The following is a 72089-nucleotide window of genomic DNA, read 5'->3' on the forward strand; positions in this document are numbered from 1 at the left end:
GGTACTACACAAAAGAACAATACGTCTGGCTGAATGTTAAGAAACTTTAACCCATGAGAGGCATTGGGTGTCCATGTCGTCACACTATGTAGCGATCCGGATCCGGGATATAAAGGACGCTGTTATACTATGTAGCGATCCGGATCCGGGATATAAAGGACGCTGTTATACTATGTAGTGATCCAGATCCGGGATATAAAGGACGCTGTTATACTATGTAGTGATCCGGATCCGGGATATAAAGGATGCTGTTATACTATGTAGTGATCCGGATCCGGGATATAAAGGACGCTGTTATACTATGTAGTGATCCGGATCCAGGATATAAAGGACGCTGTTATACTATGTAGTGATCCGGGATATAAAGGACGCTGTTATACTATGTAGTGATCCGGATCCGGGATATAAAGGACGCTGTTATACTATGTAGTGATCCGGATCCGGGATATAAAGGACGCTGTTATACTATGTAGTGATCCGGATCCGGGATATAAAGGACGCTGTTATACTATGTAGTGATCCGGATCCGGGATATAAAGGACGCTGTTATACTATGTAGTGATCCGGATCCGGGATATAAAGGACGCTGTTATACTATGTAGTGATCCGGATCCGGGATATAAAGGACGCTGTTATACTATGTAGCGATCCGGATCTGGGATATAAAGGACGCTGTTATACTATGTAGTGATCCGGATCTGGGATATAAAGGACGCTGTTATACTATGTAGTGATCCGGATCCGGGATATAAAGGACGCTGTTATACTATGTAGTGATCCGGGATATAAAGGACGCTGTTATACTATGTAGTGATCCGGATCCGGGATATAAAGGATGCTGTTATACTATGTAGTGATCCGGATCCGGGATATAAAGGACGCTGTTATACTATGTAGTGATCCGGATCCGGGATATAAAGGACGCTGTTATACTATGTAGTGATCCGGATCCGGGATATAAAGGGCGCTGTTATACTATGTAGTGATCCGGGATATAAAGGACGCTGTTATACTATGTAGTGATCCGGATCTGGGATATAAAGGACGCTGTTATACTATGTAGTGATCCGGATCCGGGATATAAAGGACGCTGTTATACTATGTAGTGATCCGGATCCGGGATATAAAGGACGCTGTTATACTATGTAGTGATCCGGGATATAAAGGACGCTGTTATACTATGTAGTGATCCGGATCTGGGATATAAAGGACGCTGTTATACTATGTAGTGATCCGGGATATAAAGGACGCTGTTATACTATGTAGTGATCCGGATCTGGGATATAAAGGACGCTGTTATACTATGTAGTGATCCGGATCCAGGATATAAAGGACGCTGTTATACTATGTAGTGATCCGGATCTGGGATATAAAGGACGCTGTTATACTATGTAGTGATCCGGGATATAAAGGACGCTGTTATACTATGTAGTGATCCGGATCCGGGATATAAAGGACGCTGTTATACTATGTAGTGATCCGGATCCGGGATATAAAGGACGCTGTTATACTATGTAGTGATCCGGATCCGGGATATAAAGGACGCTGTTATACTATGTAGTGATCCGGATCCGGGATATAAAGGACGCTGTTATACTATGTAGAGATCCGGATCCGGGATATAAAGGACACTGTTATACTATGTAGTGATCCGGATCCGGGATATAAAGGACGCTGTTATACTATGTAGTGATCCGGGATATAAAGGACGCTGTTATACTATGTAGTGATCCGGATCCGGGATATAAAAGACGCTGTTATACTATGTAGTGATCTGGGATATAAAGGACGCTGTTATACTATGTAGTGATCGGATCCGGGATATAAAGGACGCTGTTATACTATGTAGTGATCCGGATCCGGGATATAAAGGACGCTGTTATACTATGTAGTGATCCGGATCCGGGATATAAAGGACGCTGTTATATTATGTAGTGATCTGGGATATAAAGGACGCTGTTATACTATGTAGTGATCCGGATCTGGGATATAAAGGACGCTGTTATACTATGTAGTGATCCGGATCTGGGATATAAAGGACGCTGTTATACTATGTAGTGATCCGGATCCGGGATATAAAGGGCGCTGTTATACTATGTAGTGATCTGGGATATAAAGGACGCTGTTATACTATGTAGTGATCCGGATCTGGGATATAAAGGACGCTGTTATACTATGTAGTGATCCGGATCTGGGATATAAAGGACGCTGTTATACTATGTAGTGATCCGGATCCGGGATATAAAGGACGCTGTTATACTATGTAGAGATCCGGGATATAAAGGAAGCTGTTATACTATGTAGTGATCCGGATCCGGGATATAAAGGACGCTGTTATACTATGTAGTGATCCGGATCCGGGATATAAAGGACGCTGTTATACTATGTAGAGATCCGGGATATAAAGGAAGCTGTTATACTATGTAGTGATCCGGATCCGGGATATAAAGGACGCTGTTATACTATGTAGTGATCCGGATCCGGGATATAAAGGACGCTGTTATACTATGTAGTGATCCGGATCCGGGATATAAAGGACGCTGTTATACTATGTAGTGATCCGGGATATAAAGGAAGCTGTTATACTATGTAGTGATCCGGATCCGGGATATAAAGGACTCTGTTATACTATGTAGTGATCCGGATCTGGGATATAAAGGACGCTGTTATACTATGTAGTGATCCGGATCCAGGATATAAAGGACGCTGTTATACTATGTAGTGATCCGGGATATAAAGGACGCTGTTATACTATGTAGAGATCCGGATCCGGGATATAAAGGACGCTGTTATACTATGTAGTGATCCGGATCCGGGATATAAAGGACGCTGTTATACTATGTAGTGATCCGGGATATAAAGGACGCTGTTATACTATGTAGTGATCCGGGATATAAAGGACGCTGTTATACTATGTAGTGATCCAGATCCGGGATATAAAGGACGCTGTTATACTATGTAGTGATCCGGATCCGGGATATAAAGGACGCTGTTATACTATGTAGTGATCCGGATCCGGGATATAAAGGACGCTGTTATACTATGTAGTGATCCGGGATATAAAGGACGCTGTTATACTATGTAGTGATCCGGGATATAAAGGACGCTGTTATACTATGTAGTGATCCGGATCCAGGATATAAAGGACGCTGTTATACTATGTAGTGATCCGGATCTGGGATATAAAGGACGCTGTTATACTATGTAGTGATCCGGATCCGGAATATAAAGGACGCTGTTATACTATGTAGTGATCCGGGATATAAAGGACGCTGTTATACTATGTAGTGATCCGGATCTGGGATATAAAGGACGCTGTTATACTATGTAGTGATCCGGATCCAGGATATAAAGGACGCTGTTATACTATGTAGTGATCCGGATCCGGGATATAAAGGACGCTGTTATACTATGTAGTGATCCGGATCCGGGATATAAAGGACGCTGTTATACTATGTAGTGATCCGGATCCGGGATATAAAGGACGCTGTTATACTATGTAGAGATCCGGATCCGGGATATAAAGGACGCTGTTATACTATGTAGTGATCCGGATCTGGGATATAAAGGACGCTGTTATACTATGTAGTGATCCGGGATATAAAGGACGCTGTTATACTATGTAGTGATCCGGGATATAAAGGACGCTGATATACTATGTAGTGATCCGGATCCGGGATATAAAGGACGCTGTTATACTATGTAGTGATCCGGATCCGGGATATAAAGGACGCTGTTATACTATGTAGTGATCCGGGATATAAAGGATGCTGTTATACTATGTAGTGATCCGGATCCGGGATATAAAGGACGCTGTTATACTATGTAGTGATCCGGGTCCGGGATATAAAGGATGCTGTTATACTATGTAGTGATCCGGATCCGGGATATAAAGGACGCTGTTATACTATGTAGTGATCCGGATCCGGGATATAAAGGATGCTGTTATACTATGTAGTGATCCGGATCCGGGATATAAAGGACGCTGTTATACTATGTAGTGATCCGGGTCCGGGATATAAAGGATGCTGTTATACTATGTAGTGATCCGGATCCGGGATATAAAGGATGCTGTTATACTATGTAGTGATCCGGATCCGGGATATAAAGGACGCTGTTATACTATGTAGTGATCCGGATCCGGGATATAAAGGACGCTGTTATACTATGTAGTGATCCGGATCCGGGATATAAAGGACGCTGTTATACTATGTAGAGATCCGGATCCGGGATATAAAGGACGCTGTTATACTATGTAGTGATCCGGATCTGGGATGTAAAGGACGCTGTTGTACTATGTAGTGATCCAGATCCGGGATATAAAGGACGCTGTTATACTATGTAGTGATCCGGATCCGGGATATAAAGGACGCTGTTATACTATGTAGTGATCCGGATCCGGGATATAAAGGACGCTGTTATACTATGTAGCGATCCGGATCCGGGATATAAAGGACGCTGTTATACTATGTAGTGATCCGGGATATAAAGGACGCTGTTATACTATGTAGTGATCCGGATCCGGGATATAAAGGACGCTGTTATACTATGTAGTGATCCAGATCCGGGATATAAAGGACGCTGTTATACTATGTAGTGATCCGGATCCGGGATATAAAGGACGCTGTTATACTATGTAGTGATCCGGGATATAAAGGACGCTGTTATACTATGTAATGATCCGGATCTGGGATATAAAGGACGCTGTTATACTATGTAGTGATCCGGATCCAGGATATAAAGGACGCTGTTATACTATGTAGTGATCCGGATCCAGGATATAAAGGACGCTGTTATACTATGTAGTGATCCGGATCTGGGATATAAAGGACGCTGTTATACTATGTAGTGATCCGGATCTGGGATATAAAGGACGCTGTTATACTATGTAGTGATCCGGATCTGGGATATAAAGGACGCTGTTATACTATGTAGTGATCCGGGATATAAAGGACGCTGTTATACTATGTAGTGATCCGGGATATAAAGGACGCTGTTATACTATGTAGTGATCCGGATCCGGGATATAAAGGACACTGTTATACTATGTAGTGATCCGGATCCGGGATATAAAGGACGCTGTTATACTATGTAGTGATCCGGATCCGGGATATAAAGGACGCTGTTATACTATGTAGTGATCCGGATCCGGGATATAAAGGACGCTGTTATACTATGTAGTGATCCGGATCCGGGATATAAAGGACGCTGTTATACTATGTAGTGATCCGGATCCGGGATATAAAGGACGCTGTTATACTATGTAGTGATCCGGATCCGGGATATAAAGGACGCTGTTATACTATGTAGTGATCCGGATCTGGGATATAAAGGACACTGTTATACTATGTAGTGATCCGGATCCGGGATATAAAGGACGCTGTTATACTATGTAGTGATCCGGGATATAAAGGACGCTGTTATACTATGTAGTGATCCGGATCCAGGATATAAAGGACGCTGTTATACTATGTAGTGATCCGGATCCGGGATATAAAGGACTCTGTTATACTATGTAGTGATCCGGATCCGGGATATAAAGGACGCTGTTATACTATGTAGTGATCCGGGTCCGGGATATAAAGGATGCTGTTATACTATGTAGTGATCCGGGATATAAAGGACGCTGTTATACTATGTAGTGATCCGGATCCGGGATATAAAGGACGCTGTTATACTATGTAGTGATCCGGGATATAAAGGACGCTGTTATACTATGTAGTGATCCGGATCCGGGATATAAAGGACGCTCTTATACTATGTAGTGATCCGGATCCGGGATATAAAGGACGCTGTTATACTATGTAGTGATCCGGATCCGGGATATAAAGGACTCTGTTATACTATGTAGTGATCCGGATCCGGGATATAAAGGACGCTGTTATACTATGTAGTGATCCGGATCCGGGATATAAAGGACGCTGTTATACTATGTAGTGATCCGGGATATAAAGGACGCTGTTATACTATGTAGTGATCTGGATCCGGGATATAAAGGACGCTGTTATACTATGTAGTGATCCGGATCCGGGATATAAAGGACGCTGTTATACTATGTAGTGATCCGGGATATAAAGGACGCTGTTATACTATGTAGTGATCTGGATCCGGGATATAAAGGACGCTGTTATACTATGTAGTGATCCGGGATATAAAGGACGCTGTTATACTATGTAGTGATCCGGGATATAAAGGACGCTGTTATACTATGTAGTGATCCGGATCTGGGATATAAAGGACGCTGTTGTACTATGTAGTGATCCGGATCCGGGATATAAAGGACGCTGTTATACTATGTAGTGATCCGGATCCGGGATATAAAGGACGCTGTTATAATATGTAGTGATCCGGATCCGGGATATAAAGGACGCTGTTATACTATGTAGTGATCCGGATCCGGGATATAAAGGACGCTGTTATACTATGTAGTGATCTGGATCCGGGATATAAAGGACGCTGTTATACTATGTAGTGATCCGGATCCGGGATATAAAGGACGCTGTTATACTATGTAGTGATCCGGATCCGGGATATAAAAGGACGCTGTTATACTATGTAGTGATCCGGATCCGGGATATAAAGGACGCTGTTATATTATGTAGTGATCTGGGATATAAAGGACGCTGTTATACTATGTAGTGATCCGGGATATAAAGGACGCTGTTATACTATGTAGTGATCCGGGATATAAAGGACGCTGTTATACTATGTAGTGATCCGGATCCGGGATATAAAGGACGCTGTTATACTATGTAGTGATCTGGATCCGGGATATAAAGGATGCTGTTATACTATGTAGTGATCCGGATCCGGGATATAAAGGACGCTGTTATACTATGTAGTGATCCGGATCCGGGATATAAAGGACGCTGTTATACTATGTAGTGATCCGGATCCGGGATATAAAGGACGCTGTTATATTATGTAGTGATCCGGATCCGGGATATAAAGGACGCTGTTATACTATGTAGTGATCCGGATCCGGGATATAAAGGACGCTGTTATACTATGTAGTGATACGGATCCGGGATATAAAGGACGCTGTTATACTATGTAGTGATCCGGGATATAAAGGACACTGTTATACTATGTAGTGATCCGGATCCGGGATATAAAGGACGCTGTTATACTATGTAGTGATCCGGATCCGGGATATAAAGGACGCTGTTATACTATGTAGTGATCCGGATCCGGGATATAAAGGACGCTGTTATACTATGTAGTGATCCGGATCCGGGATATAAAGGACGCTGTTATACTATGTAGTGATCCGGATCTGGGATATAAAGGACGCTGTTATACTATGTAGTGATCTGGATCCGGGATATAAAGGACGCTGTTATACTATGTAGTGATCCGGGATATAAAGGACGCTGTTATACTATGTAGTGATCCGGATCTGGGATATAAAGGACGCTGTTATACTATGTAGTGATCCGGATCCGGGATATAAAGGACGCTGTTATACTATGTAGTGATCCGGATCCGGGATATAAAGGACGCTGTTATACTATGTAGTGATCCGGATCTGGGATATAAAGGACGCTGTTATACTATGTAGTGATCCGGATCCGGGATATAAAGGACGCTGTTATACTATGTAGTGATCCGGATCTGGGATATAAAGGACGCTGTTATACTATGTAGTGATCCGGATCCGGGATATAAAGGACGCTGTTATACTATGTAGTGATCCGGATCCGGGATATAAAGGACGCTGTTATACTATGTAGTGATCTGGATCCGGGATATAAAGGACGCTGTTATACTATGTAGTGATCCGGGTCCGGGATATAAAGGACGCTGTTATACTATGTAGTGATCGGATCCGGGATATAAAGGACGCTGTTATACTATGTAGTGATCCGGATCCGGGATATAAAGGACGCTGTTATACTATGTAGTGATCCGGATCCGGGATATAAAGGACGCTGTTATACTATGTAGTGATCTGGATCCGGGATATAAAGGACGCTGTTATACTATGTAGTGATCCGGGTCCGGGATATAAAGGACGCTGTTATACTATGTAGTGATCCGGGTCCGGGATATAAAGGACGCTGTTATACTATGTAGTGATCCGGATCCGGGATATAAAGGACGCTGTTATACTATGTAGTGATCTGGATCCGGGATATAAAGGACGCTGTTATACTATGTAGTGATCCGGGATATAAAGGACGCTGTTATACTATGTAGTGATCTGGATCTGGGATATAAAGGACGCTGTTATACTATGTAGTGATCTGGGATATAAAGGACGCTGTTATACTATGTAGTGATCCGGATCCGGGATATAAAGGACGCTGTTATACTATGTAGTGATCCGGATCCGGGATATAAAGGACGCTGTTATACTATGTAGTGATCCGGATCCGGGATATAAAGGACGCTGTTATACTATGTAGTGATCCGGATCCGGGATATAAAGGACGCTGTTATACTATGTAGTGATCCGGATCCGGGATATAAAGGACGCTGTTATACTATGTAGTGATACGGATCCGGGATATAAAGGACGCTGTTATACTATGTAGTGATCCGGATCCGGGATATAAAGGACGCTGTTATACTATGTAGTGATCCGGGATATAAAGGACGCTGTTATACTATGTAGTGATCCGGGATATAAAGGACGCTGTTATACTATGTAGTGATCCGGATCTGGGATATAAAGGACGCTGTTATACTATGTAGTGATCCGGATCCGGGATATAAAGGTCGCTGTTATACTATGTAGTGATCCGGATCCGGGATATAAAGGACGCTGTTATACTATGTAGTGATCCGGATCTGGGATATAAAGGACGCTGTTATACTATGTAGTGATCCGGATCCGGGATATAAAGGACGCTGTTATACTATGTAGTGATCCGGATCCGGGATATAAAGGACGCTGTTATACTATGTAGTGATCCGGATCCGGGATATAAAGGACGCTGTTATACTATGTAGTGATCCAGATCCGGGATATAAAGGACGCTGTTATACTATGTAGTGATCCGGATCCGGGATATAAAGGACGCTGTTATACTATGTAGTGATCCGGATCCGGGATATAAAGGACGCTGTTATACTATGTAGTGATCCGGATCCGGGATATAAAGGACGCTGTTATACTATGTAGTGATCCAGATCCGGGATATAAAGGACGCTGTTATACTATGTAGTGATCCGGATCCGGGATATAAAGGACGCTGTTATACTATGTAGTGATCCGGATCCGGGATATAAAGGACGCTGTTATACTATGTAGTGATCCGGATCCGGGATATAAAGGACGCTGTTATACTATGTAGTGATCCGGATCCGGGATATAAAGGACGCTGTTATACTATGTAGTGATCCGGATCCAGGATATAAAGGACGCTGTTATACTATGTAGTGATCCAGATCCGGGATATAAAGGACGCTGTTATACTATGTAGTGATCCGGATCCAGGATATAAAGGACGCTGTTATACTATGTAGTGATCCAGATCCGGGATATAAAGGACGCTGTTATACTATGTAGTGATCCGGGATATAAAGGACGCTGTTATACTATGTAGTGATCCGGGATATAAAGGACGCTGTTATACTATGTAGTGATCCGGATCCGGGATATAAAGGACGCTGTTATACTATGTAGTGATCCGGATCCGGGATATAAAGGACGCTGTTATACTATGTAGTGATCCGGGATATAAAGGACGCTGTTATACTATGTAGTGATCCGGATCCGGGATATAAAGGACGCTGTTATACTATGTAGTGATCCGGATCCCGGATATAAAGGACGCTGTTATACTATGTAGTGATCCGGATCCGGGATATAAAGGACGCTGTTATACTATGTAGTGATCCGGATCCGGGATATAAAGGACGCTGTTATACTATGTAGTGATCCGGGATATAAAGGACGCTGTTATACTATGTAGTGATCCGGGATATAAAGGACGCTGTTATACTATGTAGTGATCCGGGATATAAAGGACGCTGTTATACTATGTAGTGATCCAGATCCGGGATATAAAGGACGCTGTTATACTATGTAGTGATCTGGATCCGGGATATAAAGGACGCTGTTATACTATGTAGTGATCCGGATCCGGGATATAAAGGACGCTGTTATACTATGTAGTGATCCGGATCCGGGATATAAAGGACGCTGTTATACTATGTAGTGATCCGGATCCGGGATATAAAGGACGCTGTTATACTATGTAGTGATCCGGATCCGGGATATAAAGGACGCTGTGACACGAGCCCCGGAGTCTCATCATCTCCCGTCCTCTTCATTATTCGTGTTTTTGCATTTGCTCCGGATCCAGGTCTATTTCTATAAGGGATTGTCATTGTGCCGCCATGTATCTCCTGGGACGGTGAAGGACTCGGCTACAAATAGACGTGACGCTCTCCTCCCGTTATTCCAGGACCATTCATCAGCGCACTCCGGTGAGGCTGCGCCGCTCGCTCCGGCTGAAGCCATCATTTACAGCATGCGCCCCTGAATTATGGTTTATCAAGGCACTTGATGTCCTGTAAATGGGATAAGGGCCTTTTATGGAGCAGCAGACGGTGCTAAAGGAAGAGTTTAAGGGCAGAAATGCAGTAATTGAATGTGTCAGTGCTCTGTGGCGCTCGCTGGCTGCCATTCTCCGCTCTTATCACCGCTTTATTTCAGCGCTTCAGCCAGCATGGGTAATAACATCGCCGCTTCAAATACTTATAATTTTGCAGGGTTGCAAATATTATCGTCCTCCGAGGTTCGGAGAAATCGATGCGGGATGTCAGGATTGTGTATAAGCCATCAGATTTATGTGTCACACTTTATATATTTATTACAGCTGTTTGGGTTTTAACCATTTGTATCCGTCCTGACGAGAGTCGAGTCATTGATTCAATCAGTGTAAATCACAGGCGCTGTTACATATGTATATGTTATTACAGCGAAGGCTCAGCCGCCTGTGCAGGTAGCCAGAGAGCGAGGGGGTCTACAGACAGACCCCTCATCTAACGCTTTACATCACTTGGACCATGAGAGTCTCTTGTTGTTTTGCTTTAATTTATTCCCGTTTTTTAAAATATTCTGAAAAAGGTTTTGGGGAAAAAGTCACTGACCCAACACAGTTTAATCTGGCGTCCATACCAGTCTAATATGTTCTAGAACTGTCCCAATTCTCGTGCTCCGTTACTTGCCATTAATTGTTTATTAGTTGGTGATACTTCTTCATCCACCTTCTGTCAGTACTATAAGAGCCAGAATTTCCTGTCTGTTACTTTCCAGTATGTACAGAGACACACACCCACCACCACTCCCAGTACAGACATAGACCCGCCCCCACTCGCGGTGCAGAGACACAGACCCACCACCACTCCCAGTACAGACACAGACCCGCCCCCACTCGCGGTGCAGAGACACAGACCCACCACCACTCCCAGTACAGACACAGACCCGCCCCCACTCGCGGTGCATAGACACAGACCCACCACCACTCCCGGTACAGAGACACAGACCCGCCCCCACTCGTGGTGCATAGACACAGACCCACCACCACTCCTGGTACAGAGACACAGACCCACCCCCTCTTGTGGTGCAGAGACACAGACCCATTAAAATTCCCAGTACAGAGACATAGACCCGCCCCAACTCACAGTACAGAGACAGAGACTCACCCCCACTCGCAGTACAGAGACAGAGACCCGCCCTCACTCCCCGTACAAAGATACTGACCCAACCCCCTCCCAGAACAGAGACACAAACCCGCCACTACTTCTTATAGAGAGAAAAAGACCCACCACCATAACCCATACAGAGACACAGACCCTCCCCCACTCCCAGTACAGAGACACAGACCCACCCCCACTCCCTGTGCAAAGACACAGATCCGCCCCCACTCACGGTGCAGAAACACAGACCCGCCTCCACTCACGGTGCAGAGACACAGACCCGCCCCCACTTGCGGTACAGAGACACAGACCCGCCCCCACTCACAGTACAGAGACGCAGACTCTTCCCCACTCACAATACAGAGATACAGACCCACCCCCACTCCCCGTACAGAGACGCAGACCCGCCCCCACTCACAGTACAGAGACACAGACCCGCCCCCACTCCCCGTACAGAGATGCAGACCCGCCCCCACTCACAGTACACGGACACAGACGCGCCACCACTTTCTTTAGACAGTTACTTGTTGCTGTTCTTTTTCTCTGTATCGATCTTTTGACATCAGGGAGCCTTTACCTTTTCACCTTGATGATGAATAAAATACAGCAATAATGTAATAGCCATTGCTGCCGCCCTCGAGCTGCCGGTGTAGAAGTGTCGGCGTCCTCAGTGCAGTGAGCGCCGAGCGTGGACAAACATGTCGGCCCTCATTCATCTGTAGCTGGAGGTTCCAGGAAATGTTACATTTCTTTTACTGACTGTTACATTGTTTTACTTTCCAGGATGAAGTGCAGCAGCTCCTTGTAATAGCCGCACCCCTGGGGAGCTTCCTATACTGCACGTGTGACGGGAGAACATTAAGGGCCGGAGGTTTGGGCACCTAAATGCTGGAAACGACATGTGGCCACATGGAACATTACAGCTGCGGCGGGGAAAGGTGGCATTTGTGAGATGGAGTGATGGCGGCGACATTTCAGCGTGTCACTCACCGGCGGTTATTTCTGCTGTAGTAAATACCTCATACTGGGGATTTTCTCCATCACCGCTCCGAGGCTGGAACAATGAGGCTCCGGTATAAATCCCGGTGCTCGGTGACAGCGCGGAGGTGGCCTCTGCCGAACTCCCGGCTCCACACGTCTCTGACCTCCGAGCCGCAATCACCACATGAACTTGCAGCAGCTTTAAACACAATTTCCAGTGTATTGATTAATTCAAATATTTCCAGGTGTTAAAGTGAGCAATTTACATGCTAAAAAAAGAGAACGGGAGACGGAAACCCCACTAAAGAGGCAATAAAGAAGACGGATCCCCATAGATTCACATCTACATCTGAAATTACAGCGCCTAGTTGTGCAAGGCCAGCGATTCTACCAGCACTGGGAAGAGCGGCCGGAAAATACTGAAAGATGTGGGTCAGATCCCTGTGCAGAGCAGGTATTATACAGAGACATGGAGAGGGGGCGGCGCGGTGGAGAAAGAGGAAAGAGGAGCAACGGAGGAGAAAGACGGAGGGACGGACGGATGAGAGAGACGCAGACACTGACGGATGAGAGAAACAGAGAGCGAGACAGAGACTGAAAGATGTGGGTCAGATCCCTGTGCAGAGCAGGTATTATACAGAGACATGGAGAGGGGGTGGCGCGGTGGAGAAAGAGGAGCAACGGAGGAGAAAGATGGACGGATGAGAGAGACGGAGAGACTGACGGATGAGAGAGATGGAGAGCGAGACAGAGACTGACAGATGTGGGTCAGATCCCTGTGCAGAGCAGGTATTATACAGAGACATGGAGAGGGGGCGGCGCGGTGGAGAAAGAGGGAAGAGGAGCAACGGAGGAGAAAGACGGAGGGACGGACGGATGAGAGAGACGGAGCGCGAGACAGAGACTGAAAGATGATGGAAATAGAGATGGAGGGAGGAATGGAAAGAGATGGAGAGACGGACGGGTGGGAGAGATAACTGAGTGCATTAGTGGAGCGCTGCATGAGTAAATGCTGAATATTGGGGTCCAGTCATTACCCTCCTCTATATATTTCCACGTTTGATGTAATGGATTGTGTCTTTGGCGCGGCCGCATATTGTAAATGAAGAGAAAGATCTCATTCACTGATCGGAGCAGAGAGCTTAGAATCTGAGTGATTGATAGCAGCCACTGATTGACGTTTCCCCCATACGATGTCTTCTGTCATTATGGATGTTAATGTCACGTATGGACCCCTCTGGAAGAACGATGCAGGGGCTGGAGCGACCGAACATCCAGCAAGTTTTGGGAAATACGTGGCTGTAATATCCATGTGTAGATGAATTATATATGGGGGGTTTTGCTTTAAATTGCTATTTAATGTAATTCTCTTTTTCATATATGTCATGTTTACACTTTTCTATATGTACATATTTATGTGTGATGTGCCCTATGTATTGTGGTTATTTCCCTCTGCACTTTATATATGTCATGTTTACACTTCTCTGTATATATGCATTATATTTACATGTATATGATGATTGCATGTATTGTGTATATATATATATATATATATATTGTAAACGTTGCTTACCGCAACCTGGGGGTTTTACTCGCTTGCAGCGGTGCAGGGTAGCTTAGGCATACACAGGCAACACAGTCTCTCTCAAAAATGCAGCAGTTTATTAGTACAACATAAACTGCCCTTCCAAAACACAATGAAGCCTCTCCTGGCTTAAAGTAAAAGTTAAACTAAACACCTTCACATACCGCGGGCTTCAATTCCATTTAATGTCCATAGTGAAGGTATGGCTGTCTCCCCACGAGACACGGATTTCTGGTCAGTCTTTGTAGTGGACCGCCCGCTCAGGTTTGGACACAACGAGTGTCAGAGTGGAGCTCCCTCAGCCTCCACACACTCAGTTCCAGATGGTTGAAGGCAACCCACGCTTCCTTAGGCAGGTTCCTTCCAGAGGCTCCAACCTCTCTGAGAATAGCAGCCTCTTTACCTGCCGGAGGCTGCTCCTCGTGCAGGGCTGCTCCACACACCGCTCCACACACACTGACAGTCTCCTAAATCAGCCTGGACACACCCACAGGTGTTTCCAGACATGCACAGCATCCTCGCATTGTTAAAGGGAACCTGACCCTTATATGCAGAACCAAGCCTTTGTGGAACTACAAGTCCCATAGCAACTTCTTCACTTTAATATCGCAGGGACCTTCTCCATTGCGACACATAGCGACCATTTACCACATTGGTGGTCGCTACCTCACATATCCCCCCCCTCTGTTCAAACTCGTAGGGTTGAACACTTGACACCCAAAGGGGCCCCGAGACAGGGCATCAGTGTCACCTTGTCCTACCAGTTGAGAGGGCCCTCTTTGACAAACTTGAGCTTCAGCTCCTGACATAAAGTCGGTCATTGTCACCAGACTCGTCTCAGTCAACCCCCTTCTCAGATACGCCCCCCGGTCAGACCTCTCTCTCCATGACTGTCTCCAACGGCTAGTGTAGTAGCGAAACTCTCTTCCAGTCGAAACTACTGTCTGGTCCGACTCTGAGCTATCTAATCCACTAGAGAGGCTACTGTCTGGGCACCTCAGCACTGAGCTGATAGATGATCTGCTATACCTAGACCGTCTGCATTCTCTTTTTGCAGATTTACTATGGCTTGTTCTTCCATTGCGTCTTCAGTCGTCATCGCTCTGTTGGCGTGTTTTCTCAAGACCATCCTTCGCTGTAGATATATTACTCCCTTCATCCATTCCTTTGGAGTTTAGAGTAGAGGGTTTGGACCATTCAGAGTCTATGCTATAGCCCAAAGTGTAGTTAGGTCTTCCATGACCTTGGTTCCTTTCTTTATAGGACCTACTTTCTGTGCCAACTGAGGCAACACCTTTATCAGGTGGGCAACCCTTCTCCTGGCCCCAGCCTGAAAGCGGTCTCAACCTCATACCAACTTGATGGAGTTGTTCTGCAATATTCTGCCTTTTTAGGGTCAACTGCCTTAGTTCTTCCAGGTAACCCAGGCGGTACTCTAGGAGGACTCGTACATTTCCGACACACTCCTTTGTTCCCACAATGACACATGGAACCATACTGACTTCACAGAGTATCTTGGCTTCATTATGAATATTAATTCTTACTCTCGTCACACCGGACTTGTCAACCATCTCCTGCATGACTCTTCCATTTCTTCCAATCAGCTTCTTAACCAGTTCTCTGGGCACTTGTGTGACCTCCTCCACAAACTCCAACAACCTTCGAGCTGTCTTGACTGCTTCTGCAGTTTTCCCATAGATTCGGAATGTTCCACTGGTTTTTTCCACTTCAATAGCTGTAATACCTGGAACCTTCCTGGCTTGCTGAAGGTTACTTCTCAGCGCTCTTATTGCAAGCCCAATTAATGGTTTCTTCACAACCACCACTTCCTGAAAGGCTGCGGTGAGCCGCTTCATATGCTCCAATCGTCTGGTGTCTTCTTCCGTCTTTGTAGAGATGAGCCACTTCGTGCGAAGACACTGTAGGTGCATGCCACTCAGGATAGCCACCCGCTTCTTTGTGACATCACTTACAGAGCACACCACCAACCGACAAGACTCTGGGGCAAAGTACACTTTATAGCAGGGGTCTCAAACTCGGCTGGGTGTATGGGCCGCACACAGGAAAAAAATAATTTGAGGGGCCGCATTCCTTTCAGGACAAAGTGACATTGGTAGTGGTACCATTTTTTCTTTCTATACAACCTTGAATCACTGTTTTTGAACATTTTTCATTTGTCCATTATAACAAAGGTGTAGTGTGTGTATATGTATGTATATATATACATACATACATACATACACACACTTTTTTTTACATTTTTCCCCCTTTTTGTAAGTAATACAGTTTTACAATAACCACCGCATAGTAATTTTGGCCAACATCTTGTAGTAATGTGCCCCATCTTGTTTCCCATTCTGTAAAAATGTGTGCATCCTTGTCCCCTTGTAGCAATGTGCCTCAGCTAACACACACACACACACACACATCCCCCCCCCACCCTGTGCAGCCTCAGCCAATACACATCCCCCCCCCCCCACCCTGTGCAGCCTCAGCCAATACACATCCCCCCCCCCCACCCTGTGCAGCCTCAGCCAATACACATCCCCCCCCCACCCTGTGCAGCCTCAGCCAATACACATCCCCCCCCCCACCCTGTGCAGCCTCAGCCAATACACATCCCCCCCCCCCACCCTGTGCAGCCTCAGCCAATACACATCCCCCCCCCCACCCTGTGCAGCCTCAGCCAATACACATCCCCCCCCCCACCCTGTGCAGCCTCAGCCAATACACATCCCCCCCCCCCACCCTGTGCAGCCTCAGCCAATACACATCCCCCCCCCACCCTGTGCAGCCTCAGCCAATACACATCCCCCCCCCACCCTGTGCAGCCTCAGCCAATACACATCCCCCCCCCACCCTGTGCAGCCTCAGCCAATACACATCCCCCCCCCCACCCTGTGCAGCCTCAGCCAATACACATCCCCCCCCCACCCTGTGCAGCCTCAGCCAATACACATCCCCCCCACCCTGTGCAGCCTCAGCCAATACACATCCCCCCCCCCACCCTGTGCAGCCTCATACAATACACTCCCCCCCCACCCTGTGCAGCCTCAGCCAATACACATCCCCCCCCCACCCTGTGCAGCCTCAGCCAATACACATCCCCCCCCCCACCCTGTGCAGCCTCAGCCAATACACATCCCCCCCCCACCCTGTGCAGCCTCAGCCAATACACATCCCCCCCCACCCTGTGCAGCCTCAGCCAATACACATCCCCCCCCCACCCTGTGCAGCCTCAGCCAATACACATCCCCCCCCCCACCCTGTGCAGCCTCAGCCAATACACATCCCCCCCCCCACCCTGTGCAGCCTCAGCCAATACACATCCCCCCCCCACCCTGTGCAGCCTCAGCCAATACACATCCCCCCCCCCCACCCTGTGCAGCCTCAGCCAATACACATCCCCCCCCCACCCTGTGCAGCCTCAGCCAATACACATCCCCCCCCCACCCTGTGCAGCCTCAGCCAATACACATCCCCCCCCCACCCTGTGCAGCCTCAGCCAATACACATCCCCCCCCACCCTGTGCAGCCTCAGCCAATACACATCCCCCCCCACCCTGTGCAGCCTTAGCCAATACACATCCGCCCCACCCTGTGCAGCCTCAGCCAATACACATCCCCCCCCCACCCTGTGCAGCCTCAGCCAATACACATCCCCCCCCCACCCTGTGCAGCCTCAGCCAATACACATCCCCCCCACCCTGTGCAGCCTTAGCCAATACACATCCGCCCCACCCTGTGCAGCCTCAGCCAATACACATCCCCCCCACCCTGTGCAGCCTCAGCCAATACACATCCCCCCCCCACCCTGTGCAGCCTCAGCCAATACACATCCCCCCCACCCTGTGCAGCCTCAGCCAATACACATCCCCCCCACCCTGTGCAGCCTCAGCTAACACACACACACGAAAACATTCTTCTCACCTGCTGTCAGCGGCATGCAGGCACGTGGACTCGGTGAAGCCTCAGCTACCACACACACACACAGTGCAGCCTCAGCCAGCAACAGAACCACACACACGGCATGAGACACAGACAGACACACACACACAGAGACTGCAGCCTCAGCCAGCAACACGAAAACATTCTTCTCACCTGCTGTCAGCGGCACGCAGGCACGTGGACCAGGTAATGATCACAGCTGCTGTCATCGCTGAACGTTCGGCCGGCGCGTGCAGAGCAGTTCTCACTGCACAACAGCCACTGGCCAATCACAGGCAAGCATCTGAGGTCATATGCAGCAGGTGCTTGCCTCTGATTGGCAGGCGGCTGTCATTGCGTTCTGCAGCGAGAACTTCACTGTGCGCGGCAAACACAAAACTGTAGGCTGAAATAAATAACTGACAGCTGCGGCCCCTGCACCGGTCGCCATCTTTACCAGGTCCACGGGCCTGCGGGCCGCAAGAAGCCACCTGAAGGGCCGCATGCGGCCCGCGGGCCGCGTGTTTGAGACCCCTGCTTTATAGGCTCCTACGGCCGTCTTGGATTTTTCATGTACCGCCTCACTGGCACAGGCTTTTCTCAAGTCTGCAGGGACTTCTACCATGCACGTAAAGACTGGCCGAATTTCTTTAGCTGTAAGGGCATCAGACCGTTCCTTGGGTCTTCCACATCTATCCTCTTTTCTTATCACAGGCTCCACCTTTGGAGTTGCATTCTCCTCAGGTTTTTCCATAGCCTCAGAGCCTTTGAATTTTTCCTCATCTTTGGCCTCAAGATGCTCAATCTTCTGTACCAAGTCCATCTTTATGGCCTCCATCTTCGTCTTACCAGTAAGTTCAGTTAAGCTCTCAGCTGCTGATGGGACTTCTGGGCTAAATTTCCCTACTTTAAGGGTTCTCTCAATTTCTGCAGCTTCAGCCATCTCTTGGGACTCTTGATTCTCTGCAACTTCAGAGGCTTTCTTGCACTCCATACCTTCAACCTCAGATTCTCTGGGGTCTACAACAGCTTTTGTGCCGTTTGCACTATTATTCACGCCAGCACTGGTTGAATCACTGGTCTGCTCACCATGACCTTTGTGCATTTTTCCTCCACCAACAGCCTCCAGGATTTCTTCTCCTATAGGGTTTTCACTCAACAGACCATCAGCCTCACACCAGGAAATCATAGGGGACATCACCACTACTGTTTTGGTCGGCTCCTTTTCTGCACTTTCACCCTGCTGATTTCTGCCGTTACAATGTGTCAGTTCCAGCTCAGACTCATCTTTCTTTTGCATGATTTTGCTGTCCAACTCTACATTAGCGGTTGCTATTGGCAGCGTGCCTTTCTCAACCTTCTCTGCACACTCAGATTCTGGAAGGGAATCCACCCTTTTGGCAGAACTACATGACACTGTCTCTACCTGGACCATATTGTCAGAGGTTGTAGCTCGCTCCGCCTCTCTACGCCTGTTGCGCCTTCGGCGACGGGAGGAGGTTTTCCCCTGTTCGCTCATCAGTACGTCACTGTACTCGTTTGTCACTTTAGTAGAGTTAGTGTATTTACTGGAGTCATCGTCACTCGCCCTGGTGTCCTGGACTAACATGTTCCCACCTAACCAGGTGTTGGCTCCCTTTTCTGGAGCTCCTCCGTCACTAACGGTCATATTGTCATTTATTTTCTTACACATCATGTCACTAAGTTGGGCATGTCCACCTTTTTCTTTGCTCCCCACTAACTTAGGACAGTCACCTTTAGGGGGTGCTATCTTCACCTTACCACACATAACCACCCCACAAGGACTCTTTTTAATCTCCCACTGTGGTGGAGCTTCCTTTGGACTGTTACGGCTCTTACAAAAGCACCCGGACACTTCCTCCTGCTTCCACAAGTCCACAAATAATTTGGAGTCCCAACCTATAATAATTGGGTGCTGTAAATCTGAAACTGCACCAACATCATGAGAACCAATGTCCGTTTTTGTCTTAATGACCACACTGGTCATTGGGTATTCTTTATCATTATTGTGGGTGCAGTTGGCGTGGAACTTCTTTCCAGGAATCAGGTAGACATCAGATGTGGCCCTCACCAGGGTCACCAAACTCCTTGAGTCTACAAGTCCAGTTACAGATTCCCCATCCACTTCCACGGTACACAGACGTGGCTTCTCGTCAGATGGGTGGTCTATACTGCAGACAGGACACTTGCAGCATGAACACCTTTGTGCTTGACTACTGTCCATCTGCGCCACTGCACCCTTGTCTATGGGATGCTCCATCCCCTTTTGGGCAACCACCCCTTCATGGGATTCCACCCCCTTTTGGGGTTTCTGTGGCTTCCTTGCAGTGTCTTTAGACCCCAGTTCACACAGTTCCCCTTTATCTTGCTGGGCACCCTGTGTTCGTACTGGCCCCAGAAGGGAGTTTATCAACTGGTCCACTGCTGCCACATCGGTCCGCACTGACGGCTCCTGCTGTCCACGCACAAGGAACTGGTACAGCTCCTCCATAGCATCCATTTGTGCACCCTCCATGCTGAAACAAGAAAACAAACAGCAGGGGCGCTCCAATGGGTAATACCCGGTGGTCTAAAGAGGGGGGAGGGGGTTAGAGAACCACTAACCTTTCCAGGTTGTACCGCCCGTACAACCAGGATCTCCAGCCTGTGGTGTATCACTGCTCACCAAACAGGGCCCCGCAATTCCGGGTTGGCCTGGAACCTCCAGTCACTGGTCTCTCGCCACTGCAGCACAGAACCCTGCAGACCCACTGATTCACCGCCAGCAGCTGGAGCACGCTGTCCCTGTTCGTGGACCCGCCGATCCACCGCCAGCTGTTTGAGTGCGCAGACAAAATTTTCGTGGACCTGCCGATCCACCGCCAGCTGCTTGAGTGCGCCGACACGATTTTCGTGGACCCGCCGATCCACAGCAATACGTCCTAGGCAGTTGCCCTTAGCAACCAGGCTGTGTTGCCCCTAGCAACCAGACCGCATGCCCGCATTCGAGACACCATATGTAAACGTTGCTTACCGCAACCCGGGGGTTTTACTCGCTTGCAGCGGTGCAGGGTAGCTTAGGCATACACAGGCAACACACAGTCTCTCTCAAAAATGCAGCAGTTTATTAGTACAACATAAACTGCCCTTCCAAAACACAATGGAGCCTCTCCTGGCTTAAAGTAAAAGTTAAACTAAACACCTTCACATACCGTGGGCTTCAAGTCCATTTAATGTCCATAGTGAAGGTATGGCTGTCTCCCCACGAGACACGGATTTCTGGTCAGTCTTTGTAGTGGACCGCCCGCTCAGGTTTGGACACTACAAGTGTCAGAGTGGAGCTCCCTCAGCCTCCACACACTCGGTTCCAGATGGTTGAAGGCAACCCACGCTTCCTTAGGCAGGTTCCTTCCAGAGGCTCCAACCTCTCTGAGAATAGCAGCCTCTTTACCTGCCGGAGGCTGCTCCTCGTGCAGGGCTGCTCCACACACCGCTCCACACACACTGACAGTCTCCTAAATCAGCCTGGACACACCCACAGGTGTTTCCAGACATGCACAGCATCCTCGCATTGTTAAAGGGAACCTGACCCTTATATGCAGAACCAAGCCTTTGTGGAACTACAAGTCCCATAGCAACTTCTTCACTTTAATATCGCAGGGACCTTCTCCATTGCGACACATAGCGACCATTTACCACATTGGTGGTCGCTACCTCACAATATATATATATATATATATTTTTGTTACGCAGCACTGTCATTAGTTTAGTGAGTAATATTATAGTTCCCCGGTTTATTATTGGCGGTGCTGTATGTCATCCCGTCTCTGTAGTAATATATACATGGCTGTGTTACGTCCCCCTCCTCCGCCCGCGACATATACATGGCTGTGTTACGTCCCCCTCATTGTGTAGTGATGACGCTGGGGTTGATGGAGTGGAATGGCTGCTGCCCCTCCTCAGGCATTGTGCTATGTGCTGCTCTGCTTCCGGTCAGCAGTGCCCATGCGGTGCCTGCGGTCCTCCGATCTCCCACACCGCGCGCATCCTGTGATTTCATGCGTGGGAAGTTCACTTGTGGTAAGGCCTATATGGAGCATGATGCACTGATTATACTGTGCACAATACAGACCGGCATTGGTATCACTAGCATTACAGGACCTGCAGTCACTCGACTTATGGGTATGATACCGGTATTTACCTTTTAGGAACTGTGGTCACATGATTAAATTACCGTTGGTGGATTGGACAATGGGTACATTAAATATACAGCATTCCCCCAGAAGAAGCTGGGCAAAACATGCGTTGGGGTGGAGGGACTATCCACCTAGAGATGGTGTGTACTCAGGTGGTGAGTAGAGGGTATATACACATAGGATTGTCTCCTTACCTGGGCAGTTAGGCTACTAGGATGAGGTTATAGTCAGTGCTATCACAGTGTGGTCAGCAGTATATGGTTCCTTCATCTATGACTGTGTAGTCCATATACACACGTTACAGCAGTGCCATCTATAGATGTAAATCCTGCATCAGCCTCCTGGGGGGCATCAGTCCATCGTCTGCAGTCACGGCTGTTATATTACTGATGAGTATGGAGGGTCTGTATGATTCTTTCTACGGATATATGATGTCTAGTGATTGGATTGTGATTCCCGCACATTTCTTGCGTGAGACCCAGGTGAGGTTCTTCAGTCCCTTAAAGGAGACTTCATGTTTTTAATTATAAAATTAAATAATGAATTTAATTTAATCATGAATCATTTTCTTACCTTCAATTTAGTGGCATAAAACGTGGGGTTGTGGGAAAAACGTGACCGAATCTGCCGAGCTCCTAGAACCTGCATGATGCAGATGATTATTCTCAGGGTCGTAAGTTCAATTCCAGGACACCTTAGGACGGACCCCGGAACTACATCTGCGTCTTTTTCCCAGACACAGCTGCGGGGATTTAGCGGAGCTGCCCCCGATCTTTAAAAGAAAAGAGACAGAGGTCAGGTGCCGCGCTGGCGCCTCCTCATACGTCACATGTCAGTGCCCGCCCCCGAGTGGGGCTTTTCTCTGTGCCAGGCCCCGTGTGGGGCTTTTCTCTGTGTCCGGCCCCGTGTGGGGCTTTTCTCTGTGCCAGGCCCCGTGTGGGGCTTTTCTCTGTGCCAGGCCCCGTGTGGGGCTTTTCTCTGTGCCAGGCCCCGTGTGAGGCTTTTCTCTGTGCCAGGCCCCGTGTGTGGCTTTTCTCTGTGCCAGGCCCCGTGTGGGGCTTTTCTCTGTGCCAGGCCCCGTGTGGGGCTTTTCTCTGTGTCCGGCCCCGTGTGGGGCTTTTCTCTGTGTCCGGCCCCGTGTGGGGCTTTTCTCTGTGCCAGGCCCCCTGTGGGGCTTTTCTCTGTGCCAGGCCCCGTGTGAGGCTTTTCTCTGTGCCAGGCCCCCTGTGGGGCTTTTCTCTGTGTCCAGCCCTGTGTGGAGCTTTTCTCTGTGCCAGGCCCCGTGTGGGGCTTTTCTCTGTGTCCCGGCCCCGTGTGGGGCTTTTCTCTGTGCCAGGCCCCGTGTGGGGCTTTTCTCTGTGTCCGGCCCCGTGTGGAGCTTTTCTCTGTGCCCGGCCCCGTGTGGGGCTTTTCTCTGTGCCTGGCCCTGTGTGAGGCTTTTCTCTGTGCCCTGCCCCGTGTGGGGCTTTTCTCTGTGTCCTCCCCTGTGTGGGACTTTTCTCTGTGTCCGGCCCTGTGTGGGACTTTTCTCTGTGTCCGGCCCTGTGTGGGGCTTTTCTCTGTGTCCCGGCCCCGTGTGGGGCTTTTCTCTGTGTCCGGCCCCGTGTGGGGCTTTTCTCTGTGTCCGGCCCCGTGTGGGGCTTTTCTCTGTGCATGGCCCCGTGTGGGGCTTTTCTCTGTGCCCGGCCCCGTATGGGGCTTTTCTCTGTGTCCGGCCCCGTGTGGGGCTTTTCTCTGTGTCCGGCCCCGTGTGGGGCTTTTCTCTGTGCCTGGCCCCGTGTGGGGCTTTTCTCTGTGCCTGGCCCCGTGTGGGGCTTTTCTCTGTGTCCAGCCCCATGTGGGGCTTTTCTCTGCTCCCGGCCCCGTGTGGAGCTTTTCTCTGTGCCCGGCCCCGTGTGAGGCTTTTCTCTGTGCCCGGCCGAGTGTGGGGCTTTTCTCTGTGCCCGGCCCCGTGTGAGGCTTTTCTCTGTGCCCGGCCGAGTGTGGGGCTTTTCTCTGTGTCCGGCCCCGTGTGGAGCTTTTCTCTGTGCCTGGCCCCGTGTGGGGATTTTCTCTGTGCCCGGCCCCGTGTGGGGATTTTCTCTGCTCCCGGCCCCGTGTGAGCTTTTCTCTGTGCCCGGCCCCCGTGTGGGGATTTTCTCTGTGTCCGGCCCCGTGTGAGGCTTTTCTCTGTGCCTGGCCCCGTGTGGGGCTTTTTTCTGTGCCCGGCCCCGTGTGGTGATTTTCTCTGCTCCCGGCCCCGTGTGGGATTTTCTCTGCTTCCGGCCCCGTGTGGGGATTTTCTCTGTGCCCGGCCCCGTGTGAGGCTTTTCTCTGTGCCTGGCCCCGTGTGGGGCTTTTTTCTGTGCCCGGCCCCGTGTGGGCTTTTTTCTGTGCCCGGCCCTGTGTGGGGCTTTTCTCTGTGCCCTGCCCCGTGTGGGGATTTTCTCTGCTTCCGGCCCCATGTGGGGCTTTTCTCTGTGCCCTGCCCCGTGTGGGGATTTTCTCTGCTTCCGGTCCCGTGTGGGGCTTTTCTCTGTGTTCAGCCCCGTGTGGGACTTTTCTCTGTGTCCAGCCCCGTGTGGGGCTTTTCTCTGTGCACGGCCCCGTGTGGGGCTTTTCTCTGTGCCCGGCCCCGTATGGGGCTTTTCTCTGTGTCCGGCCCCGTGTGGGGCTTTTCTCTGTGTCCGGCCCCGTGTGGGACTTTTCTCTGTGTCCGGCCCTGTGTGGGGATTTTCTCTGTGTCCCGGCCCCGTGTGGGGCTTTTCTCTGTGTCCGGCCCCATGTGGGGCTTTTCTCTGTGTCCGGCCCCGTGTGGGGCTTTTCTCTGTGTCCGGCCCCGTGTGGGGCTTTTCTCTGTGCCCGGCCCGTGTGGGGCTTTTCTCTGTGCCCGGCCACGTGTGGGGATTTTCTCTGCTCCCGGCCCCGTGTGGGGATTTTCTCTGCTTCCAGCCCTGTGTGGGGCTTTTCTCTGCTCCCGGCCCCGTGTGGGGATTTTCTCTGCTCCCGGCCCCGTGTGGGCTATTCTCTGTGTCCCGGCCCCGTGTGGGGCTTTTCTCTGTGCCCGGCCCTGTGTGGGGCTTTTCTCTGCTCCCGGCCCCGTGTGGGGATTTTCTCTGCTTCCGGCCCGTGTGGGGCTTTTCTCTGTGCCAGGCCCCGTGTGGGGATTTTCTCTGTGCCCGGCCCCGTGTGGGGCTTTTCTCTGTGTCCGGCCCCGTGTGGGGCTTTTCTCTGTGTCCGGCCCCGTGTGGAGCTTTTCTCTGTGCCCGGCCCCGTGTGGGGATTTTCTCTGTGTCCCGGCCCCGTGTGGGCTTTACTCTGTGCCTGGCCCCGTGTGGAGCTTTTCTCTGTGCCCGACCCGTGTGAGGCTTTTCTCTGTGCCTGGCCCCGTGTGGGGCTTTTCTCTGTGCCTGGCCCCGTGTGGGGCTTTTCTCTGTGCCTGGCCCCGTGTGGGGCTTTTCTCTGTGTCCAGCCCCGTGTGGGGCTTTTCTCTGTGTCCGGCCCCGTGTGGGGCTTTTCTCTGTGTCCAGCCCCGTGTGGGGCTTTTCTCTGTGTCCGGCCCCGTGTGGGGCTTTTCTCTGTGCCTGGCCCCGTGTGGGGCTTTTCTCTGTGCCTGGCCCCGTGTGGGCTTTTCTCTGTGCCTGGCCCCGTGTGGGGCTTTTCTCTGTGTCCAGCCCCGTGTGGGGCTTTTCTCTGTGTCCGGCCCCGTGTGGGGCTTTTCTCTGTGCCTGGCCCCGTGTGGGGCTTTTCTCTGTGCCTGGCCCCGTGTGGGGCTTTTCTCTATGCCTGGCCCCGTGTGGAGCTTTTCTCTGTGCCCGGCCCCATGTGAGGCTTTTCTCTGTGCCTGGCCCCGTGTGGGGCTTTTCTCTGTGCCTGGCCCCGTGTGGGCTTTTCTCTGTGCCTGGCCCCGTGTGGGGCTTTTCTCTGTGTCCAGCCCGTGTGGGGCTTTTCTCTGTGTCCGACCCCGTGTGAGGCTTTTCTCTGTGCCTGGCCCCGTGTGGGGCTTTTCTCTGTGCCTGGCCCCGTGTGGGGCTTTTCTCTGTGCCTGGCCCCGTGTGGGGCTTTTCTCTGTGCCTGGCCCCGTGTGGGGCTTTTCTCTGTGTCCAGCCCCGTGTGGGGCTTTTCTCTGTGTCCAGCCCCGTGTGGGGCTTTTCTCTGTGTCCAGCCCCGTGTGGAGCTTTTCTCTGTGCCCGACCCGTGTGAGGCTTTTCTCTGTGCCTGGCCCCGTGTGGGGCTTTTCTCTGTGCCTGGCCCCGTGTGAGGCTTTTCTCTGTGCCTGGCCCCGTGTGGGGCTTTTCTCTGTGTCCGGCCCCGTGTGTAGCTTTTCTCTGTGCCCGGCCCCGTGTGGGGCTTTTCTCTGTGCCTGGCCCCGTGTGGGGCTTTTCTCTGTGTCCAGCCCGTGTGGGCTTTTCTCTGTGTCCGGCCCCGGATTTGTAGATATCGGCCCCTTTTTTCCTTTGACCACAAACCCCAGTAGAGAGTGCTAGGTTGCTCGGTGCTGGATAATGGAGTCGGACAGTTTTCTCGGCCTCAAAATACAAGAAAGAAGAAAAACTGAGAAATTCTTTCCATTTCTGGGCTTCACGTGGTGAATTATTGATGGGCAGTAAATTGTTGATAATGTCGGATACTGTCAGACCTGACTACGGAGAGTGCGGCTGTGGATGAGAAAATACAAAGTGTCCCAGCTCCGGAGTGACGGCATCTCCTCACCCGGCCGGACAGGACCACACTCTTTTGGCCGAGGTTTACAGACCCCCCTCCCTTTTTCACGCCCCAAGAACAAGTCCTGTGAAACCGATGAGGTTAAAATAGAACTCTATAGCCAGAATGGTCATAGGTATGTGTGGAGAAAAAAGGGCGCAGAATTTCAGGAAAAGAACATCTCACCAGCCATTAAGCATGGGGGGGATCAATCATGCTTTGGGGTTGTGCTGCAGCCAATGACATGAGGAAAATTTCACGGGTAGAGGGAAAAAAGGATTCAATGAAATTTCAGCAAATTCCTGATGCAGTGGATGTAACATGCCTGTAACGTTTAACTATGTGGCACTATGTGTGGGGGCACTCGGCTCTGCCGCTGTAAGGAGCCCAGTTGTGGAGGTGCTCGGCTCTGCCGTTGTAAGGGGCTAGTTGTGGAGGCACTCCTCTCGCTCTGCCACTGTATATGTTGCCCCAGTTGTGGGGCACTCTGCTCTGCTGCTGTATATGTTGCCCCAGTTGTGGGGGCACTCTGCTCTGCCACTGTATATGTTGCCCCAGTTGTGGGGCACTCCGCTCTGCTGCTGTATATGTTGCCTCAGTTGTGAGGGCACTCGGCTCTGTATATGCTGCCCCAGTTGTGGGGGCACTCGGCTCTGCCCCAGTTATGGGGGCACTCAGCTATGCCGCTGTATATGTTTCTCCAGTTGTGGGGCACTCGGCTCTGCCTCTCTATATGTTGCCCCAGTTGTGGGGGCACTCAGCTCTGTATATGTTGCCCCAGTTGTGGGGCACTCGGCTCTGGGGCTGTATATGTTGCCCCAGTTGTGGGGACACTCGGCTCTGCCTCTGTATATGTTGCCCCAGTTGTGGGGGCACTCGGCTCTGCTGCTGTATATGTTGCCCCAGTTGCGGGGGCACTCGGCTCTGTATATGTTGCCCCAGTTGTGGGGGCACTCGGTTTTGTATATGTTGCCCCAGTTGTGGGGGCACTCGGCTCTGTATATGTTGCCCCAGTTGTGGGGGCACTCGGCTCTGCCTCTGTATATGTTTCCCCAGTTGTGGGGGCACTTGGCTCTGCCTCTGTATATGTTGCCCCAGTTGTGGGGGTACTCGGCTCTGCCTCTGTATATGTTGCCCCAGTTGTGGGGGCACTCGGCTCTGCCTCTGTATATGTTGCCCCAGTTGTGGGGGCACTCTGCTCTGCCTCTGTATATGTTGCCCCAGTTGTGGGGGCACTCGGCTCTGTATATGTTGCCCCAGTTGTGGGGGCACTCGGCTCTGTATATGTTGCCCCAGTTGTGGGGGCACTCGGCTCTGTATATGTTGCCCCAGTTGTGGGGGCACTCTGCTCTGCCACTGTATATGTTGCCCCAGTTGTGGGGGCACTCCGCTCTGCTGCTCTATATGTTGCCTCAGTTGTGAGGACACTCGGCTCTGTATATGCTGCCCCAGTTATGGGGGCACTCGGCTCTGCCCCAGTTATGGGGGCACTCAGCTATGCCGCTGTATATGTTTCTCCAGTTGTGGGGGCACTCGGCTCTGCCTCTGTATGTGTTGCCCCAGTTGTGGGGGCACTCAGCTCTGTATATGTTGCCCCAGTTGTGGGGACACTCGGCTCTGCCTCTGTATATGTTGCCCCAGTTGTGGGGGCACTCGGCTCTGCTGCTGTATATGTTGCCCCAGTTGTGGGGGCACTCGGCTCTGTATATGTTACCCCAGTTGTGGGGGCACTCGGTTTTGTATATGTTGCCCCAGTTGTGGGGGCACTCGGCTCTGTATATGTTGCCCCAGTTGTGGGGGCACTCGGCTCTGCCTCTGTATATGTTGCCCCAGTTGTGGGGGCACTCGGCTCTGTATATGTTGCCCCAGTTGTGGGGGCACTCGGCTCTGTATATGTTGCCCCAGTTGTGGGGGCACTCGGCTCTGTATATGTTGCCCCAGTTGTGTGGGCACTCGGCTCTGTATATGTTGCCCCAGATGTGGGGACACTCGGCTCTGCCTCTGTATATGTTGCCCCAGTTGTGGGGGCACTCGGCTCTGCTGCTGTATATGTTGCCCCAGTTGTGGGGGCACTCGGCTCTGTATATGTTACCCCAGTTGTGGGGGCACTCGGTTTTGTATATGTTGCCCCAGTTGTGGGGGCACTCGGCTCTGTATATGTTGCCCCAGTTGTGGGGGCACTCGGCTCTGCCTCTGTATATGTTGCCCCAGTTGTGGGGGCACTCGGCTCTGTATATGTTGCCCCAGTTGTGGGGGCACTCGGCTCTGTATATGTTGCCCCAGTTGTGGGGGCACTCGGCTCTGTATATGTTGCCCCAGTTGTGTGGGCACTCGGCTCTGTATATGTTGCCCCAGTTGTGGGGGCACTCGGCTCTGTATCTGTTGCCCCAGTTGTGGGGGCACTCGGCTCTGCCTCTGTTGCCCCAGTTGTGGGGGCACTCGGCTCTGTATATGTTGCCCCAGTTGTGGGGGCACTCGGTTTTGTATATGTTGCCCCAGTTGTGGGGGCACTCGGCTCTGTCTATGTTGCCCCAGTTGTGGGGGCACTCGGCTCTGTATATGTTGCCCCAGTTGTGGGGGCACTCGGCTCTGTATATGTTGCCCCAGTTGTGGGGGCACTCGGCTCTGTATATGTTGCCCCAGTTGTGGGGGCACTCGGCTCTGTATATGTTGCCCCAGTTGTGGGGGCACTCGGCTCTGTATATGTTGCCCCAGTTGTAGGGGCACTTGGCTCTGTATCTGTTGCCCCAGTTGTGGGGGCACTCGGCTCTGTATCTGTTGCCCCAGTTGTGGGGGCACTCGGCTCTGTATATGTTGCCCCAGTTGTGGGGGCACTCGGCTCTGTATCTGTTGCCCCAGTTGTGGGGGCACTCGGCTCTGTATATGTTGCCCCAGTTGTGGGGGCACTCGGCTCTGCCTCTGTTGCCCCAGTTGTGGGGGCACTCGGCTCTGTATATGTTGCCCCAGTTGTGGGGGCACTCGGTTTTGTATATGTTGCCCCAGTTGTGGGGGCACTCGGCTCTGTATATGTTGCCCCAGTTGTGGGGGCACTCTGCTCTGTATCTGTTGCCCCAGTTGTGGGGGCACTCGGCTCTGTATATGTTACCCCAGTTGTGGGGGCACTCGGCTCTGTATATGTTGCCCCAGTTGTGGGGGCACTCGGCTCTGTATATGTTGCCCCAGTTGTAGGGGCACTTGGCTCTGTATCTGTTGCCCCAGTTGTGGGGGCACTCGGCTCTGTATCTGTTGCCCCAGTTGTGGGGGCACTCGGCTCTGTATATGTTGCCCCAGTTGTGGGGGCACTCGGCTCTGTATCTGTTGCCCCAGTTGTAGGGGCACTTGGCTCTGTATCTGTTGCCCCAGTTGTGGGGGCACTCGACTCTGTATCTGTTGCCCCAGTTGTGGGGGCACTTGGCTCTGTATATGTTGCCCCAGTTGTGGGGGCACTCGGCTCTGTATCTGTTGCCCCAGTTGTGGGGGCACTCGGCTCTGCCTCTGTTGCCCCAGTTGTGGGGGCACTCGACTCTGTATCTGTTGCCCCAGTTGTGGGGGCACTTGGCTCTGTATATGTTGCCCCAGTTGTGGGGGCACTCGGCTCTGTATCTGTTGCCCCAGTTGTGGGGGCACTCGGCTCTGTATATGTTGCCCCAGTTATGGGGGTACTCGGCTCTGCCTTTGTATATGTTGCCCCAGTTGTGGGGGCACTCGGCTCTGCCTCTGTTGCCCCAGTTGTGGGGGCACTCGGCTCTGTATCTGTTGCCCCAGTTGTGGGGGCACTCGGCTCTGTATCTGTTGCCCCAGTTGTGGGGGCACTCGGCTCTGTATATGTTGCCCCAGTTGTGGGGGCACTCGGCTCTGTATATGTTGCCCCAGTTGTGGGGGCACTCGGCTCTGTATCTGTTGCCCCAGTTGTGGGGGCACTCGGCTCTGTATATGTTGCCCCAGTTGTGGGGGCACTCGGCTCTGTATCTGTTGCCCCAGTTGTGGGGGCACTCGGCTCTGTATCTGTTGCCCCAGTTGTGGGGGCACTCGGCTCTGTATCTGTTGCCCCAGTTGTAGGGGCACTTGGCTCTGTATCTGTTGCCCCAGTTGTGGGGGCACTCGACTCTGTATCTGTTGCCCCAGTTGTGGGGCACTTGGCTCTGTATATGTTGCCCCAGTTGTGGGGGCACTCGGCTCTGTATCTGTTGCCCCAGTTGTGGGGGCACTCGGCTCTGCCTCTGTTGCCCCAGTTGTGGGGGCACTCGACTCTGTATCTGTTGCCCCAGTTGTGGGGGCACTTGGCTCTGTATATGTTGCCCCAGTTGTGGGGGCACTCGGCTCTGTATCTGTTGCCCCAGTTGTGGAGGCACTCGGCTCTGTATATGTTGCCCCAGTTATGGGGGTACTCGGCTCTGCCTTTGTATATGTTGCCCCAGTTGTGGGGGCACTCGGCTCTGCCTCTGTTGCCCCAGTTGTGGGGGCACTCGGCTCTGTATCTGTTGCCCCAGTTGTGGGGGCACTCGGCTCTGTATCTGTTGCCCCAGTTGTGGGGGCACTCGGCTCTGTATATGTTGCCCCAGTTGTGGGGGCACTCGGCTCTGTATATGTTGCCCCAGTTGTGGGGGCACTCGGCTCTGTATATGTTGCCCCAGTTGTGGGGGCACTCGGCTCTGTATCTGTTGCCCCAGTTGTGGGGGCACTCGGCTCTGTATATGTTGCCCCAGTTGTGGGGGCACTCGGCTCTGTATCTGTTGCCCCAGTTGTGGGGGCACTCGGCTCTGTATCTGTTGCCCCAGTTGTGGGGGCACTCGGCTCTGTATCTGTTGCCCCAGTTGTGGGGGCACTCGGCTCTGTATATGTTGCCCCAGTTGTGGGGGCACTCGGCTCTGTATATGTTGCCCCAGTTGTGGGGCACTCGGCTCTGTATATGTTGCCCCTGTTGTGGGGGCACTCGGCTCTGTATCTGTTGCTCCAGTTGTGGGGGCACTCGGCTCTGCGGCTGCAGTGTTTCTCCGGTACTGGTGGCGTCCCCGCTCGCTGCCGCGCACGTACTCCTATAAATCTCTCACTTTTCCACATAAATCATGTACTTTTTCCCGGCGCAGACAGTGAGTGCGATCAATGCGCTCAATACCAGCCCGAAACCCCCCTCTGCTGTGTGACCCGATCCTGCATTGCCCAGAACCAGGCGAATGTCACATAATATATGAGGTCCGAGGAATATGTTAGGGGTCCACGTATATCGCTCCCCTGCCACGGAGCGCCCACCATCGTCTACCATCCGCTGCACTCCACCTCTGCTCCCCTACCACGGAGCGCCCACCATCGTCTACCATCCGCTGCACTCCACCTCTGCTCCCCCGCCACGGAGCGCCCACCATCGTCTACCATCCGCTGCACTCCACCTCTGCTCCCCCGCCATGGAGCGCCCACCATCGTCTACCATCCGCTGCACTCCACCTCTGCTCCCCTGCCACGGAGCGCGCACCATCGTCTACCATCCGCTGCACTCCTCCTCTGCTCCCCCGCCATGGAGCGCCCACCATCGTCTACCATCCGCTGCACTCCTCCTCTGCTCCCCCGCCATGGAGCGCCCACCATCGTCTACCATCCGCTGCACTCCTCCTCTGCTCCCCTGCCATGGTGCGCCCACCATCGTCTGCCCTCCGCTGCACTCCACCTCTGCTCCCCTGCCATGGTGCGCCCACAATCGTCTACCATCCGCTGCACTCCACCTCTGCTCCCCCGCCACGGAGCGCCCACCATCGTCTACCATCCGCTGCACTCCACCTCTGCTCCCCCGCCACGGAGCGCCCACCATCGTCTACCATCCGCTGCACTCCACCTCTGCTCCCCCACCACGGAGCGCCCACCATCGTCTGCAGTCCACTGCACTCCACCTCTGCTCCCCCGCCATGGAGCGCCCACCATCGTCTGCCGTCCGCTGCACTCCACCTCTGCTCCCCCGCCATGGAGCGCCCACCATCGTCTGCCGTCCGCTGCACTCCACCTCTGCTCCCCCGCCATGCAGCACCCACCATCGTCTGCCGTCCGCTGCACTCCACCTCTGCTCCCCCGCCATGGAGCGCCCACCATCGTCTGCCGTCCGCTGCACTCCACCTCTGCTCCCCCGCCATGCAGCACCCACCATCGTCTGCCGTCCGCTGCACTCCACCTCTGCTCCCCCGCCATGCAGCACCCACCATCGTCTGCCGTCCGCTGCACTCCACCTCTGCTCCCCCGCCATGGAGCGCCCACCATCGTCTGCCGTCCGCTGCACTCCACCTCTGCTCCCCCGCCATGGAGCGCCCACCATCGTCTGTCGTCCGCTGCACTCCACCTCTGCTCCCCCCGCCATGCAGCACCAACCATCGTCTGCCGTCCACTGCACTCCACCTCTGCTCCCCCGCCACGGAGCGCCCACCATCGTCTGCAGTCCACTGCACTCCACCTCTGCTCCCCCGCCACGGAGCGCCCACCATCGTCTGCCGTCCGCTGCACTCCACCTCTGCTCCCCCCGCCATGGAACGCCCACCATCGTCTGTCGTCCGCTGCACTCCACCTCTGCTCCCCCGCCATGCAGCGCCCACCATCGTCTACCATCCGCTGCACTCCACCTCTGCTCCCCCGCCATGGAGCGCCCACCATCGTCTACCATCCACTGCACTCCACCTCTGCTCCCCTGCCACGGAGCGCCCACCATCGTCTACCATCCGCTGCACTCCACCTCTGCTCCCCTGCCACGGAGCGCGCACCATCGTCTACCATCCGCTGCACTCCTCCTCTGCTCCCCCGCCATGGAGCGCCCACCATCGTCTACCATCCGCTGCACTCCTCCTCTGCTCCCCTGCCATGGTGCGCCCACCATCGTCTGCCCTCCGCTGCACTCCACCTCTGCTCCCCTGCCATGGTGCGCCCACCATCGTCTACCATCCGCTGCACTCCACCTCTGCTCCCCCGCCACGGAGCGCCCACCATCGTCTACCATCCGCTGCACTCCACCTCTGCTCCCCCGCCACGGAGCGCCCACCATCGTCTACCATCCGCTGCACTCCACCTCTGCTCCCCCACCACGGAGCGCCCACCATCGTCTGCAGTCCACTGCACTCCACCTCTGCTCCCCCGCCATGGAGCGCCCACCATCGTCTGCCGTCCGCTGCACTCCACCTCTGCTCCCCCGCCATGGAGCGCCCACCATCGTCTGCCGTCCGCTGCACTCCACCTCTGCTCCCCCGCCATGCAGCACCCACCATCGTCTGCCGTCCGCTGCACTCCACCTCTGCTCCCCCGCCATGGAGCGCCCACCATCGTCTGCCGTCCGCTGCACTCCACCTCTGCTCCCCCGCCATGCAGCACCCACCATCGTCTGCCGTCCGCTGCACTCCACCTCTGCTCCCCCGCCATGCAGCACCCACCATCGTCTGCCGTCCGCTGCACTCCACCTCTGCTCCCCCGCCATGGAGCGCCCACCATCGTCTGCCGTCCGCTGCACTCCACCTCTGCTCCCCCGCCATGGAGCGCCCACCATCGTCTGTCGTCCGCTGCACTCCACCTCTGCTCCCCCGCCATGCAGCACCAACCATCGTCTGCCGTCCACTGCACTCCACCTCTGCTCCCCCGCCACGGAGCGCCCACCATCGTCTGCAGTCCACTGCACTCCACCTCTGCTCCCCCGCCACGGAGCGCCCACCATCGTCTGCCGTCCGCTGCACTCCACCTCTGCTCCCCCCGCCATGGAACGCCCACCATCGTCTGTCGTCCGCTGCACTCCACCTCTGCTCCCACGCCATGCAGCGCCCACCATCGTCTACCATCCGCTGCACTCCACCTCTGCTCCCCCGCCACGGAGCGCCCACCATCGTCTGCCGTCCGCTGCACTCCACCTCTGCTCCCCTGCCACGGAGCGCCCACCATCGTCTGCAGTCCGCTGCACTCCACCTCTGCTCCCCCGCCACGGAGCGCCCACCATCGTCTGCAGTCCACTGCACTCCACCTCTGCTCCCCCGCCATGCAGCACCCACCATCATCTGCCGTCCGCTGCACTCCACCTCTGCTCCCCCGCCATGGAGCGCCCACCATCATCTGCCGTCCTCTGCACTCCACCTCTGCTCCCCCGCCATGGAGCGCCCACCATCGTCTGCCGTCCGCTGCACTCCACCTCTGCTCCCCCGCCATGCAGCACCCACCATCATCTGCCGTCCGCTGCACTCCACCTCTGCTCCCCCGCCATGGAGCGCCCACCATCGTCTGTCGTCCGCTGCACTCCACCTCTGCTCCCCCGCCATGCAGCACCCACCATCGTCTGCCGTCCACTGCACTCCACCTCTGCTCCCCCGCCACGGAGCGCCCACCATCGTCTGCAGTCCACTGCACTCCACCTCTGCTCCCCCGCCACGGAGCGCCCACCATCGTCTGCCGTCCGCTGCACTCCACCTCTGCTCCCCCGCCATGGAACGCCCACCATCGTCTGCCGTCCGCTGCACTCCACCTCTGCTCCCCGCCATGGAGCGACCACCATCGTCTGCCGTCCACTGCACTCCACCTCTGCTCCCCCGCCATGCAGCGCCCACCATCGTCTACCATCCGCTGCACTCCACCTCTGCTCCCCCGCCACGGAGCGCCCACCATCGTCTGCCGTCCGCTGCACTCCACCTCTGCTCCCCTGCCACGGAGCGCCCACCATCGTCTGCCGTCCACTGCACTCCACCTCTGCTCCCCCGCCATGCAGCACCCACCATCATCTGCCGTCCGCTGCACTCCACCTCTGCTCCCCCGCCATGGAGCGCCCACCATCGTCTGCCGTCCTCTGCACTCCACCTCTGCTCCCCCGCCATGGAGCGCCCACCATCGTCTGCCGTCCGCTGCACTCCACCTCTGCTCCCCCGCCATGGAGCGCCCACCATCGTCTGCCGTCCGCTGCACTCCACCTCTGCTCCCCCGCCATGGAGCGCCCACCATCGTCTGTCGTCCGCTGCACTCCACCTCTGCTCCCCCGCCATGCAGCACCAACCATCGTCTGCCGTCCACTGCACTCCACCTCTGCTCCCCCGCCACGGAGCGCCCACCATCGTCTGCAGTCCACTGCACTCCACCTCTGCTCCCCCGCCACGGAGCGCCCACCATCGTCTGCAGTCCACTGCACTCCACCTCTGCTCCCCCGCCATGGAGCGCCCACCATCGTCTGTCGTCCGCTGCACTCCACCTCTGCTCCCCCGCCATGCAGCACCAACCATCGTCTGCCGTCCACTGCACTCCACCTCTGCTCCCCCGCCACGGAGCGCCCACCATCGTCTGCAGTCCACTGCACTCCACCTCTGCTCCCCCGCCATGGAGCGCCCACCATCGTCTGTCGTCCGCTGCACTCCACCTCTGCTCCCCCGCCATGCAGCGCCCACCATCGTCTACCATCCGCTGCACTCCACCTCTGCTCCCCCGCCACGGAGCGCCCACCATCGTCTGCCGTCCGCTGCACTCCACCTCTGCTCCCCTGCCACGGAGCACCCACCATCGTCTGCAGTCCGCTGCACTCCACCTCTGCTCCCCCGCCACGGAGCGCCCACCATCGTCTGCAGTCCACTGCACTCCACCTCTGCTCCCCCGCCATGCAGCACCCACCATCATCTGCCGTCCGCTGCACTCCACCTCTGCTCCCCCGCCATGGAGCGCCCACCATCGTCTGCCGTCCTCTGCACTCCACCTCTGCTCCCCCGCCATGGAGCGCCCACCATCGTCTGCCGTCCGCTGCACTCCACCTCTGCTCCCCCGCCATGCAGCACCCACCATCGTCTGCCGTCCACTGCACTCCACCTCTGCTCCCCCGCCACGGAGCGCCCACCATCGTCTGCAGTCCACTGCACTCCACCTCTGCTCCCCCGCCACGGAGCGCCCACCATCGTCTGCCGTCCGCTGCACTCCACCTCTGCTCCCCCGCCATGGAACGCCCACCATCGTCTGCCGTCCGCTGCACTCCACCTCTGCTCCCCGCCATGGAGCGCCCACCATCGTCTGCCGTCCACTGCACTCCACCTCTGCTCCCCCGCCATGCAGCGCCCACCATCGTCTACCATCCGCTGCACTCCACCTCTGCTCCCCCGCCACGGAGCGCCCACCATCGTCTGCCGTCCGCTGCACTCCACCTCTGCCCCCCTGCCACGGAGCGCCCACCATCGTCTGCCGTCCGCTGCACTCCACCTCTGCTCCCCCGCCATGGAGCGCCCACCATCGTCTGCCGTCCGCTGCACTCCACCTCTGCTCCCCCGCCATGGAGCGCCCACCATCGTCTGCCGTCCGCTGCACTCCACTTCTGCTCCCCCGCCATGCAGCACCCACCATCGTCTGCCATCCGCTGCACTCCACCTCTGCTCCCCCGCCATGCAGCGCCCACCATCGTCTGCCGTCCGCTGCACTCCACCTCTGCTCCCCCGCCATGCAGCACCCACCATCGTCTGCCATCCGCTGCACTCCACCTCTGCTCCCCCGCCATGCAGCGCCCACCATCGTCTGCCGTCCGCTGCACTCCACCTCTGCTCCCCCGCCACGGAGCACCCACCATCGTCTGCCGTCCGCTGCACTCCACCTCTGCTCCCCCGCCATGGTGCGCCCACCATCGTCTACCATCCGCTGCACTCCACCTCTGCTCCCCCGCCATGGAGCGCCCACCATCGTCTGCCGTCCGCTGCACTCCACCTCTGCTCCCCCGCCATGGAGCGCCCACCATCGTCTGCAGTCCGCTGCACTCCTCCTCTGCTCCCCCGCCATGCAGCGCCCACCATCGTCTACCATCCGCTGCATTCCACCTCTGCTCCCCCGCCACAGAGCGCCCACCATCGTCTACCATCCGCTGCACTCCACCTCTCCTCCCCCGCCATGGAGTGCCCACCATTGTCTGCAGTCCCCTGCACTCCACCTCTGCTCCCCCGCCACAGAGCGCCCACCATCGTCTACCATCCGCTACACTCCACCTCTGCTCCCCCGCCACGGAGCACCCACCATCATCTGCCTTCCGCTGCACTCCACCTCTGTTCCCCCGCCATGCAGCGCCCACCATCGTCTGCCGTCCACTGCACTCCACCTCTGCTCCCCCGCCACGAAGCGCCCACCATCGTCTGCCGTCCGCTGCACTCCACCTCTGCTCCCCCGCCACGGAGCACCCACCATCATCTGCCTTCCGCTGCACTCCACCTCTGCTCCCCCGCCATGCAGCGCCCACCATCGTCTGCCGTCCACTGCACTCCACCTCTGCTCCCCCGCCACGGAGCACCCACCATCATCTGCCGTCCGCTGCACTCCACCTCTGCTCCCCCGCCATGCAGCGCCCACCATCATCTGCCGTCCACTGCACTCCACCTCTGCTCCCCCGCCATGGTGCGCCCACCATCGTCTGCCCTCCGCTGCACTCCACCTCTGCTCCCCTGCCATGGAGCTCCCACCATCGTCTACCATCCGCTGCACTCCACCTCTGCTCCCCCGCAACGGAGCGCCCACCATCGTCTACCATCCGCTGCACTCCACCTCTGCTCCCCCGCCACGGAGCGCCCACCATCGTCTACCATCCGCTGCACTCCACCTCTGCTCCCCCACCACGGAGCGCCCACTATCGTCTGCAGTCCACTGCACTCCACCTCTGCTCCCCCGCCATGGAGCGCCCACCATCGTCTGCCGTCCGCTGCACTCCACCTCTGCTCCCCCGCCATGCAGCACCCATCATCGTCTGCCGTCCGCTGCACTCCACCTCTGCTCCCCCGCCACGGAGCGCCCACCATCGTCTGCCGTCCGCTGCACTCCACCTCTGCTCCCCCGCCATGGAGCACCCACCATCATCTGTCGTCCGCTGCACTCCACCTCTGCTCCCCCGCCATGGAACGCCCACCATCGTCTGCAGTCCGCTGCACTCCACCTCTGCTCTCCTGCCATGCAGCGCCCACCATCATCTGCAGTCCGCTGCACTCCACCTCTGCTCCCCCGCCATGGAGCGCCCACCATCGTCTGCCGTCCTCTGCACTCCACCTCTGCTCCCCCGCCATGGAGCACCCACCATCGTCTGTCGTCCGCTGCACTCCACCTCTGCTCCCCCGCCATGCAGCACCCACCATCATCTGCCGTCCGCTGCACTCCACCTCTGCTCCCCCGCCATGGAGCGCCCACCATCGTCTGCCGTCCGCTGCACTCCACCTCTGCTCCCCCGCCATGCAGCACCCACCATCATCTGCCGTCCGCTGCACTCCACCTCTGCTCCCCCGCCATGGAGCGCCCACCATCGTCTGTCGTCCGCTGCACTCCACCTCTGCTCCCCCGCCATGCAGCACCCACCATCGTCTGCCATCCACTGCACTCCACCTCTGCTCCCCCGCCACGGAGCGCCCACCATCGTCTGCAGTCCACTGCACTCCACCTCTGCTCCCCCGCCACGGAGCGCCCACCATCGTCTGCCGTCCGCTGCACTCCACCTCTGCTCCCCCGCCATGGAACGCCCACCATCGTCTGCCGTCCGCTGCACTCCACCTCTGCTCCCCGCCATGGAGCGCCCACCATCGTCTGCCGTCCACTGCACTCCACCTCTGCTCCCCCGCCATTTAGCGCCCACCATCGTCTACCATCCGCTGCACTCCACCTCTGCTCCCCCGCCACGGAGCGCCCACCATCGTCTGCCGTCCGCTGCACTCCACCTCTGCTCCCCTGCCACGGAGCGCCCACCATCGTCTGCCGTCCGCTGCACTCCACCTCTGCTCCCCCGCCATGGAGCGCCCACCATCGTCTGCCGTCCGCTGCACTCCACCTCTGCTCCCCCGCCATGGAGCGCCCACCATCGTCTGCCGTCCGCTGCACTCCACCTCTGCTCCCCCGCCATGGAGCGCCCACCATCGTCTGCCATCCGCTGCACTCCACCTCTGCTCCCCCGCCATGCAGCGCCCACCATCGTCTGCCGTCCGCTGCACTCCACCTCTGCTCCCCCGCCATGCAGCACCCACCATCGTCTGCCATCCGCTGCACTCCACCTCTGCTCCCCCGCCATGCAGCGCCCACCATCGTCTGCCGTCTGCTGCACTCCACCTCTGCTCCCCCGCCACGGAGCACCCACCATCGTCTGCCGTCCGCTGCACTCCACCTCTGCTCCCCCGCCATGGTGCACCCACCATCGTCTACCATCCGCTGCACTCCACCTCTGCTCCCCCGCCATGGAGCGCCCACCATCGTCTGCCGTCCGCTGCACTCCACCTCTGCTCCCCCGCCACGGAGCGCCCACCATCGTCTGCCGTCCGCTGCACTCCACCTCTGCTCCCCCGCCATGGTGCACCCACCATCGTCTACCATCCGCTGCACTCCACCTCTGCTCCCCCGCCATGGAGCGCCCACCATCGTCTACCATCCGCTGCACTCCACCTCTGCTCCCCCGCCATGGAGCGCCCACCATCGTCTGCCGTCCGCTGCACTCCACCTCTGCTCCCCCGCCATGGAGCACCCACCATCGTCTGCCGTCCGCTGCACTCCACCGCTGCTCCCTTTTCCAATCTTTCTACATTCGGCCACTTGATGGATCACGGTGAAATTTTAATTATAGGATCCTAAAGGATAATTAAGCGGTAATTAAGAGAAATGCAGTATTCTCCCGGAGTGCGCTCGCGACAATGAATGACTTTAGTAAAGGGTAACGTGGAGGCTGCTCGCGGGAGATCTGCGGAGACCGCGCGGCCTCGGAGGCTTTGTGGTGACTTTTAGAAATGCCAATATTATTAATAGTAATGGAGGAATAATTGCTGCAGACGACTGTGCGGGATAATATGGTGATAAACTGCACACAAGGGGGTCCCGAGCCCCTCTGGGACTGTAACCCGAGGGGATAAGTGCACAGAAGGGGGTCCCGAGCCTCTCCAGGACTATAACCCGAGGGGATAAGTGCACAGAACGGGGGTCCCGAGCCTCTCCAGGACTATAACCCGAGGGGATAAGTGCACAGAAGGGGGTCCCGAGCCCCTCCAGGACTATAACCCGAGGGGATAAGTGCACAGAACGGGGGTCCCGAGCCTCTCCAGGACTATAACCCGAGGGGATAAGTGCACAGAACGGGGTCCTGAGCCTCTCCAGGACTATAACCCGAGGGGATAAGTGCACAGAACGGGGGTCCCGAGCCTCTCCAGGACTATAACCCGAGGGGATAAGTGCACAGAAGGGGGTCCTGAGCCCCTCCAGGACGATAACCCGAGGGGATAAGTGCACAGAATGGGGGGGTCCTGAGCCCCTCCAGGACGATAACCCGAGGGCATAAGTGCACAGAAGGGGGTCCTGAGCCCCTCCAGGACTATAACCCGAGGGGATAAGTGCACAGAATGGGGGGGTCCTGAGCCCCTCCAGGACGATAACCCGAGGGGATAAGTGCACAGAATGGGGGGGTCCTGAGCCCCTCCAGGACGATAACCCGAGGGCATAAGTGCACAGAATGGGGGGGTCCTGAGCCCCTCCAGGACGATAACCCGAGGGGATAAGTGCACAGAATGGGGGGGTCCTGAGCCCCTCCAGGGCTTTAAACCGAGGGGATAAGTGCAAAGAAGGGCGTCCTGAGCTCTTCCAGGACTATAAATCGAAGTAGTACGTGTACAGAAAGAGCGGTCCCGAGCCTCTCCAGGACTATAAACCAAGGGGATAATCACACAGAATGGGGGTCCCGAGCCCCTCCAGGACTATAAACCAAGGGGATAAGCGCACAGAATGGGGGTCCCGAGCCCCTCCAGGACTATAAACCAAGGGGATAATCACACAGAATGGGGGTCCCGAGCCCCTCCAGGACTATAAACCAAGGGGATAAGCGCACAGAAGGGGTCCCGAGCCCCTCCAGGATTATAAACCAAGGGGATAAGCACACAGAATGGGGGTCCCAAGCTCTTCCAGGACTTTAATCCAAGGGGATAAGTGCACAGAAGGGGGTCCTGAGCCCCTCCAGGACTATAACCCGAGGGGATAAGTGCACAGAGGGGGTCCTGAGCCCCTCCAGGACTATAAACCAAGGGGATAATCACACAGAATGGGGGTCCCGAGCCCCTCCAGGACTATAAACCAAGGGGATAAGCGCACAGAAGGGGTCCCGAGCCCCTCCAGGATTATAAACCAAGGGGATAAGCACACAGAATGGGGGTCCCAAGCTCTTCCAGGACTTTAATCCAAGGGGATAAGTGCACAGAAGGGGGTCCTGAGCCCCTCCAGGACTATAACCCGAGGGGATAATCACACAGAATGGGGGTCCCGAGCCCCTCCAGGACTATAAACCAAGGGGATAATCACACAGAATGGGGGTCCCGAGCCCCTCCAGGACTATAAACCAAGGGGATAAGCGCACAGAAGGGGTCCCGAGCCCCTCCAGGATTATAAACCAAGGGGATAAGCACACAGAATGGGGGTCCCAAGCTCTTCCAGGACTTTAATCCAAGGGGATAAGTGCACAGAAGGGGGTCCTGAGCCCCTCCAGGACTATAACCCGAGGGGATAAGTGCACAGAGGGGGTCCTGAGCCCCTCCAGGACTATAATTCGAGGGGATAAGTGCACAGAGGGGGTCCTGAGCCCCTCCAGGACTATAACCCGAGGGGATAAGTGCACAGAAGGGGGTCCTGAGCCCCTCCAGGACTATAACCCGAGGGGTTTGGAGAGCCACAGACTTCTGGTATCTACTCTCCGCTGATGTCTGGGGTTTGGAGGACACCACAACTTTGCACGTTGTCCCGGGGTCCGGATGGGTTGGTTCTTCCACATGGTGGCGTTTCATTATGGGCACAGCGTATGGACCCCGGCGTCTGGGGGTGACAATGGCGATGAAATGTGGACCCCTACTCCCACTTTCTGCTTCATTGCTTCTCTCCCTATGGGGTCCGGGCGCTGGTCCCCCCGGGCGGAGCCGATTACCCACATTTTTGGTTAGATTGTGAAATTAAAGTTTATTCTGAATAGAAGTGAAATAAAGCAACAAAAGAAGAAAAGCTCCGCAGCTCCCGATCACTGTGCTCACTAGTGTGTCCTCCACCCAACTGGTGCCGACAACAAGGAGCGGGGGCATCACATGAACGCTGCAGCTAATCATTGCCCTTAACCAACTCCACCCTTCACATTCTGTATTATGCAATCGCTGCAGGTGGTCAGTGGCCTCTGATTGGCTGCAGCGGTCACGCGCTCCCCCTCCGAGTGTTGGTGCCCTGGGAGCAGGGGGGCACAGCAGTGAGTGTGGGGGAGGACCTTTAAGAAATAAGACTGATAATTTCCATGTGGGTGTTAGGTGACTGGTCCGTACGGGCATGAATGATGGGGCGATACCTGCAGGCGGTGTCATCAGATTAGATTGCAGTACGGTATTTGCCGTCTTGATCTTGTACCCGGGAGAATGTGATGTAAGAAGTGTTTTTTTTGTAGAATCCATACGTAACGCGTGAGCGGCTGCAGAAAACGCAAAGATTTTTGCCCCCTGTGGTTTTCCCCTCCATTGATTTCTTGCCCCTGTGTCCTGGTCGTCTTCCTGTTTTTGGAGACTAGTCACAGCTTTAGCCTCTCTTTTCCATCTCGGACTCTGCATTGAAACAAAATGTCCTTTCTTTTGGTGATTAAAGAGTTGTCAGTTTTGTTGCCAGCAGCTAATTGCAGAGCATGTCAGCTGCAGCTGCTTTGTGCCCACGCCCCTTTAGGTTAAGTAGTTGTGTTTCCCAGCAGTCCTTGCTGATTATACAATCCAGTTGTATTCTGGCCGCCCTGGTGGAAGGTTCTGCTGAGAATTTTTCCTGAAGTCGTACTTTATCCTTTCTGTTACTCTTTCCAAGTTTGTCTTTCCTTCCCTTGTCTTATTAGTGCAGCAGTGGGACTAGCTCTCACTCACCTGCCACTCACTAGTCAGGGCATCTACAGGGCTTCTAAGGTTCCTGCTCAGCGATAGTTGCACAGACTGTATAGGGACTGGCAAGGAAAGTAGGGACACCTGTAGGTGAGAATAGGGGGTGTCCCATCTACCCCTCTCACTAGCTCCAGGACCCTCCATTGTTATTGTGTCTCTGGTGTCCCCTTTATTTGTTGTGTTTTTTCCCGTACGTCTGAACGCACGTGCCATGTTCATCACACTTATCGAGCGTGACACTGTGGACAGATCCTCTGCACAGCCGTCAGTGACCGGCTACCATAGACGAGGCACCATCATGATGGCCGAGCCTCACAGACAAGCGCCGGGTAACAAAGCTCATCACTTTAATGTGGGGCAGGTTCTGGGATTCGGCAGAAGTTGCGTTGATGCTTTTGGGTCGGTCGCCCTCTAATGACGAGGCTCCTGTTCTGCCGTGGACACGGCGCTTCCTCGTCCTTCAGGTGATATGTGCTTGTGCGGCAAACCTTCCCGATACAGGATCGGATTTACTGTTTATATCCTTCACTATTTAAACATAGGTAAAGATCCTCCCGCCGGAGCCGGTATTTATAGACGCTCGCCTCCGGCGCTCCTACATCCATTCTCTCTTTTTGTTCTCCGAGCTTTTGTCAAAGTTTTACTGTACGTTTCTCGTGAAGGCCGAGCTCGTATTTTCATTTGCAGCTTAAGGAGGGTTTTTTTTTATAAATAAGTAAAAGGTTGGAGACATCGGAATCCGCCACTGAGGTAAATTAGGACACCCTGGAAACGGTCACCATCTCCTCGGGCAGGGGACGTCGATCAAACTTCAGGGAAATGTGACCCCTATCCCCCTCCTGGAGCTGTGGATGGAGCGCAGACAGATTTAATGGGGGTGGACTGCGATTGTGGGGTCCATCGTTATAAAAATAGCGTCACTTGCTGCAAACGTTAGTGTACTCAGTGCGCGTGTATCATATATTGCCACAAATGCCCCCCGCACTGCCTCTCCAGCTGTCACTATGCCCCTCAGCGTTAGATATAAGCGAGAGACCAGTGTGGAAAATGGAGAGGTCAATGGAGAATTTAGCAAAAAGTGTGACACTTTCTCTATGTTCTATATGCTACAAATGGATACAACATAAATGGATTGTTCTGCACTAGTAACACTCCGAGCGCCGGACTCGCTCTGCACCCCACCAATGTTAGGCAATGAGGCCGAGCAAATCTTTGTCTCTTGGCGATTCGTCGTGCTGCGATTTATCAGACGTTGCGCTCCCATAGAAGTCTATGGTGCGAGTGACACATCGGACTGCACTGGATATCATCAATGTGATATACGCCGAGAAAGACGATGGAGAAGATGGAGAAAGTAATGTCCTCCGCACCCGCGATCCGATTCTCATATGCGACAGAATCAGATCACAATGGATGACGCTCAGTTCATACTCGCACCAGAGGACGCCCGGCTGTAGCTCGCAACGGAGGACGCCTGGCTAGCGCTCGTAATGGAGGATGCCCGGCTGGCGCTCGCAATGGAGGATGCCCGGCTGGCGCTCGCAATGGAGGATGCCCGGCTGGCGCTCGCAACGAAGGACGCCCGGCTGGTGCTCGCAATGGAGGATGCCCGGCTGGGGCTCGCAACGGAGAATGCCTGGCTGGCACTTGCAGCAGAGGACGCCTGGCTGGGGCTCACAACGGAGGATGCCCGGCTGGGGTTCTCAACGGAGGATGCCCGGCTGGCGCTTGCAGCAGAGGACGCCTGGCTGGGGCTCGCAACGGAGGATGCCCGGCTGGCGCTTGCAGCAGAGGACGCCTGGCTGGGGCTCGAAACGGAGGATGCCCGGCTGGGGATCAGAACGGAGGATGCCCGGCTGGTGCTCGCAGCAGATGACATCCAGAGACAGCACAAACTTCTGGAGCCACCTGAGATGGATCCGCGGGCTCCATAAGGATGAGTTGCCTATGTTTAATGTTCTACAACCATTGATGCCTAGAAAATAATGTATTCAAGTTTTTCACAACCTCTTTAAGGTAACACAATTACAGTAGAGATACCTGTCCTTGGGTATAGCCATGGCATCCAGTCCTAAATCCTCCATTCTTTACCCTGCAGCATGTTAGAAGGAAAGGCAAATAGTGAACAAAAGAACAAGCAGAGTGAATATTACAAAGTGACCCTTCCTCAGGGTCAGCTCTAATATTCTCATCAAGAGCTGTCATCGATGCAGGGCGATCAGCGCTGAGCTGCAGGTGGAGTCCAGCACCGCATGGCGGACTATGAGGAGGCGGAGCAGGAGCTGCAGCTCTGGTGGAGGACTCAGAGGAGACAGAGCAGGAGCTGCAGCTATGGTGGAGGACTCTGAGGAGGTGGAGCAGGAGCTGTAGCTATGGTGGAGGACTCTGAGGAGGTGGAGCAGGAGCTGCAGCTATGGTGGAGGACTCTGAGGAGGTGGAGCAGGGGCTGCAGCTATGGTGGAGGACTCTGAGGAGGTGGAGCAGGGGCTGCAGCTATGGTGGAGGACTCTGAGGAGGTGGAGCAGGGGCTGCAGCTGTGGTCGAGGACTCAGAGGAGACAGAGCAGGAGCTGCAGCTATGGTGGAGGACTCTAAGGAGGTGGAGCAGGAGCTGCAGCTATGGTGGAGGACTCTGAGGAGGTGGAGCAGGGGCTGCAGCTGCGGTGGAGGACTATGAGGAAGTGGAGCAGGGGCTGCAGCTGTGGTGGAGGACTCTGAGGAGGTGGAGCAGGAGCTGCAGCTGTGGTGGAGAACTCTGAGGAGGTGGAGCAGGGGCTACAGCTGCGGTGGAGGACTCTGAGGAGGTGGAGCAGGGGCTGCAGCTATGGTGGAGGACTCTGAGGAGGTGGAGCAGGGGCTGCAGCTGTGGTGGAGGACTCAGAGGAGACAGAGCAGGAGCTGCAGCTATGGTGGAGGACTCTGAGGAGGTGGAGCAGGGGCTGCAGCTGTGGTCGAGGACTCAGAGGAGACAGAGCAGGAGCTGCAGCTGTGGTGGAGGACTCTGAGGAGGTGGAGCAGGGGCTGCAGCTATGGTGGAGGACTCTGAGGAGGTGGAGCAGGGGCTGCAGCTATGGTGGAGGACTCTGAGGAGGTGGAGCAGGGGCTGCAGCTGTGGTGGAGGACTCAGAGGAGACAGAGCAGGAGCTGCAGCTATAGTGGAGGACTCTGAGGAGGTGGAGTAGGAGCTGCAGCTGTGGTTGAGGACTCAGAGGAGACAGAGCAGGAGCTGCAGCTATGGTGGAGGACTCTGAGGAGGTGGAGCAGGGGCTGCAGCTATGGTGGAGGACTCTGAGGAGGTGGAGCAGGGGCTGCAGCTATGGTGGAGGACTCTGAGGAGGTGGAGCAGGCGCTGCAGCTATGGTGGAGGACTCTGAGGAGGTGGAGCAGGGGCTGCAGCTGCGGTGGAGGACTCTGAGGAGGTGGAGCAGGGGCTGCAGCTGTGGTGGAGGACTCTGAGGAGGTGGAGCAGGAGCTGCAGCTGTGGTGGAGGACTCTGAGGAGGTGGAGCAGGGGCTGCAGCTATGGTGGAGGACTCTGAGGAGGTGGAGCAGGGGCTGCAGCTATGGTGGAGGACTCTGAGGAGGTGGAGCAGGCGCTGCAGCTATGGTGGAGGACTCTGAGGAGGTGGAGCAGGGGCTGCAGCTGCGGTGGAGGACTCTGAGGAGGTGGAGCAGGGGCTGCAGCTGTGGTGGAGGACTCTGAGGAGGTGGAGCAGGAGCTGCAGCTGTGGTGGAGGACTCTGAGGAGGTGGAGCAGGGGCTGCAGCTGCGGTGGAGGACTCTGAGGAGGTGGAGCAGGGGCTGCAGCTATGGTGGAGGACTCTGAGGAGGTGGAGCAGGGGCTGCAGCTATGGTGGAGTACTCTGAGGAGGTGGAGCAGGGGCTGCAGCTGTGGTCGAGGACTCAGAGGAGACAGAGCAGGAGCTGCAGCTATGGTGGAGGACTCTGAGGAGGTGGAGCAGGGGCTGTAGCTATGGTGGAGGACTCTGAGGAGGTGCAGCAGCGGCTGCAGCTATGGTGGAGGACTCTGAGGAGGTGGAGCAGGAGCTGCAGCTATGGTGGAGGACTCTGAGGAGGTGGAGCAGGAGCTGCAGCTATGGTGGAGGACTCTGAGGAAGTGGAGCAGGGGCTGCAGCTATGGTGGAGGACTCTGAGGAGGTGGAGCAGGGGCTGCAGCTATGGTGGAGGACTCTGAGGAGGTGGAGCAGGGGCTGCAGCTGTGGTCGAGGACTCAGAGGAGACAGAGCAGGAGCTGCAGCTATGGTGGAGGACTCTGAGGAGGTGGAGCAGGGGCTGCAGCTATGGTGGAGGACTCTGAGGAGGTGGAGCAGGGGCTGCAGCTGCGGTGGAGGACTCTGAGGAAGTGGAGCAGGGGCTGCAGCTGTGGTGGAGGACTCTGAGGAGGTGGAGCAGGAGCTGCAGCTGTGGTGGAGGACTCTGAGGAGGTGGAGCAAGGGCTACAGCTGTGGTGGAGGACTCTGAGGAGGTGGAGCAGGGGCTGCAGCTATGGTGGAGGACTCTGAGGAGGTGGAGCAGGGGCTGCAGCTGTGGTGGAGGACTCAGAGGAGACAGAGCAGGAGCTGCAGCTATGGTGGAGGACTCTGAGGAGGTGGAGCAGGGGCTGCAGCTATGGTGGAGGACTCTGAGGAGGTGGAGCAGGGGCTGCAGCTGTGGTGGAGGACTCACAGGAGACAGAGCAGGAGCTGCAGCTATAGTGGAGGACTCTGAGGAGGTGGAGCAGGGGCTGCAGCTATCGTGGAGGACTCTGAGGAGGTGGAGCAGGGGCTGCAGCTGTGGTGGAGGACTCTGAGGAGGTGGAGCAGGGGCTGCAGCTGTGGTCGAGGACTCAGAGGAGAAAGAGCAGGAGCTGCAGCTATGGTGGAGGACTCTAAGGAGGTGGAGCAGGGGCTGCAGCTATGGTGGAGGACTCTGAGGAGGTGGAGCAGGAGCTGCAGCTATGGTGGAGGACTCTGAGGAGGTGGAGCAGGGGCTGCAGCTGCGGTGGAGGACTCTGAGGAAGTGGAGCAGGGGCTGCAGCTGTGGTGGAGGACTCTGAGGAGGTGGAGCAGGAGCTGCAGCTGTGGTGGAGGACTCTGAGGAGGTGGAGCAGGGGCTACAGCTGCGGTGGAGGACTCTGAGGAGGTGGAGCAGGAGCTGCAGCTCTGGTGGAGGACTCAGAGGAGACAGAGCAGGAGCTGCAGCTATGGTGGAGGACTCTGAGGAGGTGGAGCAGGGGCTGCAGCTATAGTGGAAGACTCTGAGGAGGTGGAGCAGGGGCTGTAGCTATGGTGGAGGACTCTGAGGAGGTGAAGCAGGGGCTGCAGCTGTGGTGGAGGACTCAGAGGAGACAGAGCAGGAGCTGCAGCTATAGTGGAGGACTCTGAGGAGGTGGAGCAGGGGCTGCAGCTATGGTGGAGGACTCTGAGGAGGTGGAGCAGGGGCTGCAGCTATGGTGGAGGACTCTGAGGAGGTGAAGCAGGGGCTGCAGCTATGGTGGAGGACTCTGAGGAGGTGCAGCAGGGGCTGCAGCTATGGTGGAGGACTCTGAGGAGGTGGAGCAGGAGCTGCAGCTATGGTGGAGAATTCTGAGGAGGTGGAGCAGGAGCTGCAGCTATGGTGGAGGACTCTGAGGAGGTGGAGCAGGGGCTGCAGCTGCGGTGGAGGACTCTGAGGAGGTGGAACAGGGGCTGCAGCTGTGGTGGAGGACTCTGAGGAGGTGGAGCAGGAGCTGCAGCTGCGGTGGAGGACTCTGAGGAGGTGGAGCAGGGGCTGCAGCTCTGGTGGAGATCTCAGAGGAGACAGAGCAGGAGCTGCAGCTATGGTGGAGGACTCTGAGGAGGTGGAGCAGGGGATGCAGCTATGGTGGAGGACTCTGAGGAGGTGTAGCAGGGGCTGCAGCTATGGTGGAGGACTCTGAGGAGGTGGAGCAGGGGCTACAGCTGTGGTGGAGGACTCAGAGGAGACAGAGCAGGAGCTGCAGCTATAGTGGAGGACTCTGAGGAGGTGGAGCAGGAGCTGCAGCTATGGTGGAGGACTCTGAGGAGGTGGAGCAGGGGCTGCAGCTATGGTGGAGGACTCTGAAGAGGTGGAGCAGGGGCTGCAGCTATGGTGGAGGACTCTGAGGAGGTGGAGCAGGGGCTGCAGCTATGGTGGAGGACTCTGAGGAGGTGGAGCAGGGGCTGCAGCTGTGGTCGAGGACTCAGAGGAGACAGAGCAGGAGCTGCAGCTGTGGTGGAGGACTCTGAGGAGGTGGAGCAGGGGCTGCAGCTATGGTGGAGGACTCTGAGGAGGTGGAGCAGGGGCTGCAGCTATGGTGGAGGACTCTGAGGAGGTGGAGCAGGCGCTGCAGCTATGGTGGAGGACTCTGAGGAGGTGGAGCAGGGGCTGCAGCTGCGGTGGAGGACTCTGAGGAGGTGGAGCAGGGGCTGCAGCTGTTGTGGAGGACTCTGAGGAGGTGGAGCAGGAGCTGCAGCTGTGGTGGAGGACTCTGAGGAGGTGGAGCAGGGGCTGCAGCTGCGGTGGAGGACTCTGAGGATGTGGATCAGGGGCTGCAGCTCTGGTGGAGGACTCAGAGGAGACAGAGCAGGAGCTGCAGCTATGGTGGAGGACTCTGAGGAGGTGGAGCAGGAGCTGCAGCTGTGGTGGAGGACTCTGAGGAGGTGTAGCAGGGGCTGCAGCTATGGTGGAGGACTCTGAGGAAGTGGAGCAGGGGCTGCAGCTGTGGTGGAGGACTCTGAGGAGGTGGAGCAGGAACTGCAGCTGTGGTGGAGGACTCTGAGGAGGTGGAGCAGGGGCTACAGCTGCGGTGGAGGACTCTGAGGAGGTGGAGCAGGGGCTGCAGCTCTGGTGGAGGACTCAGAGGAGACAGAGCAGGAGCTGCAGCTATGGTGGAGGACTCTGAGGAGGTGGAGCAGGGGCTGCAGCTATAGTGGAGGACTCTGAGGAGGTGGAGCAGGGGCTGTAGCTATGGTGGAGGACTCTGAGGAGGTGGAGCAGGGGCTGCAGCTGTGGTGGAGGACTCAGAGGAGACAGAGCAGGAGCTGCAGCTATAGTGGAGGACTCTGAGGAGGTGGAGCAGGAGCTGCAGCTGTGGTGGAGGACTCAGAGGAGACAGAGCAGGAGCTGCAGCTATGGTGGAGGACTCTGAGGAGGTGGAGCAGGGGCTGCAGCTATAGTGGAGGACTCTGAGGAGGTGGAGCAGGGGCTGTAGCTATGGTGGAGGACTCTGAGGAGGTGGAGCAGGGGCTGCAGCTGTGGTGGAGGACTCAGAGGAGACAGAGCAGGAGCTGCAGCTATAGTGGAGGACTCTGAGGAGACAGAGCAGGAGCTGCAGCTATAGTGGAGGACTCTGAGGAGGTGGAGCAGGGGCTGCAGCTATGGTGGAGGACTCTGAGGAGGTGAAGCAGGGGCTGCAGCTATGGTGGAGGACTCTGAGGAGGTGCAGCAGGGGCTGCAGCTATGGTGGAGGACTCTGAGGAGGTGGAGCAGGAGCTGCAGCTATGGTGGAGAACTCTGAGGAGGTGGAGCAGGAGCTGCAGCTATGGTGGAGGACTCTGAGGAGGTGGAGCAGGGGCTGCAGCTGCGGTGGAGGACTCTGAGGAGGTGGAGCAGGGGCTGCATCTGTGGTGGAGGACTCTTAGGAGGTGGAGCAGGAGCTGCAGCTGCGGTGGAGGACTCTGAGGAGGTGGAGCAGGGGCTGCAGCTCTGGTGGAGATCTCAGAGGAGACAGAGCAGGAGCTGCAGCTATGGTGGAGGACTCTGAGGAGGTGTAGCAGGGGCTGCAGCTATGGTGGAGGACTCTGAGGAGGTGTAGCAGGGGCTGCAGCTGTGGTCGAGGACTCTGAGGAGGTGGAGCAGGGGCTGCAGCTATGGTGGAGGACTCTGAGGAGGTGGAGCAGGGGCTGCAGCTATGGTGGAGGACTCTGAGGAGGTGGAGCAGGGGCTACAGCTGTGGTGGAGGACTCAGAGGAGACAGAGCAGGAGCTGCAGCTATAATGGAGGACTCTGAGGAGGTGGAGCAGGGGCTGCAGCTATGGTGGAGGACTCTGAGGAGGTGGAGCAGGGGCTGAAGCTATGGTGGAGGACTCTGAGGAGGTGGAGCAGGAGCTGCAGCTGTGGTGGAGGACTCTGAGGATGTGGAGCAGGAGCTGCAGCTGTGGTGGAGGACTCTGAGGAGGTGGAGCAGGGTCTGCAGCTCTGGTGGAGGACTCAGAGGAGACAGAGCAGGAGCTGCAGCTATGGTGGAGGACTCTGAGGAGGTGGAGCAGGGGCTGCAGCTATGGTGGAGGACTCTGAGGAGGTGTAGCAGGTGCTGCAGCTATGGTGGAGGACTCTGAGGAGGTGGAGCAGGGGCTGCAGCTGTGGTGGAGGACTCAGAGGAGACAGAGCAGGAGCTGCAGCTATAGTGGAGGACTGTGAGGAGGTGGAGCAGGGGCTGCAGCTATGGTGGAGGACTCTGAGGAGGTGGAGCAGGGGCTGCAGCTATGGTGGAGGACTCTGAGGAGGTGGAGCAGGAACTGCAGCTGTGGTGGAGGACTCTGAGGATGTGGAGCAGGAGCTGCAGCTGTGGTGGAGGACTCTGAGGAGGTGGAGCAGGGGCTGCAGCTATGGTGGAGGACTCTGAGGAGGTGGAGCAGGGGCTGCAGCTATGGTGGAGGACTCTGAGGAGGTGGAGCAGGGGCTGCAGCTATGGTGGAGGACTCTGAGGAGGTGGAGCAGGGGCTGCAGCTATGGTGGAGGACTCTGAGGAGGTGGAGCAGGGGCTGCAGCTGTGGTGGAGGACTCTGAGGAGGTGGAGCAGGGGCTGCAGCTGCGGTGGAGGACTCTGAGGAGGTGGAGCAGGAGCTGCAGCTGTGGTGGAGGACTCTGAGGATGTAGAGCAGGAGCTGCAGCTGTGGTGGAGGACTCTGAGGAGGTGGAGCAGGGGCTGCAGCTGTGGTGGAGGACTCTGAGGAGGTGGAGCAGGGGCTGCAGCTGCGGTGGAGGTCTCTGAGGAGGTGGAGCAGGAGCTGTGGCTATGGTGGAGGACTCTGAGGAGGTGGAGCAGGGGCTGCAGCTGCGGTGGAGGACTCTGAGGAGGTGGAGCAGGAGCTGCAGCTATGGTGGAGGACTCTGAGGAGGTGGAGCAGGGGCTGCAGCTGTGGTGGAGGACTCTGAGGAGGTGGAGCAGGGGCTGCAGCTGCGGTGGAGGACTCTGAGGAGGTGGAGCAGGAGCTGTGGCTATGGTGGAGGACTCTGAGGAGGTGGAGCATGGGCTGCAGCTGCGGTGGAGGACTCTGAGGAGGTGGAGCAGGAGCTGCAGCTATGGTGGAGGACTCTGAGGAGGTGGAGCAGGGGCTGCAGCTGTGGTGGAGGACTCTGAGGAGGTGGAGCAGGAGCTGCAGCTGTGGTGGAGGACTCTGAGGAGGTGGAGCAGGAGCTGCAGCTGTGGTGGAGGACTCTGAGGAGGTGGAGCAGGAGCTGTAGCTATGGTGGAGGACTCTGAGGAGGTGGAGCAGGGGCTGCAGCTGTGGTGGAGGACTCTGAGGAGGTGGAGCAGGGGCTGCAGCTGTGGTGGATGACTCTGAGAAGGTGGAGCAGGGGCTGCAGCTGTAGTGGAGGACTCTGAGGAGGTGGAGCAGGGGCTGCAGCTGTGGTGGAGGACTCTGAGGAGGTGGAGCAGGAGCTGCAGCTGTGGTGGAGGAGTCTGAGGAGGTGGAGCAGGGGCTGCAGCTGTGGTGGAGGACTCTGAGGAGGTGGAGCAGGGGCTGCAGCTGTGGTGGAGGACTCTGAGGAGGTGGAGCAGGGGCTGCAGCTGTGGTGGAGGACTCTGAGGAGGTGGAGCAGGGGCTGCAGCTGTGGTGGAGGACTCTGAGGAGGTGGAGCAAGAGCTGCAGCTGTGGTGGAGGACTCTGAGGAGGTGGAGCAGGAGCTGCAGCTTTGGTGGAGGACTCTGAGGAGGTGGAGCAGGAGCTGCAGCTGTGGTGGAGGACTCTGAGGAGGTGGAGCAGGGGCTGCAGCTGTGGTGGAGGACTCTGAGGAGGTGGAGCAGGGGCTGCAGCTGTGGTGGAGGTCTCTGAGGAGGTGGAGCAGGGGCTGCAGCTGTGGTGGAGGGATGCGCTGTGTGACCTCTCTGCTGTGGCTCAGTTCTCCCTGTATCGCTCCATGTTGTGATGATGCAGATGATAATATGGCTGCAGGGCACAGATTTCACCGGTTATGCAGCTCGTTATCCCAGTTTGTTGGTTGCTCACCTTTGGCCTTTGCACTGAGGAAGCTCCCGGTGTCCGGCCGGGGTACAGAGGCCCGGTGTGCCCAGCACGTCCATGCACCGGGCTGCCATGTATCGGCATGCTGGATGGATGAGTGACCACGCAGTCACCCACGTAAAGTGGCACAGAATATAGCCTGGTATTGGTGAGCAGCTCGGCCACATCAGGTCCTTCCAGATGGTTTACGTCAGAGACTATTCCTACCATACATCCCCGACACATTATAAAGTGTGAGCTCAGCTGAACACGAGCCTTTTCCTCACAATCCTGCGGAGCAGACGGCGCGGGCAGAAAGGACGGCGCGGGCAGAAAGGACGGTGCGGGCAGAAAGGACGGTGCGGGCAGAAAGGACGGTGCGGGCAGAAAGGACGGTGCGGGCAGAAAAGACGGCGCGGGCAGAAAGGACGGCGCGGGCAGAAAGGACGGCGCGGGCAGAAAGGACGGCGCGGGCAGAAAGGACGGTGCGGGCAGAAAGGACGGCGCGGGCAGAAAGGACGCCGCATTTATAAACCGGCAAAATGGCCAACACCGGGCGCGGCACAGAATACACTGAATTATGCTGTAAACGGAGTGATTTCATCTCGCCAGGTGCTGGCCGGCCGCGGTGCCGCAGCTTGTGTCTGCACTGCAACGTGCGCCACCAGTGTACTGTCCTCATATTATCCTGTAGGTACAAAAGGCTCAGGGTGGAGATGTCACGTGCTGCCCTCACTTATGATGCCACCAGGAGCTGCTCTACACACATAGACATGCAGAAGGGACGACAGGCGCACACCGCACACAGAGGACTCCATATCATTACTCTGAGGGCGGGAGCCACCGCACACAGAGGACTCCATATCATTACACTGAGGGCGGGAGCCACCGCACACAGAGGACTCCATATCATTACACTGAGGGCGGGAGCCACCGCACACAGAGGACTCCATATCATTACACTGAGGGCGGGAGCCACCGCACACAGAGGACTCCATATCATTACACTGAGGGCGGGAGCCACCGCACACAGAGGACTCCATATCACTACACTAAGGGCGGAAGCCACCGCACACAGAGGACTCCATATCACTACACTGAGGGCGGAAGCCACCGCACACAGAGGACTCCATATCATTACACTGAGAGCAGGAGCCACCGCACACAGAGGACTCCATATCAGTACACTGAGGGCGGGAGCCACCGCACACAGAGGACTCCATATCATTACACTGAGGGCGGGAGCCACCGCCCACAGAGGACTCCATATCAGTACACTGAGGGCGGGAGCCACCGCACACAGAGGACTCCATATCAGTACACTGAGGGCGGGAGCCACCGCATACAGAGGACTCCATATCATTACACTGAGAATGGGAGCTGCCACACACAGAAGACTCCATATCAGTACACTGAGGGTGGGAGCCAAAGCACACAGAGGACTCCATATCAGTACACTGAGGGCAGGAGCCACCACACACAGAGGACTCCATATCAGTACACTGAGGGCGGGAGCCACTGCACACAGAGGACTCCACATCAGTACACTGAGGTCGGGAGCCACCGCACACACAGGACTCCATATCATTACACTGAGGGCGGGAGCCACCGCACACAGAGGACTCCATATCATTACACTGAGGGCGGGAGCCACCGCACACAGAGGACTCCATATCATTACACTGAGGGCGGGAGCCACTGCACACAGAGGACTCCATATCATTACACTGAGGGCGGGAGCCACCACACACAGAGGACTCCATATCAGTACACTGAGGGCGGGAGCCATCACACACAGAAGACTCCATATCAGTACACTGAGGGCGGGAGCCACCGCACACAGAGGACTCCATATCATTACACTGAGGGCGGGAGCCACCGCATACAGAGGAATCCATATCATTACACTGAGAACGGGAGCCACCACACACAGAAGACTCCATATCAGTATACTGAGGGCGGGAGCCACCACACACAGAGGACTCCATATCAGTACACTGAGGGCGGGAGCCACCGCACACACAGGACTCCATATCATTACACTGAGGGCGGGAGCCACCGCACACAGAGGACTCCATATCATTACACTGAGGGCGGGAGCCACCGCACACAGAGGACTCCATATCATTACACTGAGGGCGGGAGCCACTGCACACAGAGGACTCCATATCATTACACTGAGGGCGGGAGCCACCACACACAGAGGACTCCATATCAGTACACTGAGGGCGGGAGCCATCACACACAGAAGACTCCATATCAGTACACTGAGGGCGGGAGCCACCGCACACAGAGGACTCCATATCAGTACACTGAGGGCGGGAGCCACCGCATACAGAGGAATCCATATCATTACACTGAGAACGGGAGCCACCACACACAGAAGACTCCATATCAGTATACTGAGGGCGGGAGCCACCACACACAGAGGACTCCATATCATTACACTGAGGGCGAGAGCCACCGCACACAGAGGACTCCACATCAGTACACTGAGGGCGGGAGCCACCGCACACAGAGGACTCCATATCATTACACTGAGGGCGGGAGCCACTGCATACAGAGGACTCCATAGCATTACACTGAGGGTGGGAGCCACCGCACACAGAGGACCCCATATCATTACACTGAGGGTGGGAGCCACCGCACACAGAGGACTCCATATCATGCCAATGTATGTAAAGCGCTGTGGAATTAATAGCGCTATATAAATGAATAAAATTATTATTATTATTATTATTATTAATTATTATTATTATATCATTACTCAGAGGGTGGGAACCACCGCACACAGAGAACTCCATATCATTACATGCTCTCATTATTCCACTACATTTCAAATTAACCCATCTGAACTAGGCAAATGCTCAGCTTTACTTTTTCCTTCCAAAGAAAAGTCAAGTAAGATTTTAATGTTTCTGTTGATAATTATTTTTGGCCTTTCTGCACCCAACTGAGACCTTACAGCCAGCACGGGACAAGGGTAGTCGGATGTGTATGGGTGTTCAGACTCTCCTCCGACAGATGATGTTGAGGTGTTGAGGAGAAAAGGGTCCAGCCTGGAGGGAGAGGAGAAGACAAGGGAGTCTGGAGGGAGGAGAGAAAACCGAGGAGTCTGGAGAGAGGTGAGAGAACAAGGGAGTCTGGAGGAAGGAGAGAGGACAGAGGAGTCTGGAGAGAGGTGAGAGAACAAGGGAGTCTGGAGGGAGGAGAGAGGACCGAGGAGTCTGGAGAGAGGTGAGAGAACAAATGAGTCTGGAGGGAGGAGAGAGGACCGAGGAGTCTGGAGGGAGGAGAGAAAACCGAGGAGTCTGGAGAGAGGTGAGAGAACAAGGGAGTCTGGAGGGAGGAGAGAAAACCGAGGAGTCTGGAGAGAGGAGAGAGGACAAGGGAGTCTGGAGGGAGGAGAGAAAACCGAGGAGTCTGGAGAGAGGTGAGAGAACAAGGGAGTCTGGAGGGAGGAGAGAGGACCGAGGAGTCTGGAGAGAGGTGAGAGAACAAGGGAGTCTGGAGGGAGGAGAGAGGACCGAGGAGTCTGGAGGGAGGAGAGAAAACCGAGGAGTCTGGAGAGAGGTGAGAGAACAAGGGAGTCTGGAGGGAGGAGAGAGGACCGAGGAGTCTGGAGGGAGGAGAGAGGACAAGGGAGTCTGGAGGGAGGAGAGCGAAAAGAGGAGTCTGGAGGAAGGAGAGAGGACAGAGGAGTCTGGAGGGAGGAGAGAGAACAGAGGAGTCTGGAGGACGGAGAGAGGACAGAAGAGTCTGCAGGGGGGAGAGAGGACAGAGGATTCTGGAGGGAGGAGAGAGAACAGAGGAGTCTGGAGGAAGGAGAGAGGACAGAGGAGTCTGCAGGAGGGAGAGGAGAAGACAAGGGAGTCTGGAGGGAGGAGAGAAAACCGAGGAGTCTGGAGGGAGGAGAGAGAACAAGGGAGTCTGGAGGGAGGAGAGAGGACCGAGAAGTCTGGAGGGAGGAGAGAGGACAAGGGAGTCTGGAGGGAGGAGTGCAAACAGAGGAGTCTGGAGGAAGGAGAGAGGGCAGAGGAGTCTAGAGGGGGAGAGAGGACAGAGTAGTCTGGAGGGAGGAGAGAGAACAGAGGAGTCTGGAGGAAGGAGAGAGGACAGAGGAGTCTGCAGGGGGAGAGAGAACAGAGGATGCTGCAGGGGGGAGAGAGGACAGAGGAGTCTGGAAGGAGGAGAGAGAACAGAGGAGTCTGCAGTGGGGAGAGAGGACAGAGGAGTCTGCAGGGGGGAGAGAGGACAGAGGAGTCTGGAGGGAGGAGACAGAACAGAGGAGTCTGGTGGGAAGAGAGTGTTTCGATTACCTGCTCTGTATGTATAGTCATAGCGGATAGGATGTCAATCATTAAAAGGAATCTGTCACCAGGTTTTTGCCACCTAAGAGCAGCATAATGTGGGGGCAAAGACCCTGATTTCAGTGATGTGTCACTTATTGGGCTGCTTAGTCTAGTTTTAATAATATCATGCTGATTAAACAGTGATTTTATCATTACAGGACTACTTGGCATGCTGCAGGTAGTCCAGCATATTCATGAGCTCTGTATAACTGCGAGGTCAGCAGCAGAGGAGACAGCGTAAAGCTCAGTAAGTGACACATCGCTGGAATCAGGGTCTCTTTCCATACATTATGCTGCTCTCAGATGGTGGAGCAAAAACCTGCTGACAGATTCCTTTTAAGTGACTCCACCCATTCTAAAAAATGTTGCTGTTTTCTACAAACCTATATATCCTATATCTGCTCCATAATGAGCTGCCTGTGGACTCGCACGTGCCTAATTTCTCTATAACTTTGGATGAGAATAGAGAATAAATAATTTACAGTCCGTGCAGGGAATGAAAGTTTGTGTAAAGTTACTGAACGTTTCCTGCAGATGAAGCCGAGTGTTTCCCCTGCGAGGAGCGAGTGGGATTTGTACGCTCCGATCCTCAGCAGTAACATCTGGTGCCGCGGAGAAGACCTCAGTAGGGTCTCGTGTTCTCCATGTTCCGGGTTATTAATAGTGATGGGTGAAGGCTACAGACTGCTCCTTGTATCTTCCTCTCCCAGCGGATCCTATGGATCAGGATTCAGCATCATTGTGCACGATGGGGGTAGTAGTGACGCTGCAGGATGGGGGTAGTAGTGACGCTGCAGGATGGGGGTAGTAGTGACGCTGCAGGATGGGGGTAGTAGTGACGCTGCAGGATGGGGGTAGTAGTGACGCTGCAGGATGGGGGTAGTAGTGACGTTGCAGGATGGGGGTAGTAGTGACGTTGCAGGATGGGGGTAGTAGTGACGCTGTAGGATGGGGGTAGTAGTGACGTTGCAGGATGGGGGTAGTAGTGACGCTGCAGGATGGGGGTAGTAGTGACGTTGCAGGATGGGGGTAGTAGTGACGCTGCAGGATGGGGGTAGTAGTGACGCTGCAGGATGGGGGTAGTAGTGACGTTGCAGGATGGGGGTAGTAGTGACGCTGCAGGATGGGGGTAGTAGTGACGTTGCAGGATGGGGGTAGTAGTGACGCTGCAGGATGGGGGTAGTAGTGACGCTGCAGGATGGGGGTAGTAGTGACGTTGCAGGATGGGGGTAGTAGTGACGCTGCAGGATGGGGGTAGTAGTGACGTTGCAGGATGGGGGTAGTAGTGACGTTGCAGGATGGGGGTAGTAGTGACGCTGCAGGATGGGGGTAGTGGTGACGCTGCAGGATGGGGGTAGTAGTGACGCTGCAGGATGGGGGTAGTAGTGACGCTGCAGGATGGGGGTAGTAGTGACGCTGCAGGATGGGGGTAGTAGTGACGTTGCAGGATGGGGGTAGTAGTGACGTTGCAGGATGGGGGTAGTAGTGACGCTGCAGGATGGGGGTAGTAGTGACGTTGCAGGATGGGGGTAGTAGTGACGCTGCAGGATGGGGGTAGTAGTGACGCTGCAGGATGGGGGTAGTAGTGACGTTGCAGGATGGGGGTAGTAGTGACGCTGCAGGATGGGGGTAGTAGTGACGTTGCAGGATGGGGGTAGTAGTGACGTTGCAGGATGGGGGTAGTAGTGACGCTGCAGGATGGGGGTAGTGGTGACGCTGCAGGATGGGGGTAGTAGTCACGCTGCAGGATGGGGGTAGTAGTGACGCTGCAGGATGGGGGTAGTAGTGACGCTGCAGGATGGGGGTAGTAGTGACGCTGCCCGCCTGGTGCGCGGTAATCTTCATCCACCCATCATCTTCCCCTCTGTGAGACGCTCCCTCCAGCCTCTGTGAAGTGTTTTCTGCAGATGAAGGGGTGCACAGATGAGCAGGTTTTGTGCCCTGCAGGAACGAGAACCTTCCTCATCTTTCATTATTGTATTTCTACTGTTATTGTCAGCTGTAGAAATCCTTCCAGAGAGTAAGAAACAGCCAGAGGCGTCTTCCCGCTCCGACCCGAGGACACCGGCTCCTGTATGTGACGTCAGTATAAGAAAATATATATAGTGTCCCTGTCCCAATATCCAGGTAATCGATCGCAGGCCCCTGAGAGCTGATACTGAAGACTGATCCTATAGAGAGGCCATCAATACGGCGTACCGCACAATCCCCATCACTACGTTGTGCCGCACAAAGACCGTCAATACGGCATACTGCACGATCTCCATCAGTACGGTGCGCCGCACGAACCACCATCACTACGTTGTGCCACACAAAGGCCATCAATACAGTGTGCCGCACAAAGGCCATCACTACGTTGTGCCGCACAAAGGCTCTCAATACGGCGTACCGCACAATCCCCATCAGTACGGTGCGCCGCACGAACCACCATCACTACGTTGTGCTGCACAAAGGCCATAATACGGCGTGCTGCACAAAGGCCGTCAGTACGGCATTCTGTGCAAACCTCATCAATATGGAGTGCAGCGCGAACCCCATCACGACTGCGAGCCGCAAGAAGCCTATCACGAGGGCGTGCCATCTGAACCCCATCAATAAAGCATGCCATGCGAACCCCATCATGAGGGCACGTCACGCGAACCCCATCAGTACGGCGTGACGCGTGAACCCCATCAATACGGTGCACCGCGTGAACCCCATCACAACGGCGCACTGCGCGAACCCTATTAACAACTGCACAATTATTTCTGAAAAATGAAACTTCCACAATCGTGTCCTAGTTTGTTTCATGTTCAATGTTTGGGTGCTAGTTACAGACTGCGCCTATGTGATCGGTCAGTAAATCAATCATTCCAGGCTGAAATGCCCATTAGAATTTGCAACTTTGATAATAGTTTTGATTAACTAGTAACTCTGACTGCTGCCTCCGTCACCTCACCGTCCCCGGGGCTTGTTGGCTGCAGTGTGAATAATAGTAGTAGAATATAAGGTAGGACATATGTGATATCCGAGGATCTGCTGAGCTCAGTGATGTTCTCAGAAGCTAATCATGTGTTATAAATGCGTTTTTTTTTTCCTGACTCGTCTGTGTCTGTTATTGCAGGTTGTTTCCTCTCCTGACTCGTCTGTGTCTTTTATTGCAGGTTGTTTCCTCTCCTGACCCGTCTGTGTCTTTTATTGCAAGTTGTTTCCTCTCCTGACCCGTCTCTGTCTTTTATTGCAGGTTGTTTCCTCTCCTGACCCGTCTGTGTCTTTTATTGCAAGTTGTTTCCTCTCCTGACCCGTCTCTGTCTTTTATTGCAGGTTGTTTCCTCTCCTGACCCGTCTGTGTCTTTTATTGTGAGTTGCTTCCTCTCCTGACCCGTCTCTGTCTTTTATTGCAGGTTGTTTCCTCTCCTGACCCGTCTGTCTCTGTTATTGTGGGTTGCTTCCTCTCCTGACTCGTCTGTCTCTGTTATTGTGGGTTGTTTCCTCTCCTGACTTGTCTGTGTCTGTTATTGCAGGTTATTTCCTCTCCTGACTCGTCTGTGTCTTTTATTGTGGGTTGTTTCCTTTCCTGACTCGTCTGTGTCTTTTATTGCAGGTTGTTTTCTCTCCTGACCCGTCTGTCTCTGTTATTGTGGGTTGTTTCCTCTCCTGACTCGTCTGTGTCTGTTATTGCAGGTTATTTCCTCTCCTGACTCGTCTGTGTCTTTTATTGTGGGTTGTTTCCTCTCCTGACTCGTCTGTGTCTTTTATTGTGGGTTGTTTCCTCTCCTGACCCGTCTGTATCTTTAATTGTGGGTTGTTTCCTCTCCTGACCCGTCTGTGTCTTTTATTGCAGGTTGTTTCCTCTCCTGACCCGTCTGTGTCTTTTATTGCAGGTTGTTTCCTCTCCTGACACGTCTGTGTCTCTTATTGCAGGTTGTTTCCTCTCCTGACTCGTCTGTGTCTTTTATTGCAAGTTGTTTCCTCTCCTGACCCGTCTCTGTCTTTTATTGCAGGTTGTTTCCTCTCCTGACTCGTCTGTGTCTTTTATTGTGGGTTGTTTCCTCTCCTGACCCGTCTGTCTCTGTTATTGTGGGTTGTTTCCTCTCCTGACTCGTCTGTGTCTTTTATTGCAGGTTGTTTCCTCTCCTGACCCGTCTGTGTCTTTTATTGCAGGTTGTTTCCTCTCCTGACACGTCTGTGTCTCTTATTGCAGGTTGTTTCCTCTCCTGACTCGTCTGTGTCTTTTATTGCAAGTTGTTTCCTCTCCTGACCCGTCTCTGTCTTTTATTGCAGGTTGTTTCCTCTCCTGACCCGTCTGTGTCTTTTATTGCAGGTTCTTTTCTCTCCTGACCCGTCTGTCTCTGTTATTGTGGGTTGTTTCCTCTCCTGACTCGTCTGTGTCTGTTATTGCAGGTTGTTTCCTCTCCTGACTCGTCTGTGTCTTTTATTGTGGGTTGTTTCCTCTCCTGACTCGTCTGTGTCTTTTATTGTGGGTTGTTTCCTCTCCTGACCCGTCTGTATTTTAATTGTGGGTTGTTTCCTCTCCTGACCCGTCTCTGTCTTTTATTGGAGGTTGTTTCCTCTCCTGACCCGTCTGTGTCTTTTATTGCGGGTTGTTTCCTCTCCTGACTTGTCTGTGTCTTTTATTGTGAGTTGCTTCCTCTCCTGACCCGTCTCTGTCTTTTATTACAGGTTGTTTCCTCTCCTGACCCGTCTGTGTCTTTTATTGCAGATTGTTTCCTCTCCTGACCCGTCTGTGTCTTTTATTGTGAGTTGCTTCCTCTCCTGACCCGTCTCTGTCTTTTATTGCAGGTTGTTTCCTCTCCTGACCCGTCTGTGTCTTTTATTGCAGATTGTTTCCTCTCCTGACCCATCTGTGTCTGTTATTGCAGGTTGTTTCCTCTCCTGACCCGTCTGTGTTTGTTATTGCGGGTTGTTTCCTCTCCTGATTTGTCTATGTTTTTTATTGTGGATTGTTTCCTCTCCTGACCCGTCTGTGTCTTTTATTGTGGGTTGTTTCCTCTTTTGACTTGTCTGTGTCTTTTATTGCAGGTTGTTTCCTCTCCTGACCCGTGTCTTTTAATGCAGGTTGTTTCCTCTCCTGACCCGTCTGTGTCTTTTATTGCAGGTTGATTCCTCTCCTGACCCGTCTGTGTCTTTTATTGCAGGTTGTTTCCTCTCCTGACCCGTCTGTGTCTTTTATTGCAGGTTGTTTCCTCTCCTGACACGTCTGTGTCTCTTATTGCAGGTTGTTTCCTCTCCTGACTCGTCTGTGTCTTTTATTGCAAGTTGTTTCCTCTCCTGACCCGTCTCTGTCTTTTATTGCAGGTTGTTTCCTCTCCTGACTCGTCTGTGTCTTTTATTGTGGGTTGTTTCCTCTCCTGACCCGTCTCTGTCTTTTATTGCAGGTTGTTTCCTCTCCTGACCCGTCTGTGTCTTTTATTGCAGGTTCTTTTCTCTCCTGACCCGTCTGTCTCTGTTATTGTGGGTTGTTTCCTCTCCTGACTCGTCTGTGTCTGTTATTGCAGGTTGTTTCCTCTCCTGACTCGTCTGTGTCTTTTATTGTGGGTTGTTTCCTCTCCTGACTCGTCTGTGTCTTTTATTGTGGGTTGTTTCCTCTCCTGACCCATCTGTATTTTAATTGTGGGTTGTTTCCTCTCCTGACCCGTCTGTGTCTTTTATTGCGGGTTGTTTCCTCTCCTGACTTGTCTGTGTCTTTTATTGTGAGTTGCTTCCTCTCCTGACCCGTCTCTGTCTTTTATTGCAGGTTGTTTCCTCTCCTGACTCGTCTGTGTCTGTTATTGCGGGTTGTTTCCTCTCCTGACCCGTCTGTGTCTGTTATTGTAGGTTGTTTCCTCTCCTGACCCGTCTGTGTCTGTTATTGTAGGTTGTTTCCTCTCCTGACCCATCTGTGTCTGTTATTGGGGGTTGTTTCTTCCCCTGACCCGTCTGTGTCTGTTATTGTAGGTTGTTTCCTCTCCTGACTCGTCTGTGTCTGTTATTGTAGGTTGTTTCCTCTCCTGACTCGTCTGTGTCTGTTCTTGCAGGTTGTGTCCTCTCCTGACCCGTCTTTGTCTTTTATTGTCGGTTGTTTCCTCTCCTGGCTCGTCTGTGTCTGTTATTGCAGGTTGTGTCCTCTCCTGACTCGTCTGTGTCTGTTATTGCAGGTTGTTTCCTCTCCTGACTCGTCTGTGTCTGTTATTGTCGGTTGTTTCCTCTTCTGACTCGTCTGTGTCTGTTATTGTCGGTTGTTTCCTCTCCTGACCCGTCTGTGTCTGTTATTGTCGGTTGTTTCCTCTCCTGACCTATCTGTGTCTGTTATTGCAGGTTGTTTCCTCTCCTGACCCGTCTGTGTCTGTTATTGCAGGTTGTGTCCTCTCCTGACTCGTCTGTGTCTGTTATTGTCGGTTGTTTCCTCTCCTGACTCGTCTGTGTCTGTTATTGCAGGTTGTTTCCTCTCCTGACCCGTCTGTGTCTGTTATTGCAGGTTGTTTCCTCTCCTGACCCGTCTGTGTCTGTTATTGCAGGTTGTGTCCTCTCCTGACTCGTCTGTGTCTGATATTGTAGGTTGTTTCCTCTCCTGACTTGTCTGTGTCTTTTATTGTGGGTTGTTTCCTCTCCTGACCCGTCTGTGTCTCTCCTGACCCGTCTGTGTCTGTTATTGCAGGTTGTGTCCTCTCCTGACTCGTCTGTGTCTGTTATTGTAGGTTGTTTCCTCTCCTGACTCGTCTGTGTCTTTTATTGTGGGTTGTTTCCTCTCCTGACCCGTCTGTGTCTGTTATTGCAGGTTGTTTCCTCTCCTGACTCGTCTGTGTCTGTTATTGCAGGTTGTTTCCTCTCCTGACTCGTCTGTGTCTGTTATTGCAGGTTGTTTCCTCTCCTGACTCGTCTGTGTCTGTTATTGCAGGTTGTGTCCTTTCCTGACTCGTCTGTGTCTGTTATTGCAGGTTGTTTCCTCTCCTGACTCGTCTGTGTCTGTTATTGCAGGTTGTGTCCTCTCCTGACTCGTCTGTGTCTGTTATTGTGGGTTGTTTCATCTCCTGACCTGTCAGTGTCTGTTATTGCAGGTTGTTTCCTCTCCTGACCCGTCTGTGTCTGTTATTGCAGGTTGTTTCCTCTCCTGACCCGTCTGTGTCTTTTATTGTGGGTTGTTTCCTCTCCTGACACGTCTGTGTCTGTTATTGCAGGTTGTTTCCTCTCCTGACCTGTCAGTGTCTGTTATTGCAGGTTGTTTCCTCTCCTGACCCGTCTGTGTCTGTTATTGTCGGTTGTTTCCTCTCCTGACTCGTCTGTGTCTGTTATTGTGGGTTGTTTCATCTCCTGACCTGTCAGTGTCTGTTATTGCAGGTTGTTTCCTCTCCTGACCCGTCTGTGTCTGTTATTGCAGGTTGTTTCCTCTCCTGACCCGTCTGTGTCTTTTATTGTGGGTTGTTTCCTCTCCTGACACGTCTGTGTCTGTTATTGCAGGTTGTTTCCTCTCCTGACCTGTCAGTGTCTGTTATTGCAGGTTGTTTCCTCTCCTGACTCGTCTGTGTCTGTTATTGCAGGTTGTTTCCTCTCCTGACCTGTCAGTGTCTGTTATTGCAGGTTGTTTCCTCTCCTGACCCGTCTGTGTCTGTTATTGTCGGTTGTTTCCTCTCCTGACTCGTCTGTGTCTTTTATTGTCGGTTGTTTCCTCTCCTGACCCGTCTGTGTCTGTTATTGTCGGTTGTTTCCTCTCCTGACTCGTCTGTGTCTTCTAGTTCCTTTCCACTCTTTGCTACTGCTGTTGTTCTTCATGTAAATGTATGATTAAATATCTGGATGATAATATTTCCCTTTTGGGTAGACTGTCTGCACCCCATTACTGGGGAAATAACACCCAGTTGTAAGATTATTCATACATTTCCCAGAGGAATAAGAGAGGAACAGCCAGATACAAATTCCTAAGGAAAGATGCATGATTCTCATTTTTGGGGAATGTCAGCATTTCATCAGACAGATCTGTATAATGACGAGGGGGGTTGCCGCTTTCTTTGGAGTCCCCCCTTAAGCTCTCCTTTCTCGTATATCAGACCAGAGGCCAGACTTTCTCTTCTCACTTGTCTTGCTTTACATGGAAATGTTTTATAAAAGGAAAAAAATTGAATCAAATGTAAAATATCCAAAAGGGAAAAAACCTGGCAGCTGAAATCAGAAACACGGTGAGATGAGTGCGGCGTGAAATGGGAGCAGTCACCGGAAGAAGAGCTTTATCAAAGCCATGAAAACGATGAGCCCCAACAAAGGAAAACTTCCAGAAAACAATATTTATATATTTATGGTGCGGAGATTAGGAGCCGGCATGGGTGAGGAGCTGCGCTGAATGTTAAGTGGGTGCCAGGACGGATTGTAAATTGCAGGATAGATCAGGTAGGACAGCGCCGCGCGTCCTGTGCACTGAGCGAGTGCGACAAATGATGAGAAAGCCCCTGTCCTCCGGCTGACGGGATCATTTGTATCCTAGAGGTCACATATAAAACACTGCTGCCGCCGGAAGAGATGGTCTAAGGACACGTCAGTAACAGAGACGTTTTATGGGGCTGCCAGGGGTCTGCGCTGCTTACACCACGGGGCTGCGCTGCTTACACCAGGGATCTGCGCTGCTTACACCAGGGGTCTTCACTGCTTACACCAGGGATCTGCGCTGCTTACACCAGGGGTCTGCGCTGCTTACACCAGGGGTCTGCGCTGCTTACACCAGGGATCTGCGCTGCTTACACCAGGGGTCTGCGCTGCTTACACCAGGGGGCTGCGCTGCTTACACCAGGGGTCTGCGCTGCTTACACCAGGGGGCTGCGCTGCTTACACCAGGGGTCTGCGCTGCTTACACCAGGGATCTGCGCTGCTTACACCAGGGATCTGCGCTGCTTACACCAGGGATCTGCGCTGCTTACACCAGGGATCTGTGCTGCTTACACCAGGGGTCTGCGCTGCTGACGCCGGGGGTCTGCACTGCTTACACCAGGGATCTGCGCTGCTTACACCAGGGATCTGCGCTGCTGACGCCGGGGGTCTGCACTGCTTACGCCAGGGGTCTGCACTGCTTACGCCAGGGGTCTGCACTGGTTACACCAGGGATCTGCGCTGATTACACCAGGGGTCTGCACTGCTTACGCCAGGGGTCTGCGCTGCTTACGCTGGGGGTCTGCGCTGCTGATGCCGGGGGTCTGCGCTGGTTACGTCGGGGGTCTGAGTTGTTTATGCCAGGAGTCTGCACTACTTACGCCGGGGTTCTTCTCTGCTTACGCTGGGGGTCTGCGCTGCTTATGCTGGGGGTCTGCGCTGCTTACGCTGGGGGTCTGCGCTGGTTACGCCGGGGGTCTGAGCTGCTTATGCTGGGGGTCTGCGCTGCTTACGCCAGGGGTCTGCGCTGCTTACGCTGGGTGTCTGCGTTGTTTACGCCAGGAGTCTGCGCTACTTACGCCGAGGGTCTGCGCTGCTTACACTGGGGGTCTGCGCTGCTTATGCTGGGGCTCTGTGCTGCTTATGCCGGGGGTCTGCGCTGCTTACACCAGGGATCCTCATTGCTCTTATGCCACTACAGAACAGAATCCTTTATGTAATATAATTTACATCCATTCAGGTGGTTACTAGATGTTAAAGGGTCCCATAGCAAAGTGAGTGAGGGGTGCGCCCTCCCCCTATATAATTGATGATAATTTGACGTCAGCATGGCGGCTTCTACAATATCGCTATATGCTATAGAGGATGCACAATCCACAAAGCAGAATATTTCAAGCCCCTCGGATTCCATCTTTGACCCCATTATAAAGCAAATTCCCATATAATCCGTCCCTTAGTAATCCAGTCCCTGAGATGTTACTGTGAACACTAGCATTGTATGTTTCCACTTCAGCCGCAGTGAAATAATGGACAATGGAGCCATACGTCTTCACATAGGAAACCTCGCACACAGCACTAGAAGACGCCAGGAACCCAGCACTTTGTCGTCTCCAAACCCCATAATGGCTACGCTTGTTATCAGGTCGAGTAGAGAACCATAAAAGTGCTGCTACTTTTATTCCCCCCTGAGCCCTGTATATACAGATGTGTGAAAAAGGGATCCCCCCGCCCCCCCCCAAAAAAACAACATAAATTAGCTATGGCTTATCACATCTTTGGGAAGCGGAGTTCTATTCCCTGTCCACACCTGAGCCTGATTACTGCCACACCTGTTCTCAATCAATAAATCACTTAAATACCTTCACACTTTAGCGATGCAGCAGCGATCCGACCAGCGATCTGACCTGGTCAGGATCGCTGCTGCATCGCTACATGGTCGCTGGTGAGCTGTCAGGCAGATCTCACCAGCGACCAGTGACCAGCCCCCAGCCAGCAGCGACGTGCAAGCGACGCTGCGCTTGCACGGAGCCGGCGTCTGGAAGCTGCGGACACTGGTAACTAAGGTAAACATCGGGTATGGTTACCCGATGTTTACATTAGTTACCAGCGCACACCGCTTAGCTTAGCGCTGGCTCCTTGCTCTCCTAGCTACAGTACACATCGGGTTAATTAACCCGATGTGTACAGCAGCTACATGTGCAGAGAGCCGGCAGCACAGGCAGCGTGAGAGCTGCGGAGGCTGGTAACTAAGGTAAATATCGGGTAACCACCTTGGTTACCCGATGTTTATCTTGGTTACAGCTTACCGCAGCTGCCAGATGCCGGCTCCTGCTCCCTGCTCGCTTCATTTGTCGCTCTCTCGCTGTCACACACAGCGATCTGTGCTTCACAGCGGGAGAGCGCCTTTGAAGAAAACGAACCAGGGCTGTGTGTAACGAGCAGCGATCTCGCAGCAGGGGCCAGATCCAGTGTCACACACAGCGAGATCGCTAATGAGGTCACTGCTGCGTCACAAAAAGCGTGACTCAGCAGCGATCTCGGCAGCGAGCTCGCTGTGTGTGAAGCACCCCTAAGACCTGCCTGATAAAATGAAGTAGACCAAAAGATCCTCAAAAGCTAGACATCATGCTGTGATCCAAAGAAATTCAGGAACAAATGAGAAACAAAGTGATTGAGATTTATCAGTCTGGAAAAGGTTATAAAGCCAGTTGTAAAGCTTTGGGACTCCAGCGAACCACAGTGAAAACCATTATCTACAAATGATGAAAACGTGGCGAGCCAACCTAAATTACCCCAAGAGCACAGCAATGGCTCATCAAACAGGTCACAAAAGACCCCACAACATCATCCAAACAACTGCAGGCCTCACTTGCCTCCGGTGAGGTCAGTGTTCATGACTTCACCATAAGAAAGAGACCAGGCAAAAATGGCGGCATGGCCGAGCTCCAAGATGAAAACCACTGCTGAGCAGAAAGAACATAAAAGCTCATCTCAGTTTTGCCAGAAAACATCTTGATGATCCCCAAGACTTTTGGGAGAATACTCTGTGGACTGACGAGACAAAAGTTGAACTTTTTGGAAGGTGAATGTCCCATTACGTCTGGTATAGAAGTAACACAGCATTTCAGAAAGGAACATCATACCCACAGAAAAACATGGTGGTGGGAGTGTGATGGTCTGGAACTGTTCTGCTGCTTCAGGACCTGGAAGATTTGTGGTAAATGGAAGCATGAATTCTGCTGTCTACCAAATAATCCTGAAGGAGAATTTCCGGCCATCTGTTCCTGACCTCATGCTGAAGAGCACTTGGGTCATGCAGCAGAACAATGATCCAAAACACCAGCAAGTCCACCTCCGAATGGCTAAAGAAAAACAAAATGAAGACTTTGGAGCGGCCTGGTTAAAATCCTGAGCTTAATCAGATTGAGATGCTGTGGCCGGACCATAAGAAGGCGGTTCATGCGCCAAAACCCTCCAATGTGGCTGAATTATAACAATCCTGCAAAGATGAGCGGCCAAAATTGCTCCAGAGCTAAAAAACTCACTGCCTGTTATTGCCAACGCTCGATTGCAGCTGTTACTGGTGAGGGCGGCCCAACCAGTTATTAGGTTCAGGGGGCGATCACTTTATCACCCGGGCCCTGTAGGTTTAGATTTCTTTTTCCCTTAATAATAAGGACTTTCATTATAATCTGCGTTCTGTGTTACTCGCGTTCTCTTTCTCTAATATTTACATTTGTTAGAGATCAAAAACACTGAAGTGTTAGAAACCTGCAAAAGAATAAGAAATCAGGGCAAATCCTTCTCACACCACTGTAGAAACTTCATCCCAGCCTCCCGCGCTGGATCTCGGCCTCTTGCACTGGATCTCAGTCTCCTGCACTGGATCTTGGCCTCTTGCACTGGATCTCGGCCTCTCGCGCTGGATCTCGGCCTCTTGCGCTGGATCTCGGCCTCTTGCGCTGGATCTCGGCCTCTCGCGCTGGATCTCGGCCTCTTGCGTTGGATCTCGGCATCTTGCGCTGGATCTCGGCCTCTTGTGCTGGATCTCGGCCTCTTGCTCTGGATCTCGGCCTCTTGCACTGGATCTCGGCCTCTTGCTCTGGATTTCGGCCTCTTGCGCTGGATCTCGGCCTCCCGCGCTGGATCTCTGCCTCCCGCAGTGGATCTTGGCCTCCCGCACTAGATCTCTGCCTCTTGCACTGGATGTCAGTCTCCCTCACTGGATCTTGACCTATCGCACTAGATCTTGGCCTCCTGCGCTGTTTCTCGTCCTCCCGTGCTGTAGTTCGTCCTCCTACGCTGGATCTCGGCCTCCCGAGCTGATTCTCGACCTCCCGCACTGATTCTCGGCCTCCCGCGCTGATTCTCGACCTCCCGCGCTGGATCTCGGCCTCCCACGCTGGATCTCGGGCTCCGCACTATCTCTCTGCCTCCCGCACTGGATCTCGGCCTCCCGAGCTGGTTCTCGACCTCCCACACTGGATCTCGGCCTCCCACGCTGGATCACTACTTCCTGCACTGGCTCTCTGCCTCCCGCACTGGATCTTGGCCTCCCGCACTGGATCTCAGTTTCTTGCACTGGCTCTCTGCCTCCTGCACTGGCTCTCTGCATCTTGCACTGGATCTCGGCCTCCTGCACTGGATCTCGGCCTACCGCACTGGATCTCGGCCTCCTGCACTGGATCTCGGCCTCCTGCACTGGATCTTGGCCTCCCGCACTGGATCTCAACCTTCCGCACTGGATCTCGGCCTCCCACACTGGCTCTCTGCCTCCTGCACTGGATCTTGTCCTCCCGCACTAGATCTTGGCCTCCCGCACTGGATCTTAGCCTTCCGCACTGGATCTCAGTCTCCTGCACTGATCTCGGCCTCCCGCACTGGCTCTCTGCCTCCTGCACTGGATCTCTCCCGCACTGGATCTTGGCCTCCTGCACTAGATCTTGGCCTCCGGCACTGGATCTCACCCTCCCGCACTGGATGTCGGCCTCCCGCAGTGGATCTCGGCCTCCCGCACTGGATCTCGGCCTCCTGCACTGGATCTCGGCCTCCCGCACTGGATCTCAAGCCTCCCACATTGGATCTTGGCCTCCCGCACTGGATCTCGGCCTCCCACGCTGGATCTCGTCCTCCTGCACTGGATCTCAGCTTCCTGTGCTGGATCTCGGCCCTCTGCACTGGATCTCGGCCTCCCGCACTAGATCTCGGCCTCCCGCACTAGATCTCGGCCTCCCGCAATAGATCTCGGCCTCCCGCACTAGATCTCGGCCTCCTGCACTAGATCTTGGCCTCCCGCACTGGATCTCAGCCC

This window comes from Anomaloglossus baeobatrachus, chromosome 11, assembly GCF_048569485.1.
Source record: "Anomaloglossus baeobatrachus isolate aAnoBae1 chromosome 11, aAnoBae1.hap1, whole genome shotgun sequence".
In the NCBI taxonomy this organism is placed as follows: domain Eukaryota; kingdom Metazoa; phylum Chordata; class Amphibia; order Anura; family Aromobatidae; genus Anomaloglossus; species Anomaloglossus baeobatrachus.